This window comes from Gouania willdenowi, chromosome 10 (assembly GCF_900634775.1).
Source record: "Gouania willdenowi chromosome 10, fGouWil2.1, whole genome shotgun sequence".
NCBI classification, from domain to species: Eukaryota; Metazoa; Chordata; class Actinopteri; order Blenniiformes; family Gobiesocidae; genus Gouania; species Gouania willdenowi.
In genome coordinates this window covers 9,283,248-9,355,005 of record NC_041053.1, presented here as the reverse complement: position 1 = coordinate 9,355,005, position 71,758 = coordinate 9,283,248, and the positions used below count along the sequence as shown (strand labels likewise).

The following is a 71,758-nucleotide window of genomic DNA, read 5'->3' as shown; positions in this document are numbered from 1 at the left end:
AATCACAAGCACACACAATCACTTTGTGAAGCTCATACACAGCCCTACAGCCAGAGTCAGCGCCACACAAAATTCAGGTGATGTGTTAAAGGAGGAAGTGCGGTGTTGACAGCGGTAATGTTTTGACAGGTGAACTGTCATGCTGTGTGTGAAGCAATAAAGAAAGCCGACTCAACATACATGTCCATGTCCTCTTTCTCGACTTCCACATTGGTGATGCTGATATTTGAACATGTCTGTCGAGGACGCACAAGTTGGTGGGGCCGTAATATTTGCCGCTATGGTCAAGTTACCAAAGTTTTGGCAACATGACACAGAGCCGTGGTTTCAGGATGTCAAAGGCCAGTTCCAGCTCAGAGGTATCAATGCAGATGACACAAAATCGTTGCGGCATTGGATTCATCCACCACCCACTGAGTGATGGGAGTGCTGCGGGACCCATTGTTGCACAGAAAATACACCGCTGTCAAACATGCGGATCACCTGCTGTCACTCAACAGTTTGAGGGACAGTAAACCCACAGAGTTGATGGAAAATATGCTTGCGCTGCTGGGATCAGGCAACACTTTGTTCCTCTTCATCCAGCTTTTTCTACGCCAGCTCCTGTCGCACGTGCGCACAGCTCTGGCCACTTCACCTCTGGCCACTTCACCTCTGGTGTGGGCTAAGGACTACCAGGGTTTGGCAGAGGATGCCGATCCTATTCTGTTGACATCACGGCCATACGGGGTGCATGCCGTGTTGCTGCCGCAGCCTCAACACCAGCCGGAGGAGGATGCACCGGCTGCCATTATAGAGGTGAGGGACTGACGCAAAGATGACGGCCAGCTGTGCTTTTTCCACCGGTGTTTTGGAAGCAGAGCCAAGCACTGCACGCTGCCCTGCTCCTTATCTGTGCAGGGAAACACCAGACACAGCTCGCTAACATACCTCTGACGAAGTGGTCAATACAGACACGAGCATCAGCAGACTCTGCTCCTTCCGACCACAGACGTAGGTTTAAAATCCACTTTTTACGGCGTTTTCCTTTTCTCTGTGAGAACAATTGGATATTATCTCAGTAACATGTAATGAATTTTCCAATAAAAAAGTACTGGGCTGTTTTCACGACAAATACTTTTAACGTAGCTTTCTAAAGTTTTATAAAATGTAAACAAACGTAATAATACATTGTATGTTTCTCTTTGGCTGTTCCATGTATATGTTCTCTTCCAGGTGTTTATTTAGGAATGCAGTCACAACATTTATCTGCTGAAATGTACCACTGAACTTTCCATCATGTCAATTGCTTCACTTCTTGAGATCTTGATCTGATCCTTTTTTGTCCTTTGACAAATCCACCAAATTCCATGTTTCATTTATAACAGTGACTCACATTATAAATCAGCAAGCTCTCCTTTTCAATGGGACCCATAAATGCTTTGATCAGTTTGCGTAGTTCATGACACAACACACAATGGCATAATGATCACCACATCGTTGTTGTTACCACATCTACACACCCATCATAGCCATATCTCCTTCTTTTTCTGCTTCATTTCCAAAGACCATCTTCAACAATGACATCATCAGCCTTTTTTTCCTTCATCTGGGTTGATGATTACCTCGTTCTCTGCACAACATGATTCCACCTCCCTTTTTTCCATCCAAAGTCTGACTCATTAAAGTTGTCTTTTTGATAAAGAATTCTCTTTTTTCTCTTTATCAAACAGACGGAAGCCTTTTGCAATGTTTGCATATCCAACAAACCTCAGCTTCACAGCTTTCTTGTCCAATTTTCTTTTCTTTTTTACTTCTGGGACGTGAATAAGCAGCGTTGCCAAACACTTTGTTGCAGACAGGGTGTTTCTTGCTTCAAAACTGATGTAGGCAGTCTGTTGTTTCTATGAGCTGCATTGTGTCTTTGGTAACTTAGCATCTTACAGCATGGTACGAGCTGCTTCCACCCTTGTTCTATATTTTGCTGAGGTGTATAAGGTACAGACATTTAGGAGTGGATCTCTTGAGTCTAAAAATATTCTTTACATTTGTTTGATGAGTACTCAACTATTGTGTGTTGTCTGTTCTCAGTTGTACCTACTCCAGGTATCGTTATCAAGACAAGCACCAGAGGTCCAGAGTCGTCTCAGAACACTTTGAAGTACAATATGATGAAAGTTTGGATGGATTTTTTTAACAAATGAAGCCAAAAAAGCTTACATACTGCAGCTTTAAACATCAAAACACAACCTCGAAAAACACTGATATTTGTCCCTAAAGAGTCCAAACTTTGAGTCTCAACATTAACGATTTACCTTTGCTTCGTCCTGATGTGAAAGTGAATATGAAGAAGTAATCTATACAGCTTGGAAGTTAATGGCCACCATATTGAATATATTGTTTCGAAACCCGGACTCAAGGCTGACAGAAATTGTGCTTAGCCTGGCCAAAAACAATCGTTATATTCATTGGCTCCGCCAGACAGCCAGCTGTTTAAGGCTGGTTTATCCTCTGTTCTCCAGGATGTTTGTGCAGAATGATGCTCCGTCCCCCTCCTCCTCTTCCCATCACCGCTACCACCTGGGAACTTTGTTTCTGAATCAGATCTATCCAAGGTCGTTTCACGTTATCAGAAGACGGACTGAACTGTGCAGATGTAGCGGGTCCCGGTCGGTCTCCACTGGCAGATGTATAGATAATCCTCCTGAGAGGAGTGCTGTAAATGTGGGAAAGACACAGCAATGCCAGACACATGTGACTCTTTCTCTGTTCAATTGCATTATATTTATTTTCACACTCAAACCTTTTATCTGCATTTATGAATTATTCCTGTTATTTGTCTGCATTGAAGCACTGTTATAATCACAGTTGTTTACATTTACACAAAATGTCCTTTTTACATAGTTTCACAAAAATATACTAAATTCAGTATAAAATGAAAAATAAACATATTTCTTCACAGTCATGTCATCTAACTCTGTATCACCAATCACATATATATTCTTGTTTAAACACCTTGTTTTTAACCTCTTATTTAAGAGAGTGCATTTTGTTACAACTAAACATATTTTAAGTATTTCTTAATATAACAGAATAACCTGATATGCAGTTATTGATTTACTCAGGCACTATTAACTAAAAACCTTTTAACAATCAGAAATATGACTAACTCCTGGCTTTTCACCAAACCCATGAACTCTACTTACACCACCAGTCTCAGTTTAAGTACAGGCCCTAAACCAAGGATGCAGATATTGCATATTTGTATCCATACATTAGCATTAGCTTAAACAAGCAAACAATGTATTGCACTCACACATCAGATTTCACACACAAAGATGAACCCACAAATACAATATTGTACAAACAAAACAACCCACAAATGACCAGGAGCCAAAAGAAATAAACTTATAAAGTACACAATTACTACGGTGTCGACTGCCATTTTGTTTACTCTCCTCATCGCGTAGCATGAAACTTACATTTCTACACATATTTACACATTTCAGCTAATAGGCTACATATCATTGGAGCACCATATTATGTTATAAACTCCTGTATTTACATAACAAGTGAGAAACTAACCTGTAAATGTGGGAAAGATACAGCAAAGCCGAACACACTCTTTCTCCTTTCATTTGGAATATGAGACACGACCGGTGCGCGTTGCTTAGAGACCCAGTGACGTTTCAGGTCAGTGTCGCCATCTAGTGTAAAGCAAAATGAAAACTGAATTTGCTGGGGAAGGAAACCAAAATAAAAACATCTCAACCAAACACTCATTTTGTGAGTATCACACAGAGATGATGCGAATGGGATCATAACGCAACACCTTCTTTGACCCCCCGTACCCCTCCATCCCACGTAGTGGCAGCAGGAGGGGCGAGGCCAAGCGCCTCGGCTGCTCGCCCGCCCCCCAATGCGACTGGCTACAATTCATCTGTTCACAAGTCCCCTCCCCCTGCCTATATGTGCTATGTCTTTGAATTTAGTTGTAATTGTGTTTTTTGGTGCTGCTATGTGCTGAGGAGTTTTTTCCTAATCCCACTGTGCCCCCTCACTAAAGGAACATAGTTTGGAACCTGCCTTTTTCCCCTCTTCTTACCTCCTCTTTTCCACTTTTCATCCAAGACATATGGGGCACTGCCTTGTGGCTTGCGACCCACAGTAGTCCCGCTCTTGTACTCCCATGTTATATGTGTTTGTCTTTTCATGTTTTCTTGAACGGGATGTAACTGAAACTAATAAGGGGTACAAACCCCAGAGAATCAGGAGTGCGCATCTTCAGTGTTGTCACAATGCGCCCACAGTCCAGTTAGTGCATAATGAATATGTAAAGTAGGCGGATGGGAAGAGGAAATGCAAATAAATTAATGCAATGTGCGCAATTTAATTAATCAAACCTGGAACTGTTTGCGGTGATTGTTTTAGCATCTGAAAATAGTACGACTGACATGCAGGTGCAAAAGATCAGCTGCAGTAAATGTTGACACAAAACACAGCGGAGATGGAAAAAAAGACTCCAGTTAACCTTTCTATTATAAGACAACATTTTTAATAAAACAATTCTCAATATTAACAGCCAATAAATGAGAAAATGCAGAGTAAAGATAAGTGTGTGTGAGGGAAAGAAAAAGCTGGACACCCGAGGAATCTAGTGTGGCTGTGGTGGAGAGAGTCGCTGTGATCCATGGATGTCGCTCCAGACGCACCGCTCCAAGGAGCTCCTGTGTCTTTCTCTCTATGTTTTCACCGTAAAACTCTCGTGTCGCGTTGATGTCAGGAGAGTCAGGCCAGAATCAGCTGAGCACTGCTCAGGAGCTCAGAGCTGCTGCTGATGGTCAGTAGATCATCTTCAAATGGTGCTGATTGACTGATTGACAGACTGTGTTGCTGCATTAACTCAGATCAATGGCAGATCAATAGGACGGTTTCTGTCTAAATCTGCCTGTTTTTCATGAACTGATAGGAGCAAAGTTACAGGACCTGATGGATTAGCCACATTAAATTCGGGGGAAAAAATATCATTATGTTTTAAAGTTGTTGTTTAAAACATAAAAAATGAAAAAAATCTTTGTTTCTGCGCACTCACCTCTCCACGCTGAATGAGCAAAATGTTCATTTAAATAGGGAGGTCTCAACCACGTCTATATGCGCACTTATTAGTGCTGCAGTCTTAGTGAATTCCCCACAGCAGGTGAGGAAACAGTTCCACCAAAGGATTTAGGGACGCAGCTGGTTTACCACCCTTTATTTCAGTTCTTACTAGTGAATCCGCTCCTTAATATATTAAGCTAAATATTAAGGGAAATAAGGTGGTTTTATTTAACACTCAGCCTAAGCTGTGTCCCATTAACAATCAATTAGGTGAAAATGTATTTTTGTTGGTAATTAGTCCAAGCCATTATTCTTGCTATTGTTTGAATTTCTCTCAATTTGTTTTTGTTCATTATGTTTTAAATGCCTGCGATGGACTGGCGCCCTGTCCAGGGTGTACCCCCGCCCAGCGCCCAATGAAAGCCGGAAATTGGCACCTGCAGACCCCCGCGACCCTGATAAAAATGGGAATTAGTGGGTTTGAAGATGGATGGATGGATGGATGGATGTTTTAAATGCAGGGAAGATTTGGATGTAGATTTGATGAGAAACGTTTTTTTTTTGTGCTCATCACTAATCAAACAAATTATGCCATAATAACCTTGACCTATAGAAATGAAATCCACTCCTCCACTGATCTGAGGGAGACGTCTTCCTCAGATCAGTGGCCTTTGCACTTTTTAGTAAATCTGTCATTTAAAAAGAAAGAAAAATGATGTAATGTGTCAGGTCAATCAAAACCAGAGAATTTGCTTTGTTTCAAAAGTTAAATAATTAACGCACACCTTTCTTTTTTTTTTTACTCACTCTGATCAGTGTTCCCATAAAGACTGATATGCACATTTATTTAGTAAATAAAAAATAAAATTAAAAACTTAATGGGTTGCAAATAAAAAGCTCAAAATCTGCTTTACATTTTTTCCAGCAGTTTACAATGTCTGGAAAAGTCATGCAATAAAAAATAGAACGTGCATGTACAAGCATGTTTATGCACCTGCATGTACTCCTATATATATTTGTTTGAATTATGGTGTGTGTGTGTGTGTGTGTGTGTGTGTGTGTGTGTGTGTGTGTGTGTGTGTGGGTAGGTAGCAGATAGAATGATAAAGTGAAATGCAGATTGATGCTCAGTGAAACACTCCCAGAGTTCCCAGCTTTGGGAGCTCGTCTCCCTGTGTGCACTCACATGAACACACTGAAGGGTGGGAGATAACGATGAGGTTTAGTGGGGTGGGCAGCACTTTGGCTGATTGGCTCTGGTCCCACGGGAAGGAGCAGGCACTGAGACATGACATCATACAATTGAAGAAGAGGGTAGGAGGAGGTGGAGGTCACAGGGTGAACATCCCATCTGCCTGAGCTGAGGGACAAACCTTTGTCTCATCAAGAATGTCATGTGTTGACATTTCACCTGTTTTGATAGAGCTTCAGGTAAATTACAGATTAAAGTTTGGGTTCACCTAGCCACAGCTACAATTGCTACATCCACATTACTTGTTGTAATGAAGACATGAGGTCAGCAAAAATAGGCTTTCTTTCTTCCATTTATTTTGCTTTATATAGTTCAGGACAAGGGCAGAGTGGCATATGTGGACACCAAGGATTTCCCTGGTAGGCCGCTGGGTCGGGCCATGAGGAAGAGAAAAAGAAAAGGGGAATAAAAATATCTATCAAGTATCCCGTTTTGGCTGGGAAACTCCTGTATTTTACCCCTCTTTCCTGCCAGTGTCCCGTATTAGTATTTTCCCATAAATATCCCATATTTTAATGTAATAATAATTAAAAGATAAATAAATAAAAATATTCCTCTGTCTCTCTAAACTGAACACTGTCACAAGCGAGATAAATGTCGTCAGAGGGAACAAACCCGGAAACAACTCAGAAGAGAGATGGATGCATGTAAGAAGACGTTCCGGCGAAAAAACAGAAAACTTGTGTAAATACGTTGTAAAATAGAACAGAGAGTTTACCTTCGTAAAGAGCAGCAGGATGGGACACAGTTACACATTCTGTTAGATTAATAACTGAGATTTTAGCATCTCCCACGGGGGAAGGAACGATGTAAGTCACCATGAAAAATCAGCCAATCACAAGCTCCTCAAATATACACTGCTTTAAAAAGTGTTAAAGAATGTAAAGACTGGTTCCCTGGGGCGCTCCTTCGCTGAGGGTGCCGCTAGCGTGGTGGGCCAGGTCGCCCCCCCCTCCTCCCCGGGGGCTCACTTGGGGGACCGCAGGAGCTGGCTTGTGTAGCTTCGGGGGGAAGGTAAGGGTGAGTTGTGGGGCCTCAAGCGCGCTGGGGCCTCCGCTGGGTCATGCTGGGTGGGTGTGTGTGGGGACGCGGCCAGTGGCTCCTGTCCTGGCGGATCCACGTCGGGGGTGGTTGGTCTGCCGGCTAGGGGCACCGAGCCCCATGGGTGCCGTGTCTGGGCAAGGGTGTGTCTTTGGGTTCGGCGTCTCGGGGCGTGCTCCTCCGCCGTCTGTCCGGGGACTGGCCACGGTTCAGCGAGGCACCGCGCCGCCTTGGGCGGGGTGGGGCTGGTGGCTGGGGCCCGCTGTCCTCCGGGCTGTGCTGGCGTCTGGGGTGTCTCGTGTCAGTGCGTGGGTGATTGGGGGAGGCCGCTGTGGGGGGGGGGGCGGGGGGGGTGGGGGCTGGTGGGGTGGCCCTGCTTGGGCGGTTGGTGGCGCCCTCTCTCATCGGGGGGGCCGGGCCGCCCCCCCGTGGAGGGTGCTATGTCGTGGTGTCGTGCGGGCCTGTGCTGGCCCTGGTGTGGGCGCTGGCCTCTCTCCTGCTCGGCCGCCACCTGCTTTGGCGGGGCGGGCCGCTCTGGACCGGCGGGCGGCAGGGGTTTCCTCCTGGACTGCTGGGGGATGTGGCTATTGCCTGGCTCTGCCTGGGAAGGGGGGGGGTCTCGCCGTGCTCTGTATGGTTGGCATGGTTCGGGGGGGGGTGCCGCAGGGGGTCTCCGGTTGTGCTGCTTGCCGTGTCCCTGGGGCCCGCGGTGCCGCGTACGCGTCTGCGCCATCTACCCTCTCCAGTGGCCCGCCATGCAGACGGGCAGGGCTCATACCAGACAGGCCTCCTACATGGACACTTCACATCACTCACTCCCAGCTGGTCTGGCTCACCCACTAGTTGCACCACACTCACATACCCAACCCTTGGGGGGCTGGATGATGGGGCTGGGGGTGGAGGGGGCTGCCGCCTGTGCTACTAAGTAGTGGCGCGGGGTCGGCACTCCCACCTCTGGCTGCCCTACTAATCCCTCCAATTTTAATTACACCTCAACACACCACCCCCCGGAGGTTGGGACCACCACTTCCACCCTGCGGAGCTATTGCACCACATACACATATCTACACATAGGTTGGATGGGGAGCACCGCTCCCCTCCATCCGCCTTTTTTTAATAGCATTTCATACATTCACTAAACACACACATTCACTCAGGGGATAGGGAAGTGCCTCTCTATTGGGGAATGGAGAAGCACCATAACAGGGTGGTGGGTAGCTTCACACTTTTGGGCCTGTCGGGTGGGGCCGGGCCTCTGTTGATGGCTGGGCCACCGTGTAGAGATCAGGAGGGGGCGGTGGGTCTCTGGGGGGCGTGGAGGGGTGTTGCTGGGGGCTCTCTTTGCTGGGTCTCTCCGGGCAGTGGGGTGCCCCTTCCTTACGGGTGGGGCTTGGTGCTTGTCTCGTGTCCTGGTTGCCTTGGAGGTACACCTCACTGTGTGTGGGTCCGGGGCGGCCTGCAGAATGTAAAGTCTGTAATAAATGTGTCTAATAAGTCATTAGTGAATACCAGAGAACCACATCAGTGAGCATGAGAAATAATGAGAAAATATGTAATGAAAATAAATTGTTAATGTCAAACTTAAAGACAAGCAACGTGAAATTAACAGTAAATATTCCATGTGTTGACTTGTATATGAACTGTAAGTATATTAAATAAACAAGTATGCTTCATATACCCATTTTTATTTTTATCTAGGCTGTTTTATAATTTAGGAATAAGGGCTGGGTGATATATTTAAAAATTAAAGATGTATTGAGTTTTCTATTTTGGTGATATAGAAAGCTACAATATCGCAGATAACGATATATATTGTATTTTGTAAAAAAAAAAAAAATACTTGTTTTAGGAGTCGCTTTTACTTCTCAGAACAACATGTAAAGCTCAGTTAGATGATTAATGAGTGCGCCTTAACTCAGACCTTCCCCATAACAAGCTACACTACAGAACTCACTCACACATGCGGTCTCTTACAGGAGAAAAATCCAAAAGTGGAACATATCGTGCAGCTGGTTGTTAATAAATGTGCCCTTGCAGCATTTTGCATCAGCAACTTTAACCCAGAATTATCTTTTTCATTTTAAATAAAATTAAGATTTATATCATATATCACCATTTTGAGAAAATATGTTAAGATATGAGTTTTGGGTCATATCGTCCAGCCCTAGTAGGAATGTTCAAAGCATTTCAATGTTAATAAAGGTCGACCTACCAGATTCTAATCACATAATTTTATTTAGTAAGTGGTTGACAAGTGGCTATTTTAGATTTCCTGTACACTTGTCTTAAAATATAAGGGATACTGGAGCTTGGTTGGGGGGGTGGGACGGCCAAATGTTATTGTATTATTGACCTGATGTAAAATCACTTTACTGCTGTAATTATTTTACTGTAGACTACTTAAGGGTTCAAGTTAATGATTAATATATGATTATTGTCCAAAGCAACATCAAATGCAGTTTTTTCATCAAGAGACATGAAACTTGTGTTGCTGGCTGGCTCTACACACCGTGCATGAAGTAGGCCGGTCTGTCAATGACTCCCAGGCCACTAGATACTTAAATGCTCGGTTTCAGGTGAGGCTCAGTCACGTCCGCACCATGAGGTATTATTCCTTTTATATTTGAAACAGTGGCAGCATCAATCCACTGATGCAAAGGACATCGCAGAGGCATTTCCAGTGTGTCAGACTGGAGTCTTTTACACTCTCTACCAGATGAATGAGGGTTGTCGGGTGTGTTTCGTAGTCTGATGCTTGTAAATAAAACTCTGGTTTCTAAGCCATCAATTCTGGCTGTCATGGTATAATCCAGCGGTCTGCAACTGTTACTCTCAAAGGAGCCATTTTGGCTCATCTCAACTCTTTCCATAGCCAAAAAAATACCTTTTCAATGAAGACATACAGCGTATAAAATTCTATACATAGTTAAAGTTATTTCAAATAATATCTAGACAAGATTCTTTTTTTAAGTGAATGTACTTATAGGGCTACAAAAAATAATTTGAACACATTAGCATCAACGCATGCTAATTTCTTGCCAAATATCAAGCATGCAACATAAAACCGCACGTTGGCAATTAAGTGATTCTTTCCCCACACAATGAAAACCTTTATTTTCTTCCAGAATAGTCTTTTTGTTGGTTTAGTTATCTTACCAGGGATTTAATACTTAAACTTGTTGTTGTGTGTCCTTTATTCCAGGCGTCTCCTTCTTTTGACTGTGGATTGGTTACCGGAGTTCGATTGGCTGTGCAGGGTGTCCCTAATGGGGCTTGTGCAGCCCAGATGTAATCCATTTACTAATCATGACCACTAGTAGGAAGTGCAGAACAATAGTAATAGTCAATAAAACAAAAGTTAATCATAATGTGCAGGAATTCAACACACCAATAAAACACACCAATGCAATGAATAAAATAATGCTAAATGCTAAAATCCAATCACATGTCTAAAAACACAACAAATAACACTTCCACCTTACAACAGTGACTTCTTTCTTTGCCATGGCTACCCATTGGAGATAAAACAGTGGGTAAAAACTGAAAAGATGTTGGGATCCAGAAGCATACAAAACCCTGAAAGCACAGATCAACTACAAACCCTTTCTAAAAAATCATGGCAAAGTTGTTTAATTTCCATAATTCCATTCAAAAAGTTAAACTTTCATAGATTATAGATTCAGGGCACACAATTTCAAGTATGTATTTGTTAATTTTTACATAATTTGGGCTTCCTGTTTTTTTTAAAGAGTCTGTACAGATTCATTGGGACACACACATGGAAATCTCTGAATACCAGACTTCTGCCTCAAAAACCCTTTGACCAAATAAACCATGTGTCCGCATCTGAACAGTAAACCTAAAACTTGACTCATTTCATTCAAAACAGCCACAACAGACGGGTCTTTGTCAGGGAGACCCTTCAACACAACTATTTTTTAAAAATATTTTCACATATATTGTGCATCTATTTTGACATTCGTTAATGTTTTTTGTGATATTCAAATACAATAATAATAATAAAACAGTGAAACTTTGAACTGAGTTGAATTTAAAAAAATGTCGGTATCAAAGTAAACCCTAAGTTTTTTACTGTTATACTGGGTGACAGAGTAATCCATCCAGAGATGCTGTTTGCTCTGATCATTTGTCTCTGAGGTCTTTTGGACCAAATTAGATTTTTTTAAATCTGCAGATGTTTTATCTGTTAGAGACACAGAACACACACACACACACACACACAATAATTCTGTCCCACTGATCTTCAAGATCTAACAACGTGATCTGATGTTGTGTTCAAAACAACTCGGAACTCAGGATTTTCTGACCTCCTACATGGAAAAGTGACTTTGAACGCCACCTAAAATCTTTCTAAAGTCAGAAATTTTTTACTTGGGAATGCATAGTTTCAAGTTGCCTTCCATGTTTCTCAGTCAGCTGCTTCCTGATTCAGAATCAGAAAATACTTTATTAAAACCCTGAGGGGTAACATAACACAAGGGCTACATTGGCTCTATTCTGTTCCATGACACAAATTACGGTCATGAGTCGGGAGTCACCATCTTTCCTCACAGATACCTTTAAGAATATTTTTTGTGCAATTTGAGGCCAGTTTTGTTTATTTTACCATTTTTCTGCCACTATACCAATCTTGCCATATTTTAACCTTTTTTCATCACTTTTTCTTGCCATATCTCTGCTCCTTTTATTGCATTTTTACTACATTATTCCCATTTCTGCCACTTCTGCCTTTTCTTTGCATTTGTTCCCACTTTCAAGTCATGCTCAGCACCTTTAAACCCTTTCCACCACTTTTCCACCTAATGTCACATATGTTGATCCATAATTGTCACTTTCAACCTCTTTTCACCAAATGTCATGCTTATTTCTGCCAACATAACTACATTCACTACATTCACGATTTGTCATGCCCATTATTTGCCAGTTTAAACTACTTGAACCTACTATTGAAATTCCGTTACCACCTTTTCCACCATTCTGATAAAATCAAGGATTTATATCTTAAGATGACTATACTATGGTGCAAATAATAGCTGTAAGTTTACACAAGTGCTCTATGGTGTGATCAGAAGCTCCATGTTGTCACAAAGCCTTGTTTTCATTTGAAGAAGCCTGTTTCCTCTTTCTAACACTTATTTCCCAGCACTCTATCTCTGAGCTGTGTAAAGTAATGGGAAACGATAGCATCCTCCTAGTCCTGCCATCCTCACCATCTTCAGATCATCAATAAATCAAAGCAGGCTTATTCCCAGCCTTTCTTCATGTTGCAGTAAAAACTGAACTCAACACTTTGGCATTTATGATTTACACTTCATGTAAGAGGTGCTGCGCTTCATGTGCCAGAGTTCCATCTCACAAGTGGACGGGCTTGGATTTACAGCATAATGACAGCAGTAAAAATCCTAGGCACTTGTTTAATGTGACTAAAGTAGTTTTTAGTCTCAGCAAAATGGAATAATACATTCTGTCTGAGAAAATTACAAGATCACTTTTTCTCTGAATTTGATTCTTTAACATCGTCATAACTCAGTCTTACCTCTGGCGTGATATTTGAATGTGAAACACATGTAATATCTCCAATAAAACAAACTGCATCAGCCGCCATCTTTAAATGTTTAAAAGTTAATCACAGCGCGGGATTTAAAAGGAAAAATGCTGAATCGGCCCTTATTTTGCGCAGCACTACACGCGTGCCGCACCTAGAGGCTGACACATGTAATTATTCCAATAGTAATTATTGATCGTCTCTCTCTTACACAGTACCTTTTCAGCCCGTGACCCCCAAAATAAAGGTTCCAGAGACCAGGGACCCCCACTGTACCTGAAGGTGGTTGAACACAGACATGAACATTGAAGAACAGTCATGTGTAGACAGGGCCATCTATAAGGGGGAATAAAGGGGAGAGATTTTTGGGGTCCATCTATAAAGTCAGAATCTTCAGCACCAGGCTGATCCACTACAGGAAATAAAACTACCCCAATAGAAAACAATGGGATGTTGACTGTCAGTGGGGCTGTATCATCATTTAAAGATGGAGGAACACAGGCTATAAAACTGTAAAGTAGTCCCATTTCTAAAAAGCAACTAAATGAATATGGTGCATATTAATGTGTTGATATATATGTGTGTGTGGGTGAGCTGAGTGTATGTTATGGTATAAGTGATGTGAACATCTTTGTGTTGCTGTCTGGATCTACAGAGAACGTTTGTTTCGAGGAGTCCTTTCATTGCTGTGACTTCAATATGTAGACATGCAGTGAGTCATATCCACTACAGGAATAACAACATGTGGATTGGCCATTTTTTCTGTCATTTCGGTGGTTTCAAAGCCCTCTGACTGTTGCATTATTACATGGATCTCATTCAGGGCTTCTTGTTATGCATGAATTCAACCCACACAGGCCTGTATATACGAACACAGCTGCTCCAAACTATCCAGCTCCAGACCAACTATAGCATCACAGTGAATAATGTGAGATTTTCATCCAATCAGTGACTTATGTTAAATGACGATAAGGATGAATAAATACACACTTTAGTGAAGGAAGGCAGTTTGTGTATGTCAGGTGGTGGTGTTAGGAAAGAATGCCTGCACTAGAGTAAAAAGTGTTTTGTGAAGTGTTGTGGTTGCTTCAAGAGTTCCTGTTTTTGTTTGTATAACTCAGACATTCCCCTTTTGGATAAAATGTTGGATAAAAATTGTGACTTTGTCCATTCTAGTCTAGTTTTAGTCAACTAAATGGCATCAAGATTTTAGTTGAACTAAATCTGTTACAGACATAGTCGACTAAGGTATGAATATAAAAAAAGGTTAATGCATTTGTTACTCCATTTGGGGTCGCGAGACACTGGGAGATGGTCGCCATATGCCTTCAAGAAAGTAAAAATATTTTTTTAAACAATTTGAGCTAATTTTTGCTTATTTTAATTATTTTTCTTCAGCTACACCAAACTTGTCATGTTTAACCTATTTTCATCACTTTTTCTTGACATATTTTTGCTCTTTTTAATGCATTTCTGCCACATTACTCCAATTTTTATCATTTCTCCATCCATTTTCATTGTTTTTTCTGCACATTTTGGTCACTTTCAATGCATTTACGGCACTAATAAACCCTTTCCACCACTTGTCCCACCTAATGTTGCATAGTTGACCCATTGTTGTCACTATTAACCTCTTTTCACCATATTTCATTCTTATTTTTGCCAATCTATCCACATTCTTGTAATGCCATTATTTGAACCTATTTTATTTCAGAATAAAACAGGGATTTACATCTTTAGGATGACTATATATTATGGCTCAAATAATACTAAACTTCCTGGATAACAGTGGATAACAAGGTCCCTGGTCTCTGGAACCTTTATTTAGTGGGTCGCGAGCTGAGAAAGTTTAGAACCACTGCTATAAAATGGGCAAAGTTTGTGTGAATATTATGATTAAGAGAAAAATAACACTTGACACTTTAAATAAATTAATAACAACAAAAAAAATTACAGATTAGTACATATATTTTAAAAATCTTTTTATGCATTTCAACCTTTTTTTTTTTTTTTTTTTACTGAATATTTAATCAAATTAAATTAAATTCAGGCATCACGTAATTGACCCAAACAAACGCAGACAAATTTGATGTGATCAATGCGCACATGATCACATGAGTTATAGTTTAGTTTTTATTTGTTGAGGAAATTATCAATATATTTTTAAATTGTTTTTTTGTTCGCATGTATCTTTTTTAAATCGTTCTTTGCCACGTATGTATTAGAAAAAAACTGTGACAAACATGTTTCTGCCAATCAAATGAACACTGGTGTGTGTATTTGTGACACTGCGCTCTCATGCACATCTTCTCTTTGTGTGTCTGATGTTTGAGTTACTTTGTCTTTACAGCGTCACTCAAATGGTCTTGTTTTGTATCATTTCTGAGAGCAGGCTGCCCCCTGGTGGCCCTCAGCATTTCTACGGAATCATTGAAATGAGTTTTGTGAAGGAACTTGATCTAAGTCTACACAGCTTCTCTGTGGGATAGTTACAGTCACTGCTGTGTGGAAACTTTTAACAAAAAAAACATATAGAATGTTAATGAATGGTTTAGGAAATATGTAAAAACATAGAAAATTCCTGTATTAGTGATATTTTAATTAACAATTGGAATAAACTGTTCTCAGCATACTTACCCTAACCTGACTCCATATTCATACTAATGACATAATGACAGCTTATAATGTCAGCCTTATGTATAAAACTTCAAGTTAAGTGTTACCCAATAAGTAAACTATGAATAATCAAAAAATACAATATATCAAAAAATATGCATATGTTTTTGTAAAAACTAATTTATAAATTCTTACATATTGATGACATCAAATCGGTCTGTTTAATCACAAACATTAAAATCATCAAATATCAGGTTTTAGACGACTATTAGTCAAGTCATTTAATTAACTAAAACTGGACTATAACCGAAATAGTCCTTATGACTACATTTTGACTAAAACTAGATTGTATTTTAGTCAAAAGACTATGATTAAAACTAAATCAAAATGTTTTGTCAAAATTAACACTGCTTTTAAGGAATACCGTTAATAAAATTCTTAGAATGCTTTTATTTTGAAGGCAAAGTTGCTTGACATTGTTGTGTTTACTTCCTTTTCTCCAGGGTAACCAACACAACAAGAGGAAATCAGCTGCTGCTCAGGTCTTCTTCTTCTTCTTCTTCTTCTTCTTCTTCTTCTTCTTCTTCTTCTTCTTCTTCTTCTTCTTCTTCTTCTTCTTCTTCTTCTTCTTCTTCTTCTTCTTCTTCTTCTTCTTCTTCTTCTTCTTCTTCTTCTTCTTCTTCTTCTTCTTCTTCTTCTAGGTGGACAGATAATCTTCAGCATCACTACATTTTCATACTGTTTTAAATATTGTGTGTGTGTGTGTGTGTGAGTCCAGTGTGTAACGATGCCAGCAGGCCATGGGAAGTCTGACATGGAGCGTGTGGGACTCTTTAAGGAGATGAGCTACATCTCTGTTGGAGACAAATACATGTCATCCCACGGATGTGAGTATCAGTAACAGAGAAAATCCATCAAGGGGGTCTTCCAGAAAGGAGGTTCAACAAAGTCTGAGTCTATCCATAAACTCTGAGTCAGCATAACCCGTAATGGGAAACTCTTGAGTATCCAATTCCTAAACGTGAGGTATGTTCTTCTCTGAGTCTGTTACCATGGTAACATTGTCCGTGAACTAAACCTGCTCGCTGGCAGGTTTTATCAAAGAAACCCTGGGTTTCTATAAACATTTTAGGGTTAGGGATAGAGATACAGTTAGGGTTCGGGCTAAAATAAAAGGGTTAGTGGGGTAGCTAAAAATAAAAATGACCTACACGGAACTTCAAGTCACGTGGTGCACCTATAACGTGACCTAAACTGGCCAATGAGGTGCACTACATATCCACAGAGTGGCAGTCTACAGATATTTTTAACGTACCTGTAGCCACGGCCTTTAGGGAAAGTCACTGAGAGGTTGATTTAAATGAATCCACTTTTGAGGCTCGATTGTTGTTTTGTACTGTCATACCATTTGATCTATTGATCACGCAACTTAGAAGTTATGATGGTGAGGTGAATTATGACACTGCTCCTGGGAGCGATGGGTTTGCGTCCCACTTCAGTCTTTTTTATGACATTTTTTTGGACGTTGAAATAACTCTGGCGACAATATTACATAAAAATCAGTATAAATTATGAGATATCAAGCGGCAGCCACTGTCTTTATTGCCAGTGTAACGGGAGGGCTCTCTATGCAGCCATCCTGTGCTGCTGCCACGTCTCTACAGACACATTTTATTCATATTTTTCCCCGCTCGTCACGTCACTGAAGCGATAAAGTGATGCAGCAACCAAAAAGCGCGACTAATCATGAGATATTTAAACCACTATAGTCACTGAAGTGGCTTTCAGTGTCAACGCACCTTTAGAACAGGCTCATATTACTCAAACACCGGCTTGTTTAATCCATCAGGGTGAATAAATCACTCTTTTCTGGGTGGTTACCATGGTAGTTCGTCTAACCTTCGATCCAATGAAGATGGCTTTTTATCTTGCGCGTAAGTAAGCCAAGGTTTACATACTCAGGGTTGATTGACTGACTTCATATCAGCTGTAATGGAATCAGATAGCCAGAGTATGTTGACCCAGAGTTTATGGATAGACGTATGTTTACAGCACTTATCATAGACAGTGTCACTTGTACTTATGGTTTAGTTAGTTAGTAGGTTCAGTAGGTAAGTACTAAAGGATCAGTTCACTCAATATATACTTAGAATCTAAAAGGCTTATTCAAGGAGTATGCCACTTTTATTTAATCTTTAAATATTTATTTTCACTGAAACATTGGGACAAATTTAAGTGTTGCTGATGGGATTTTATTAAAGAAGCTGCAGATTGTTGAGATGCTTTTTTAAAAAGCAAAGTGGATTTTTGTAAAATATTACAAAATTGTTAAATTGTACAAATGTTGCATATTTTACGATTAGTAGGAATATAGGAACAACAATTTCCTATGAAATTTAAGGAAAATGAATCAATTTCTTAACTTTGAAAAAAAAAGTGTGTATCAAACCGGTAGCCCTTTGGATTATTCAGTACCTATGAAGTAGCTTGCCGTTTCACAAAGGTTGGTGACCCCTGCTCTAAATGCTCTGCATCACCAATGTCGTAATGAAAACTACCCTTTGAAAAAAATGTAAAGCAGCACAATAATTGTAATGATGTGAGCGCACGTTTGCGGTGTGTGACGTTACATATGTGTGGTCAGAGAAGCGTGTCAAGATAAATGAAAGTGTTCCTTGAGAAGCAGTAGCGTTCCCAAAGATGTTTGGAGTTTATTTGGAATGAATGGACAATCCATGACTGACTGGAGCTCAGGTGGGCTGAGCCAGGTAGAAACCCAGGGTTTCTTAGACAAAACCTGCCAGTGAGCAGGTTCAGTTCACAAAGAATGTTACCATAGTGACATACTCACGACCTCGCTTTCTAGAATTGGAAACTCGTAATTTCCCTTATTTGAGCCTGAACATAACCTGCATAACAACAAAAATACAAAATGACTCAAAAAATAATAAATGTACAAAATAACAAAGAAAATACACAAAAGGTAAATAGAAATACTCAAAAACAACAGAAAATCAATTTTTAAAAAGACAAGACAAATAAACAAAGTTTATCAAAAGTTGCACAAGACAACTAAAAATACACAAAAATAAATAAAATGCCTCAAAAAACACATAAAATAATTTCAAAAACATAGAGGAAAATGCTATTAACAACAGAAAAGTAAATCAAACCCAAACAAAAATACACAAAAATTACTCCAAAAAACAAATAAAAGGAAATTCGACAAGATGGACGGTTTGCTTCATGTCAAACAATGTAGTTAAATATATTGTAAAGAACTTCCATCGTGACATTCTTTCTAATATTATTTTTAACCCTATTGTTTTTATTCCTATGCCAATGAATCCTGTAGAGTGTTTTGATATAGTAATTATATTAGGGATGCAGATATACAAAGAGTTTCCTTCAAACCAGGTCCGTTCAAAGAGTCCTCACACCACAGACGACAGATGCAGGCCGGCCTGGACAAACAGCGTTGCGCTCTGCAGAGCGGCTTCTTCGACAAATCTTTCAAACGTATCTTTGAGCAAGAGGCGCTGAGTGATCCGCTGAGACTGGCTCGACAGAACCGCCTCCAACAAGCCAAGAAGAACCTCGGCAAGGCCTTCCTACCCTGTAAAGGGATGAAGAAGCCGTAGGATAATAACACATACACACATACACACGCATGCTTGAACAGTGGCTGTCTCACACTGCTCTGTGACCCTTCCTGCCCTCAGCTGTGGTTCAGGTAGTTACTACGGAACACTATCAGGACCCGTTGAAGCCATGAGTCCACAATCCGTGTCCCGCGGAGCTCATCGCTCACCTGGACGCAACATCGTCACTTCACCCGCCAAGAAAGGGAGCGGCTACAGGTTTCACTCCTTCATCCTCCTCTGTGTTGAATGATTCAAAAGCTAAAAGCTAAAGTGTTAGCCTTTATTCTAACATGATGTAGTAGATGTCATATCTCATCTGCAGCTTTCCCAACGTCACCCTGTCCAAACTGGAGTTGTACGCCTCAGACCCGTACGACAGAGCCAAGGAAGCTCTCAAGGTATAGTTTAAAGCCAAGTAAACTGAAAACTTAGCTCTATAGAAGATCAACACATAGACCTGAAGGTGGCTCAGTCAGAAAAGAGCTTGGAAACAACAATGGGAAGTCTGTGCTTCTATTCATTAAAACTGCCAACAGTAAGGTTTATTGTCCACCTTCTTCCCGGATCTTTTATTTAAGAGCTCGGGGACAGATGATAAGAGTTGTTGTATTTCTTGGTGTAATTCATTCTAAGGGTGCTTTCACACCAGTTTAGTCAGTCCGAATGGTTGGAGGATAGCTGATAATTTCATCACCTTGGTTTGGCTCGGTTTGCTTTCAGAGAATAACTTCTGAACAGCCTCTGGTGCAGTTCCATGAGCTAACCAGTTGAGGGGCCATTACTGGAGTAGAGACTTCTCTAGGCGGATAAACAGAAACCTGAAGAACAGGCTTTCATCTATGGGTCAAAGCCAACAAATGTCTTCCTTCTCCGTTTGTTCGTTCACAACATTCAATAATGGAGCAGCAACAAGTTGACGGCGCTCTAGAATTCTCCTTTTTGATCCACTCTTGACTTTGTTTGCGTGTTCACACCGACCAAATAAGGAGGACTGTGAGAGCAAACAGATTAAGACTCTCTAGGATCCGCCGGTGTGAATGCACCTTAATTTGTAGTCACAAGTAAGGTTTTTAGCAGTCCTGCTGTTCCTGAAATCAACACACATTAGCAGGTGGCAATAACAGAAGGATGTGTATCAAATCTGAAATGGGAGTACAGATATCTTCTGGGCTGGGATTTGCTCCAAACAAGGAGTGAAGCTGGCGCAAGACGTGATTGGTTGACCTAATCACAAGACAGTCCCCTGTCCTGTGGCTTTATCAGGGTCATTTAAAAACAGTGTCTATTGTAAGTGTGTGTTGACCAAGGCATGTGGCTAAAGCAACAGAAACCTTTGTAAAGACAGAGCAATAAAACTAACAAAGGATTAAAGATGGTCTCTCTTCTCATGTGAGTGTAGTATCTACATGAGAGGCCTGTGGAACATCATAGTTCACACACAATTGAATTATAAAGAAATCAAAAAATACATTTCACTACATTCAGAAAGGTACACGTCAATCAATTCAGGAAAACTGAGCCAGTTCAGGAGTTAAACTGGGCCAGTTGTAGCCCTGGAGCTGGAGCTTACGTGTGTGTGTGTGTGTGTGTGTGTGTGTGTGTGTGTGTGTGTGTGTGTGTGTGTGTGTGTGTGTGTGTGTGTGTGTGTGTGTGTGTGTGTGTGTGTGTGTGTGTGTGTGTGTGTCCACAGAGGGAGGAGGAACTCAACCGCTCCAAGTTAAAAGCCGGTCCCTTCAAACTCAACCTTCATCCCGCAGAATATTTTCAAAGGAACCCGTATGGCAGTGACAAGCCCCTCCCACCAGCACACAAGCCCCTCCCACCCCCACAGAAGGTATCCTTGACCCCCTTCAGGCCTCCTGCTCCCAGTAAACAGGTGGGTGTTTGCCCTGAGTAATAACATAATGCTGCTGAATCGACCAATGATGTGTGTGTTAGACTTTTTTTAATTATTATTTATGTATTTAGATTGGAGGAATGAAAGCAGGGACGTTCAACCCTTACCCCTCCCATTCTGCTGAGCCTTACGACAAGAGGAGAAGAGCTAAAGCAGCCAATCAGGAGCCAGTGTTCCGTCCTGCTCCAGGACCAAAGAGTATGCCTGTGAGCAGCATCATCACAGTCAACGTAAACAGGTCAGATCATAACACACACACACACACACACACACACGCACACACACTACCTTTGACCTTTCTCATTCAATTCACACTCAAAGATCTATGAAATAAACAATGTTATTCTCCTATTATTGCATTGTATTATTTGTTTGTTATTTATCTCCTTGTATTAACACAAGAACAAAGGGTGTTTTTATCGAGTCATTTTGTTTGTGTTTTTGCACCTACTTTTCACCCACTGAACCATTATGTAGAGCCTCAAAAATTAAAACAAAATTCAATCGCACGCTTCTCTAATTTCTGGCTATTTCCGATTTTAAAAATGCAAAAATTTGCCACTCCGGTGCCCCCAAGTAGAATTGCCAAAAAAATTAATTCATCGTAGAATTATGAGAAGTCAGCATGACAAGACAAGTAAAAAATATTACTACAACAACGTCAAAAAACACACAGGAAGTCCAGAATCTTGAATTGAAAATTGAAAATTGCAAAATTGCTATTTTCGCTCACGTTGCATTTTAAGGCATTTCCCCTAGGGCGTTTCACTGATGGGGTTCAAAATTGCTGGAGATCATCTAGAGAAGTGGGACACCGAAAGTGATCCATTGATGTTTGGAAATTTTCACGGACTTCTGTTTTGGCCTTTTGATCAAAAAAGTCAATGAGACGCGTGCTTTATTTTTTATTGTGTTATTTTGTATTGCGATACTCTCCATTTTATGTTCATAGGAAAGCTTGAAAATCTTCAGCTCTAACTTTACACACCCCTCCTGGAGCTACTATTACTACTACTACTACTATGTGTTAGTACAACAACAAAAGTCATAAATGTTTAAATTCAAATCTGAATATTTCTGTCTAAACAAATAATACTAAAATCATAGTATAAAATTCACTGTTATATTATGTTTTTGTATGAACTTGAGGCAGCGCATCGAAGGCGGCACAGCAAAGGCGGCGGCGATTAGCGGAAGACGGTGCAATTTGGTGAAGGCAGCGCGGCAAAGGCAGCGCAGGAAAATAAATAATAAATTATTCATTCATTCATGTATTCTGTGGTGATGCAGAGAGCTTCAGTCCTGTTAGATAATATAAAATATAAATATTGTCCACTTTATGATGTAGGCTGATCTGTGTAAATGCAGCATCAGATCCACAGGTAAAAGTGAAAGTGAAACTTGCCTGTTTATTTTCTGTTTATAATCTCACAAATTTAAGCATTAACACCATCAATTCCTGCATTAATTCCATGCTGTTTTTACTGCAGCAACAGTGTTGTTTTTGGTCTGAATTATGGATTTTTTATATTTTTAAAAATGAGTTCAATTATGATATAAATTGCTCCCAGTCTACACATTTTCAGCGTGATTGTGATTGTTCTGACACTGCAATCTCCACCCTTGTCACAAGAGCGCACATGTAGTCCAGGTAAAATCAACTCGCTGAACTAATTGTGTTGATATCCAGATTTACAGTACAGCTTCTCTCTGACGGAAAGAAAAAAATAGGTGAAGCCCGCTAACGGATATAAATCCAGGATATCATTATCTAGCTTCGTAGAACAGGCCTTTTGTGTCTTTTTGTCGTTTCATATTTTTTTTTAGTCATTTGTATTTCATTTTTGCAGTTGCCTTGGGTGTTTCTAGAGTGATTTTGTGTACTTTTGTGTGTTTATATTGTAGTGTTGTGTATTATTCGGCACATTCTACATCTCGTCTGGAATAAAATCCTTCCAGAGCCGAAAAAAATATCTTCTCAATGAAGACAATACAGTGTATAAAATTCTATACGGTTGAAATAGTATCACATAATTTTATGAGTTCATGGATTTGAAGGGCTACAAAAAATAACTTGAATTTGATAACACGTGATCATATGATGTCACATGCTAATTGCCAGTTTCTTGCAACACGTCAAGCAGGCATATTAAGCCGCATGTTGGCATTTAAATAGATCGTTCCCCACTCAAATAAAGTCTGTATTTTCTTCCAGAATAGTCTTTTTTGTTAGTTTAGTTATTTTACCAGGATTTTAAAACCCGAGCTTAGCCACAGGTGTAAGGAAAATTGTTGGAAGTTAGAAGGTGTCAGAGTTATTGCACAATGTGATTTATTTTTAGGTTAACCAATTGTTTAATCATCATTTTATTTGAAATCAATGTCATTAATCATCAATACCCTCTGTAAGAAATAACAATTCATTATTTTAGTATTTTTTTAAAGCTATAGGGAGCCTTTGCAAAAGAGTCAAAGAGCCACATGAGGCTTCTGAGCCGCAAGTTGCAGACCCCTGTCATAGACACTCAAAGCGCTTAATTTTCCAGAACTAAGGCATTATTCTTTCACTCCACAATTTAGTGGTGGTAAGCTACCATTGTAGCCACAGCTGCCCTGGGGCAGACTGAAGCAAGCGAGGCTGCCATAGTGAGCCATCGGTCCCTCCCACCACCACCACCAACACTCACACACTACATTCATACCAGGCCCAGAACTGCTTAGCTTCAGAGATCGGACAATGTCAGGCTGGTAAGGCACATGAATCATATTGATGCCCTTTTGTTCTTTATGGTTTCAGGATGGTGCGTTCTTCCATCGACCGTCCTGTGATGATGACTTACTGAGCCACAGCAGCTTCACTGTGTAGATTTTAAACAGAATGATCCTAAAAATGACAAGCTCTGCCTTAGTTTGGATTTGAAGCTGTCAAATCTCCAAAGATCTGCGTCTGCATTTGTTTTGCATCAGTTCTTTTTCTTCTCCTTTTAAAAATAAACTAAGAGCTACAATATAAATAATACATTTACCCAACGAATGCATTTATTTCAAGATGTACTGAGATTGAAAAACTTTGTTCTTTCTGTAAATTAAAAGATAATAAACATTTACTTCAAATGCTGCTTTTATGAACTTTTAGGACTTTTTTTATGTATTAAAGTTGCAATCCATATTAAAATATTAAAGTTTTCTTTTTCTTTTTTTATGCTTAGTACATTTTCCTTCAAAATCCAAAAATGTGAGTTTGGTTATTAACAGTAATCCTATTATTTTTAATTAAAGTACAAATTGAGGATGTGAGGTGATGAAAAGAGATGGAGCAGGGAAACAAAGGAGGAATGGAGTGAAGGAAAAACACCATAAAATATGGGCCAAGATGACAAAAAGAAGAAAAGAATAACATTTATAGCAGGAGGAGGATAAATGCTACTGTGGAGGTCAAATCAAAAACTAAAAGAATTCAAGGAAATGGTCAAAAGTACCATTGCAAATGATATATACCTGGTTAAGATTATTTTAGTGGCTTCTAAAAAAAACTATTATCAGGAACTGGGGAAAGACAGAACCAACAACAAAGGACCAATGGCTGCCAATTGTTGAAGGAATCTATACAATGGAAAAACTAACTCACAAACTGTGACTCCAAGAAGCACAAATGGACAAAAAAAATGGTATAAATGGACTGAATACAAAGCACGAAATGGCAGTATGACTGATTAATGATGTAAATGCAGTGTTGTTGCCCAAACAAGGTTTTTCATGTTGTTTTTGTGTTCATAAAATGTAAATAAAAAACTAAGTGAAAAAAGTAGCATTGCATCATTTTGGAATGAGAAGTCTGAGATCAAGTGTAGGTTAGTAATAATAATCATCATGTTAATATTACAATGAATGTTTACAGCATATAATGAATGAGAAACACACGGACAACATCCAAACATAGCGCTATGAGAGCTAAAGGCCAGCAGGTGGCGGTAGTGCGACAATTAGGCTGCCTGAACTACATAGAAGAAGTAAGTTTTCCCCACAATGCATAGCGACTGTGGCCTTTATAAAGTGACGCACGTAACGCGCGCTTCCTTTCAGCCAGCGGAAGCTCGTGAGGAGGTGAAATGGACCCTAAAGTGCTCAAAGTGAGTTTAGCACTTATTTATCTGCTTTTTTTAAAACACGTTGTTGCACGACCAACTGTTAATGAAGACCTTTAGCTCGGTGGAGGATTAAACAGTTCCATAAACTGAGTAAAGATGCGCAATCCTGGAATCTACACGTGGCGATCGTTTAAAGTTACAACCAATCTGATCATATTTAATGTAATATCTCCTGATCAGATGTAATAAACACTTATTTATTTTAACTGAAATGTATATTTCTAGTTGTGTTGGATTAATGTCTAGTTCTGTTACGTGTCTATAGTTATAAATCGGAGTTAATCTGCTGCTTTATAATTGTATAAAGTGATTAATTTTCAAGCCTTAAACAAGTCTATTTTATTTCAACTGTAAATGAAAACGCTATTTGGAAGATAATCGCGATTTTATCCCTCAAAGTTTTTAAGCGTCACGTTCTCGTTTAAAAAAATCTGAAATGTTTGAATTAAATGTGTATACTTGAGTTTTATGGTTCAAATGAGCACATATTGATATTTTAATTAATGACTTCAAATGTTTTCAGAACTTTCAATGGTAGAGAATCAACAGATATTTAGCCTCAGTGTGATTCAGGTTTTTGTCTTGTATGTTCAGAATGCATCTTGGAAAACTGGGAAGTATACTGAATGGTATATAGTAGATACTACAGTATATACTCATTGAGTGTGTAGTATAACAGTGTATCATCCTCCACGTTTTCCTCACACTAGCCCAGGTTTTTAAAATGTTAAAAAAATCAAACTGGGTTGTTTTTTTTGTTCTCTGCAGTTTTCCTCTGGTCTGGATTCAGCTCCTAACCATGACCCATGTGGGTGACCTGCTGCTTCTGTGCCATGGGGTGAGTGCTGTGGTGTTCTAGCGTTGTCCAGCCCTCAGTCAGCTGACCAGGTGCTCAGTGTCTGGCTCAGTGTTACAGAGCTGGTAGAGGAAGTCTCTGTGAGCGTGCTCAGCCTCACTGCTACTGTTTTAGAGGCACAAGGCTGAGCTGCTGCAGAGCGCCGTCCGACGAGAGTGGACGTCCTGGTCCAATGGCAGGACGCGCCTAGTGTGGGGCTGCACACTTTCACCATGGCAGGGTTCTCAACCTTAAGGTCGCAAGACACTGGGAGGGTGTCGCCAGATGCTTTTAAGGAACCAAAAATATTTTTTAAAAATGTTAGCCTTTTTTATCCTTTTCTACAACTGCACCAAACTTATCATATTTTCATCACTTTTTCACTCCTTTTAATGCATTTTTGCCACTTCATCTAATTTCAATGTTATCTTTGCACATTTTTCCACTTTCGAGACATTTCAGCACTAAACCTTTTCCACCTAATGTCATACGTTGACAAATGTCACTTATAACCTCATTTCACCATATTCATGCTTATTTTTGCCAGTTTAATGACGTTTCCCATTAGCCATGCCCATTGTTTACCAGTTTTGTTCCTACTTTTAAATTACGTTACCCCAACCCTCCCCCCCATTTCTGCCACTTTTAAGCCAATATTAACAATTTAAACCTTTTTCTATCCACTTTGTCTGTTTTTGGCCACTTTAATTTGCTACTTTTAACCACTATGTGGTTTGTAAAAATCCCATTTCACCAACTTTTCCACCATTTATTCAGATCAATAAATAAATGTGGCTATCACAGATTCATAAAACGATAAACCATCATTTTGCTGACTTTATGGATGGACCCCAAAAATCTCTCCTTTAATTCCCCCTTATAGATGACCATGTCTCCACATGAGACCTTGAGGTACAGTGGGGGGTGCTCGGTCTCTGGCACCTTTATTTTGGGGTTGTGGGCTGAAAAGGTTGAGAACCACTGGTCTATGGGAAGCTGGTCTGTTGTAGATGGATTATTGATAAACCTGTGGGTGTTTCAGGGAGGACCTCTGTGCTGACGTTGAGTGACGGATGAAGTGAATGTGAGTATGTCTGCCTGTTGTGAGTGTCACTTCCTGCTTTGATGATTAAATTTAACACATCATGCTGACCACACCGTGGTGACCTGAACACTCTGAGCATCAGTGGCTGATGGAGGACATGAAGCGAGGTCCGCCCCCTCTGACCGTATGTTTCTGTGCAGCATCCTGCCTGCTGGGGGCGCTGCCGTCCGTGACCCGAGGCTAAGGTAAGCAGTCTGTGCTGAGCGTGCATCTGTGAACCCAACGTTGTACTGCCGTGGCAGAGTGTGAGTCTCTGCTGTGGAATCTTAGCGTTGGGAGAGAAAGTCCAGACTTGGCACAGCTCTGTGTGAAAAACACTTTCCCAGAACTGACTGAAGGCTGGAGACATGCTGCTAGTACCAGGGTTGGGCTAAATTAGTAATTGATCATTAATTACATTTATGGCGTTAATGTCATGAATTCTATGAATTTGATAAATTCTATAATGTAACATAAAACTAAGGAATCATGTTACAGTTCAACACATATGTAGTTGACAATATATAAAAAATATTTCATATTGCTTTTCCACATTTTTTCATAAAGTAACAAATTGTTGGTTATACCGTCACAAAAAAGGCCTCAACGCACACAATCATAAAATGTCTATTTTGGTTGATTAGGAAGCCTGAAAAGGTGACCATGAGGTGAAAAATAAATTAAGTTGTAAATCAGTTGGAAAATTCACTAAAAAACATCTTGTCATAAAAGATGAGGTGGAAAGCTAACGCAAGAGGAAAGTCAACTTTCATTAGGGTATTTATTTCAGGCTCAGTAATTGTAATTAAAAACATAATTGTAATTGACCCCACCCTGCTGCTAGTACACTAAACACTGAGGAGAGAGTGTCTGTTTGTCCTGACGAGGTCAACCTGAACCCTTCAGATCTGGCAACCCACTGCTCCAGTTTCCACCAGGCCTGGAAGGAGGAAAAATGTGACCACCTTAAACATCTGGAGTGGAGGTCTTTCAGCGCTGATTCTGCCGAGTCCTTTGGCTGTGGTTTCACTAGATGGTGGATAGGGACAGTGTGGGAGGGGCCAAATGCATTTCTTCAGAATTTCACTGATTTGTATAAAAGCCTAAAGTTTTTTAAGTGTTGTGGAATATGTTTCTGTAATAAACGACATTACCCACAAAGCTTTTTTCCCTAATTTTGTTTTTTTAAATGAACTTGTCAACCTTTGCACTTGTTTCAGAGAACACTTTTTAATTATCAGTTATTAGTTATACTGTACACACACAGTAAATTACATCTGCTTTGTTCTGATGGCTGACAAAATCATTAAAATGGTTTTATATTTTTAATCACATTTCTGATGAACCTCAAACATTTTTTTCTTTAGAATTAGTTTTTGAGTTAAATTTAGTTTGTTATACCGTTTCAAATACACAGTAAAGCCAGGATTAATATGTACCACCAGCTCAGATATTTTCTACTGTATTTTATTTGAACTAGATTTATATTTGAGAGGGTATAAAACATTGATTAATGGTTGTGTAGTAAAGAATAAATTTAGATGCTAAACTACCAGTGTTTGTCATATTAAATAAGTTTAAAAAAAAAAAGGTTACCACAAGAATAAAGTTGTAATAGTTTGAGAATGGTAATTTTATTGTTCTGTTACTCGTGCGTTATGGAGAATGTGGAACATTTAGTGAGATTTCTCTTTTGGCTTCACACGGTGAAATTCTGAGGCTTTTGGCTCATTATCACTGCATTTATCAGTTTAAGGACTTCAAAGATACTTTGTAAGTGTTTGTTCTTTGGTCAGAATAAACAGACTGATTTGGAACAAACAGCCACTTTAATGGAGGAAGAAGTGTGACTTAAGTACTATCACTGTTTGGTTCATTTTAACAGTGAATTCGGAGCGCTGTACCATTACGACTTTAGAGTTACGACTTTATTGTCGTAAATTACAACTCTTCTCAAAATATTACGCATTTAATCTTGTAGTGCTCAGGTTTATTTTAGTCTTAAATGGCCTTAATACATTGTGATAAATTTGTTTTTATTGGTCATTTTTCAATCTATTACAACACATTTCAGGTGACTCCATTTGGGGTCATGACCTGAAGGTTAAAGAACCCTACATTAAAGTATCTAAGGCTTTACTTAAAGTTTAATACATAAGGCTGACATTTTGCTGTGAACACATGAATACATTTTCATAAAGGCTGACACCTTATGACAGGTCATGTTCTAATGACTGTGTAATGTCAGCATTAGTGTACAAAACTTCAAGCAAAGTGTTACCCAGTAATTTTACTCACCGTGCAGAGAAAAGAGCATTTGGCAGATTTTGATGGGTTTTCAAACCTTTTTGGTTCAAGTTCGTCACTGCTTCTCAAGTCAAAAGTCCTCAACTTTAATTTCCAAGTCTAAACATGTCGAGCCAATAATGTACCACAGCAAGTTCGATATAACAAATGAATTACTTGAGCAGAGAACATATTTGTCTAATAATAGTAACGTAATGTGACATAATGCTTTTAGAAAAAGATCAATCCAGCATTTTTTAGATTCTATAATGTTCACAAGTTCCTCTGTCAACCAGACAAACAATCATACTGGGAAGTAGAACCAGGTTTATTGTTCCAAATCAATATCTTTAAACCCAAACAGTCTTAGAATCATTTTCTCTGAGAGTGCGCGCACGCCTCAGCCTAGCTTGATATTTTCAGCTGCTTTCTGATTGGCTGTCAGTTTGTTGAACCTCTGCCATCTAAAGTCCAGTTTGCCTTTGGATGGCAGAGTGCTGTCCCACAGCAGTTAATATAATTTGTCATAAAAGGGTGGGATCCACCGTCAGTCGGTTGATAAGTGGATTCAGAGAGAGCAGCGCTGGGAACCATCGTAAATACCTTTGGGATGTTCTGGATCCAAGAAACGACCTGAAGCCCTGCAGGAGGAATGGGACAACATTCCACAGGTGGAGAACTCTGCTGATGGACCCCTGGTGGGTTTAGCCCAGAGGTCACCAACCATTCTGAAACTGAGCTACTGGTACTGTATAGTCCCAAGGGCTACCAGTTTGAAAAGAGATTCCTAAACACATTTTCATGGTTTCATTGTAATTAGAGGTAAGATCATAAGGAAAGCAGCAGGCATTTAAAAAGCTCAGAAATATTAAAAGTTTCAACATGAAACACTTAATTTTTCCTAATTTATGCAGTTTCATTTTCTACATTTCATAGGAAATAACAATGTTTGACTCATCGTAAAACCCACCTTGCGTATTAAAAATATATTTATATCATATATATAACATACCACAACCCATACACCAAATCTGAAGCATTTAAAAACTTATGTCACAATGTTTCTATGAAATTAAACATTTACAGACGGTTAGTTCAATATTAATACTTTATCACGTGCAGCAGTATTTAACCTTACCAACTAATAACTACATCTTTTCATCTGTATTTGTCTTTGTGAGTTTGAATCCTCGAAAGTGAATCAGATCCTGAGGGCATCGCACATGGTCCATGCAGGCTACCTGTGTTGGTGACCCCTGGTTTAGGCTGATAACTCATGAATTGTGCACAGAAAATAGTTTTTGTTTCTTGAATAAAGCCAGAAAAAAAAAAAAATTGTTCTGTTAAAATATTTCTCAATAAAAATATTACTTTGTGTGTTTATATTTTTGTTCAGTGTAGATTTTAGGGTCTTGTGATAGCCTTTTTTCAGAAAAAAAAAAAAAAAAAATGTTTCCATGTTTATCTCTTATCTCAGGAAAAAAAACCTAATTTTTTTTTTATTTCATAGCCTTATCTCAGAAGAAAGCTTTAATTTTTCTTTTTTTTTATGCCTTACGATAGCCTTATTTTAGAAAAAAAAAGTCCATATTTTTTATATTTATGCCTTATCCTCCATTTTTACTGCAGTGTCTTCAGTCCATGTCTGTTGTTGATGAAAGCATTCAAAATATGGAGTTTTATAAAATGTTTTTTTAGTTTATAATATTGACAATAATGATGATGGAAATGATCTTGATTAGAACATGAACTGGAAATACAGGTCAGTCTTACACATTTTAAACACAATGATTAAAAAAATATCGTTTTAGTAATTGAAACCGTTTTTGAAACAGTTTTTGCCAACAAGTCATTGATTTTATACTGGAATGTGTAGCTCATAACGCTGTGATACATATTATTAATTTACTAAAGTTTTCTTAATTTTGTGGCATATCCATTTACACTTTATAATTTGTGTAAAGGTTTGTGTATTCTTTAGATTTAGTTTAACACATATGCCAATTATAAAAGTATAGCATTTATTTGATGTCATGTTATCAGAAATAAAAGTTGGGTACTTGTATGGAGGTAGATTTGTGTCTATTATTCAATCAAAAAACACTTTTCAATCAAAAAAACACTTCAAGGAGAAATACATTTTTTCAATCAAAAAAAATAAAAATAAAATAAAATATGATTTCATAAACAGTTTGAGAACCGCTGATATTCTGACTGACCGGACGGACGCAGCCTGAAAGTGGGCGGAGTCAATGCGTGGGAGCGAGGATTACGTTTCAGTGGGAGAAAACTTTCAAAGTTCACTGACGGGACGGAGAACAGGTAAGTGCCGCTAACGCTTAGCGTGTGCGTGAGTCCGTGCGTGTGGGGTGGGGGGCCAGCTTCACTTAGGTGCTGCAGGGACGGTGCGCGAGGCACTCAGTCAGTCACGCGACGTCAGGAGTCGCGCGCACGAGGGTCGCTCTGGTTTAGATCAGTGATGGACACGCACACACACACACACACGCACGCACTCTCTCACTGCATGTGTGTTTACTGCAGAGTGAAGCCATCGTCATGCCCCGCCCCCAACATGCCAAAGTCCTGCCCATCATGTGACCCTCACACTCAGCCTGAACATTAGGACCACAGCTTCATCCTCTGATGTGCATGAAACTGATCAATCGATCAATCTGTTGATTATAGTGTCAGTTTACAACAAGTTACTAGGGCTGAGACCAGACTAACGGACAGGGCCGTTTCTAACTTTGTTTGGGCCCCATGCAAGATGCTGTTTGGGAGCCTCCATCGCAGTGTTGAAATTCCTCATCCAATAGATCCCAACCTGGGGTCTGTGACCCCCCAGGGGGGAGCCAAAGATCTTAAGGGGGCTGCAAGGCTTCGTCTGCTCTGCGGCAACCAAAAATAGATTTGCAAATTTTTACCAAAACCATGATAAAGCCGTCATTAAGTCAGTAATTCTCAACATGTGGCTCTTTATGTCTTCATTTTTATTTTAAATATTAATCCCACAGAAAACATGAAGAACAGAATAATTTTAACCCCTTTTTAACAATTTATTTTGGGCAATTTTCCAACTTCCTTTGACCCATTTTTGCCCAATTTCTCCATTTGGTGACAGTTTTTTTCAGATTTCAGGTACTATTTGCCAGTTTTTGCAAATGTTGAATGACACTTATCCAATTTTTTTTTTATCTGTCTTTAACCATTTTTAGACACTTTTCATCCAAATAAACTACCTTTTAAATATTTTTACCACTTGTTTCCTTTTTCTACATTTGGCCTATTTTTGTTCCTCATTTTTGCTATATTTCACTATTGTTTGCCACTGTACCGGACCACTTTGTGTTGACGGCTCACCGGGACAATGTCCAGTATACATATATGCCAGATGACCAGTCCACCCCTGCCCTGTTGTCAAGTTGAAGAAGTCTCTGAAACTCTCGGTTCTTTCTCAATCCGTGTTGTGAAGCTAAAAGGGGAAGCCGGCTTCTGTCGTGTGGAAATATTTGACCTTTCCATCATCGCTCTCCCTCACTGTGTTGTTGGATCTGTTGGTGTGACTGCAGAGCCAAACATCTGCAGAGTCAAACATCTGCAGCCATGGCCCGCTACCTGAGGTTCTTCACTGCCGTGGGCGACAAGGAGCACCAGCAGCTTTCAGGCCAGTGGGAGGAGCAGGAGCTGCACATGGGCAGCGAGGAGCTCTCTCCAGCTGAGGGACACTTTCCATCCACGCTGAGCTTCAGGGACGCTTTGAAGAGGCTCTACAGCTCAGAGCGCTTCCAGGTAAGGTTAGATCCCCTGAGATCCATGATCAGGAACAGAGGACAAGGAGATTCCTTGTGTAAGACCTTCAAGCTTCTTGTTTGTGTAGCTGGAATTAAACTTCCTGTTTTATCACAAAACGTCACAAGCTCAACCCTGGACATGTGACACCAGTTTCACTGGGTGGTCCAGGCTGGGGCAGAGGGTGTTGTCAGAGGGACACATTCAACCATTGTGGTCTAAATCAGTGGTTCTCAAGCTTTTCAGCCCATGACCCCCAAAATAAAGGTTCCAGAGACCAGGGGCCCCCACTGTACCTGAAGATGGTTGAACACAGACATGAACATTGAAGAACAGTTATGTGGAGACATGGCCATCTATAAAGTCAGCAAAACGATGGTCCATTGTTCTATGAATCTGTGATAACCACATTTATTTATTCATCTTAATAATATTTACTGTTATACAGGAAGTTTAGTATTATTTGCTACTCAGTATATAGTAATCTTAAAGAAAGATGGAAATCCTGTTTTTAATCATGAAAAAAATGGGTTGAAAGTGATGAAATATGGTGGAAAAGGTGGTGAAATGGGGTTTTAAAAACCACAAAAAATGGTTAAAAATTGCAAATTACACAGAAAAAATTGTAAAAAGGGGGTGGGGGTGGTAGCGTAATTTAAAAAGTTGAAACAATTAGTTTAAACTGGCAAATAATGGGCACGACATATCCTGAATGTGGATAAATTGGCAAAAACAAGCATAACAAATGGTGAAAAGAGGTTCAAAGTGACAATAATGGGTAAACATACAGTATGTGACTATAGGTGTGAACCACAGAAAGTGGTTAAAATTGTATATTACAGTGGCATAAAAAACGGACAGAAAGTGGTTAAAAAAAGGTTCAAATTGCCAATCATGGCTTAAAAGTGGCAGAAATGGGAGGAGGAGGGTTGGGGTAATGTAATTTGAAAAAGTAGGAACAAACTGGCAAACAATGGGCATGGCTAATTGTGAACTTCATTAAACTGGCAGAAATAAGCATGAAATATGACAAAATGAGGTTATAAGTGACAATTTCATTTCACTTCATTTTGCTTCTCCTTCTAACGTTCCACGGCTTCACCTGTCAAAGCGGCTTTATTACGGACCACTGTGACGTCAGCCCCTCCCATGGCAGGAGGAGGATGTTGTGTAAATGTTCTGGCTGCACAGCCGCAGAGTGTCTCTGGATGCAGGTAAACTGCGCCCATTAACTCGTATTGAAGAGGCGTTATTGTGAATGCACAACTTTGAATGAGAGTGGACGGTAAAGATTTTTGCGCCCCAAAAAGGAAACATGTCATGTCACCAATTAGACACAGATGAACGAAACAACTTCACACATCATCATTTATTATATTCATTCTGATTATCTAAAAACAGATGTACATTTGTTTCGTAGTATTTTTAATTAATTTTTTATGTCCCACAAATGTGGTGAGTGGTGGGGCGGCGCCCTAATGAAAGCGGATCGCGCGCAGTTTGCTCCACATGCCGAGTCAGAGGAACCTCTGTGAGTCCGTTCCTCCTGAACACGTTTGTCCTTTGACTGGATTCCTAAAGTTCATTTACAGGGCCAAGAGATTCACTGTCCACTCAGAATACTTCGCACTACAATATACTCAAAGATCATTATGCATTTTTGACCAAATGACCCCAAAACACTGCAGCTTTAATGATGGTCTTCATGACACCTTATTCATGCTAATGACAGGTGTCATGTCATAATAATGATAGCGTAGTGTCGGCCTTATTTATAAAACTTCAAGTAAAGCGTTAACAGATTTTCTTCAGCAGTCGGCGAGCTTTCGGTGCTGTGGTGCCCTCGGGGTCTCACTGGACACAAGAACCACAATCATTTGCTCCACCTGTCACAACAATGCAATACCAAAGCTTTTCTTAAAAAAAAAAAAAAAAATGCTAATGTTTTCTTGTTTGGTGTAGAGGGGGACCACAGGCGGCCCTTACTGGCCCCTCCTCAAAACCGTCACTGTGTGAGACGTGTAGACACCCTTTATGATGTGGATGTTTGAAGGAGGATATAGATGGACCTCCTCTGACCTCCAGGTGCTGGTGGTGATTCTGGTGGTGCTGGATGCCATGTTTGTGTTGGGAGAACTACTCATCGATCTGTCTGTAATCAAGCTGGATCATGGCCACGTGGCCCCTGAGGTGAGTTGATGGTCTGCTGGTTCCTCCAGGCCTCCTGTTCACTGAGCATTGTTGGCATTCTGCAGGTGTTCCACTACCTGAGCCTAGCTCTTCTCACCTTCTTCATGGTGGAGCTTGGAGGGAAACTGTACGCGTACCGCATGGAATTCTTCCAGCACAAGTTTGAGGTGTTCGACGGGCTGGTGGTGGTGGTGTCCTTCGTGTTGGACACGGTCTTCATCTTCCACGAGGACGCCTTCGACGGGATGGGGCTTCTCATCCTGCTGCGTCTGTGGAGAGTGGCGAGGATCATCAATGGTAAGTGCTGAGTCGGCAGTATGGGGCTACATGACGTCTTCACCTTCTGTCTCTCTGGAAATGTTCTGTAGGAATCCTGCTGTCGGTGAAGACTCGAGCAGATCAGAGGCTCCATAAGCTGAAGGAGAGCTACGACCATCTGGTTAGCAGAGTCACAGAACTGCAGGAGCGCTACGATAAGATGGTACATTTATACACTATGTTCCCAACTTAAAGGGATCCTCCACTGTTTTTACAAATTTGGAATGACAATTATAATAATTTGATTTATATAGTACTTTTTTTAAGGAGACTCAAAGCACGTTACGTGAATCATTATTCATTCACACCAGTCATACCAGTGGTGGTAAGCTACTTGGTAGCCACAGCTGCCCTTGGGCACACTGACATCTTTGAAATGTATTTATTAGAAGATCTATGTTGAACAAAACACATTGTGCACCATTTCTTTTTAATAAAAACCGGACTACTTTACAGTTTTAGAGCCTGTGTTCCGCCATCTTGAAATCACGTGATTGATGATGTCACACAGCCCCACTGCCTGTTTTCTATTGGAGTGAAACATTCAACCTGCTTTTTAAATAATTTAGCAGCTTTTTCAGTCAAAATGCCAACTTTTGTTTTTCTCTAATAAATAATCTAGAAAAGTTAAAGATACCGATGTAACTCTTTTGTATACAGAAAGAGGATTAAAAACAGTTGTAAACACAAAAACATCTGTGACCGCAGAGGGCGACAGTTCCAACTCTGCGGTTTTGTAGTAGTCAATGAAGCAGAGCTCTCCTAAGGGACCTTTACCGTTCCTTAAACAGTGTGCGGACACACTCCGGTGGCTGAAGTTAGCGAGTGATCATAGACTGTTGAAGGACTCCACCCAAAATAACTTCTATTCTCAGGTTTTGTGTGTCCTCAACAGTCTGTGAAAACTGTAAAATAGTCCCATCTTGAAAAGTTAATGTAATTAATACGATGCATATTAATGTGTTTTGTTAGGTATAGATCTTCTAATAAGTACATTTTAGCTTTAGCATTGTGGCTTTAGGCCACATTTGTAAAAGCAGTGGAGGATCCCTTTAAAAATCAAGGAAAACAGCTTTTGATTGTCTTTCACTTAAATCTGATAAATGACAGTAATCTGTGTGTGTGTTTGTTAGGCTGAGGAGAACCAGCATCTTCACACCCTCCTAAAGGAGCACAGCATTGCCGTCCCGAGCTAAAGGAAAAGGAGCTGCTCCCACAGTGTCTGAATCACTCCATGAACCTTTGAGCTGCTGACGTACTGTATAATGTTTGAAAAATGATTTATTGATTTAAAAAAAGGGAACAAAACAGAAGGAAATAAATCTCAACTTTGTGAAATAAACATATTTACATCATCATTGCTACAGTAACACAGAGGGCTCAGACAAAAGGGAAAAAGAAGTCAAAGGGCAGCCTGGCGTTGATGGTAGGCGTGGCTCTGTAGCCGGGGCGAGCAGGGGCGGATACTGGTATGAATGCCACAGAGCTGCTGATGGGCAGGACGCCGCTGCCTCCGCTCAAACGGTCCTGGAAGGGAACGCACAGCGTTGAAGGTCGGGAGAACAATGTGTGGTCGGTTTCTAGTTCCTGTTAAACTTACCAAACTGCTGCTGTTGGTCTGAATTATTTCTTTGATGCTCACGATCTGAGCCTGAGGGTTGGACAAAGCTCCATATTTGGTCCATTCGATCTCTAAGTGCAGGGATAGAGGGACGCTGCAGCCTGCCGCTTCCTGCCAATCATAGACATCACATCTAGGTCATTCCATGTCACTTCAACAAATGATCCACGCGCTTCGGTCTCAAAAAAGGCACTCTATATTTTTAGCTTGATCGGATGAATACTCATTGAGATATGGACAATTTAATGAGGGGGTGTCTGTAGAGTCCGGTGTGTCATGCTGCGGTGCAGAGGATGCTTTGTCTGGAGCTTTTCTTATTTTCTGATTTGGTATAGTAATACAGCTCCACATTCTCTCTCAGAATACACAAAAATGTCCTATCTGGTGGACATGCAGCCCCTCAAATTTGGAAATTTCAAGAGACTGTCATCCAAGAACCAAAGCATATATTTGACTAATCATTAGTGATGTGAACAGTCTTATGTTCATAGCTCAAATCTGATCAAATTACAGGGAGCTGAGGCATATGCTAAGTAGTTTACTGAAGGTCCAAACATGTTCTAGACCCAAACCCACACAAACTTTTTTCCAATTTTGACGGACTGGCATGTCCTCCAGATAGGATGTATAGCAGATCTTTTTGTATATTCTGAGAGAGTAGGTGGATTAAAAATAGTTTCCTATGAGGTGTAGTTCCTGAGATATTGGAAGATGAAAATGGAAGAAAAATAATACATCAACACATACCACACTCACTAAACTGGCCATATCTGAAAAAGTATTAATTTGATCAAACTAAAGATTTACATTGTGCATGTTGGATAATCACGGAACAATTGGTAAAAATTAGGAATTTTTTTTAGACTGAAGTGCAGCTCCAGCCACACTCACCCCTCTACTGACCCTCTTTATCTGGAGCCAGTCTGTCGGGTTATCTAACAGGGAGTTCCCAAACAAAGCCACGTACTGGGCGGGGTCGGATCCTCTCAGCACGCTGAGCAGCAGCTCAGACAGCAGTGAGCAGTTGAAAGTGTCCGTGAGTCTGCAAGTAGAAAAACACGTCAGCAAACACAGACTCATGAGGACGAGGGCGGTGAGTGTGAATGCCGTGCCGTAGAGTGCAGCCAGATTGGGAGTTTAGACCGAACAGGACCAGAGAGCGCTGGTGTGGTCCCTGCAGACAGTCCTGATGAGCCTCACTGTGGAACACAGACAAGAAGTGTCCCACGCTCCGGCTCAGCCCTGTGGAAGCACAGGTTAAGGATGCACTCATGTGATTGGTTGGTGGAGAACAGAAACTACTTCTTGTGGTGACACCATCGTATCTAAACTATTAGAAACCTAGAGTTAGCCACACAGTCGAGTAAAACACTGGCACTGCTGTCATTAAGCAGAATGTCACGACATTAATACCTGATACAGCCAAAACAACACTGCCCACTGAAAACTACTTCAAACAGAGCAGAAACGAGTGATAACAATTAATATGTTAAGGTTTAATTTATTCAGACAAACGTTTTTCAGGAAGTTTACTCCTGACATGTTTCTACTGTCAACTGCCAGTCTTCTTCAAAGGCGTCTGCTCATCACTTTGATGTTTCCTTGACTTCCGTGTAATAATTCCAGCAAGTTCTTTTTGTCTTCTTTTTGAATAATATGTTAAGGTTTCATTTATTCAGTAAACATTTAGGAAAATTTACCTTGATCTCCCGACATGTTTCGACTGTCAACTGCCAATCAGCAGACGCCTCTGAAGAACACTTCACATATTATTCAAAAAGAACTTGCTGGGATTAAAAAGTAACTCAACACCAAAACTTTTTTCTGATGAAAACAAATGTATTTAGTACGAAGCTGTGTTGATTGATTGATTACTGTCCAACTCTTCTATTTTAGCCAAAGTATTTTCATTTGGTGTATTTTGTTGTAAAAACGTAAAGGTGCGTTCACACCAAAAGCCACTTCAGCGACTAGATTACATTCAAAATCAAAGTAAATGACGCAACGTCATGCGACCTCACTTTAAGTGACGCGACTCACGTGATTCCAGCGATTCAATCGCGCGATCTGAGTCACTGGAAGTCACTCAAAGTTGAAAATTTTGAACTTTCCAATCGACTTTGAGTGAAGCTGTGTCACAACTTCCAATCAGCAACAAGTTTCTCTCTACGTCACTTCCCCGGTCGTCACTTCACCGGAGAAACATGGAGGAAAGAGTCATCATGGCTGTATGCGGCTACTCCGTTGTGTTTGACACCTGTGCTCCTATTTACCGGCACCGCTTTAATATAAAATAAAATATTGTGTCTAGCCTTCCCACGTTTCTGGCTTTTGTACAAGTACAGTGGTAGGTTCAGCCACGTTTTATGTGAAAATGAAAATTGACCCGGAAACGGGCTTTGAAATTGGCGCAATACTATTACGCGATGAAGTGAGCAAAAAGGGCGACTATGTTAAAGCAACTCATCACAGGTGATTTAAAGCTGCAGTTTGTAGAATCATGAAACGCTCCGCGCTCCACCCTCCCCTCCTGAACAAAACTCTTGCGTGCACTCACACACTGTGGGATTTTTGCGACTGTTTCCTTCGTAGAAACAAGTGACAAATGTCGGGACTTTATCTTGTGTTATCAGAGAGTATTCTGATGTATCACTAGCTGCTGTGAGAACAGTAAGAGGCTCAAAGCCGCTCGTACGCCTCACACACAAACAGCCGCTCCTCCGCCTCCTGTGCCCAGCTGATCAGAGCACACACACCCCATACTACAAATGAAATGGGTCTGTTCTCACCACCTCATATAATGTTTCTCTTAGGTTTACAAGTATTTATCTCGTCTGATATCACTCTCTCTCTTGGTGTGTGAGGCAGACTGTGCACGAACTGAAAACGGATCGAGCACAGTCCGCTGCACACACCAAGTCAGAGGGACCTCAGCGGACTCTGTTCCTCCTGAACACGTTTGTCATTTATTCTGTTGCTTCTCCACCTCAGTCTTCCTTTTTCCTCTTTCTTTGCCATGTAACCGCTGCGTTAGCAACTTCTACTGGATTATAATGCGCATAGGGGTGGATTCAGTAAGATCTGAAATAAAGGGTGGTAAACCAGGTGTGTCCCTAAATCGTTTGGTGGTGCCGTTTCCTCACCTGCTGTGGGGAATTCACTAACATTGCAGCACTAATAATTGCATATGTAGACGTGGTTGAGACCGTACTATTTAAATGAATATTTTGCTTGTTTGACGTGGAGAGGTGAGTGCACAGAAGCACAAAATGACATTTTAGAAGTTCAATTGTAGGCTGTTGGACTTCTCTGTCTGCTACACTTTATATTTTTGCCCCCTAATTTAATGTGGGTGCTCCGCCAGGTCCGGTAACTTTGCTCTCATCAGTCCATGGAAAACAGGCAGATTTGGACAGAAACCGTCCTATTAATCTGTTGATGCCATTGATCTGCGTTAATGCAGCAACAGAGTCTGTCAATCTTGATGATCTACTCACCATCATCCAGCAGGTCTGAGTTCCTGAATAACGCTATGTAATGCACACTCTCATATGTGAACATTGTGCCATTGCTGCATAAATTACACAGCTGCTCAGCTGATTCTGGCCTGATTACCATCAATGCGACATGAGAGTTTGAGTCAAAACATGGAGAGGAACATAGACACAGGAGCTCACTGGAGTGATGCGACAAAGCATCCTCTGCACCGCAGCGTGACACACCGGACTCACGCCTCGGGTGTCCAGCTTTTTCTCTCCCTCACACACACTTAACTCTGCATTTTCTTATTCAGTGGCTGGTAATATTGACTATAGTTTTATTTAAATTATTTTCGTATACTAGAAATATTAACTGGAGCATTATTTTCCATCTCTGCTGTGTATTGTGTCAACATTCAGTGCAGCCATGCTCTGTGGGTGAGTTTGCACCTGAATGTGGGTCGTATTATTTGAGACACAAAAAACAGTCACCGCAAACAGTTCCAGATTTGATAAATTGCATTGCATGTACTACATTAATTTATTTGCATTTCCTCCTCCCTTTTTTTGTGCCCCTTGTGAGATCCACCTACTTTACATATTCATCAGTGGGAAACGCGCTAAATGGATTGTGGGCGCATTGTGACGCACTGAACACACGCAGTCCTGATTCCTTGGGGTTTGTACCCCTTATCAGAGCATGGAGTGATGTTTGCACACGTTTTAATAATCCTAAACCTTTAGTGAATCCGCCCCATAGACTTTTGATGAGCAGCTCGAGCAGCCAATAGTAACGCTTAAAAATGCTCACGAGATCGCCCTGTTGGTAGAAAGATCTTTGATTGGCTGAGTTTTAAAAATACAAGAGTGTGAAGCTCGTGTATTTCTAAAGCTCATTTACAGAGCCAAGAAAAGGAGAAGAGATTCACTGTCCACTCAGAACATTTTGGATTATAATATGCTCAAAGATGATTATGGATTTTTGACCAAATAACACCAAAAAAACTTACAAACTGCAGCTTTAAGTAACTATAGTCACTGAAGTCGCTTTCGGAGTGACTATCTGCTATGAGTGGAAATCCTGCTGTTACAATCAAATGCTGCTATTGGCTGCAAATGGCAGTTTGTGTTGTTTTGGTGTCAATTACATCATTGTTAGCCCCACCCCTCATAGAAAACGTATCACCTGTGAACTCTACAATGTGTGGGAGCTATAGCGTAGATTGAGTAGCTAGTTACAATAGCATAGATTGTTCTTTGGGGATTTTACAGGAAAGACTGGGCATGTCTTAACTGCTCCAGGAGCCCCGCTCATAATCAAGGCATTTTATTAAATTTCCAGCCTAGATGCACATCAGCCAAAACCTCTGGTTTAGATTCAACTCCTCAATGACGACAAAAGTGACTCCTGCTGTAGACCAGAGGAGGAAACACACAGAACAACAACTGGGAGAACATCAATCAAATGAATGTGTGGACCAGTGCAACCAGTGAAGGATATTGTGCTGTTCTTGTTGCAGACTCCAGAGGCAGGCCCGACACGTATCCAGGATTTCCACTGAAGTGAATGGCCAACTCACCACCATCCTCCTGATTAACACACACACACACGCGCGCACGCACACACACATGCACACGCGCACGCACACACACACACGCAAACGCACACGCGCACACACACACGCACACGCACACAAATTTATCAGGGAAACATAAATAGTCACGATTCAAAGCCCAGGGATTTAGTCACAAGTTGTATTATTACTTTTGGGAACTTTTCTTGTAATTTGTGTGTGTGTGTTAGCAGGCGGGAGATGTTTTAGTCTGTGCTGTTCAAAATTGACAATAAAGTCAGAAAGACTGGAACCAGAAAGAGACTCTTTCTGGTAATGAGCTATTCAAATTAAAGGTGCAACAATGCATGTATCTGTATTGTATGGTATGCTATGAATGGAGAAATATGGAATTTTTATATGTATTTTATCAAGTTTTGACGATGTGATCTGTGCAGGAAGCTCAGTGGATCTGCGCTCGACTACACTTTTTGCTCATGTCATCGCTTCATCCACCCCACCAATTTCAAAGCCCGTTTCCGGATCAATTTCCATTTTTACATAAAACATGGCTGATCCTACCACGAATGCTGCACTGTACTTGTACAAAATCCAGAGACGCCGTCTTCTCTGGGTTCATGAGATTCTCATGAAGCACTCAGAGCTCAGTGAATTTCTCCGACTTCTCCAATAACGTGACAACCGGGGAAGTGACGTAGAGAGAAAGTCATTGCCGAATGGATGCCCAGATGCAGCGTCACTCAAAGTCGCTTGGAAAGTACAACATTTTCAACTTTGACCGACTTCCAGCAAACTCAGGTCGTGCAATTGAGTGGCTGGAATTGGGAGGTCGCTTAACGTTACGTCATTTAAGTTTATTTTGAATGTAATCTAGTTGCCAGATTTGCTGAAGTCTCCTTTGATGCAAACGCACCTTTAGGCTGCATTGTCGAGCGCAGATCCCTCAAGCTCCACCTCCCACATTCATTCGGACCATGCCTCTGAGACAGGAATTGCATGCTAACTGCAAAGCTAGCTCATTGCAACATGGCTAATGCCTTAAATATATCTGGACAACCCCAAAAAATTGGTTTTAATTTGTAAAGAGATATTTAATCTGCAGCAGAGAAGATATTTTAGTTTTTTTCCAAGGTTCGGTTTTTGTTTTATGTGGGTTCTAACAGGAAAACGAGGCAGATGTAGCATCACCAGACACATTTAATGATTCTTGCTTATGGAAGCATATCCCAGTATTTTTGCTAGCTAGCATGGAGTGACTGTGGGTGTTAGCAGGCTGTTTGCTACACTACCTGTACATATGTGATGTGGAACTCCTGCTGTAGGAGCAGCGAGGTTTTCTGGATGAATCCCAGCAGCACAGACACAGTCGCGTTCACAATGTCACCTGTTGAGCTGTACTCCATCACATAGAACACCTGAAACGAGGAAACGTTTGAGAACATCCAAATAATTCAGGATTGAGATGTTTATTCTTTAGTCTTTATTTGGATCCCCATTAGCTTCAACAAGGTCATTGCTAGTCTTCCGGGGGTCCCAAAAAAGTAAAATTAACATTTCAGTACAATTAAAAAAAGTCAAAAATACAATTGATATGTCAAAAATATTTACATTTTTAATGAATTACCAGTTTGTCTAAACGATACAGTAATTAATACAGTATTATAAACATTACAAAACACATTACAAACAATACAAATATTAAATGTGCACTTTATCTTGATGAGAATTCACTTAAAAACAAAAAACTGTTTTGTTTTCTTCTCAAAAGACACTTTGTTTTTTGTTGTAATAATGGTAGTCGGATATGAATTCCAAGCAGCAGCTCCTCTATAGGTAGCAGTTCTTCTCATAGATTCACTTTTCTGCTTTGGGACAACTAGCTTTCCTGATGTTACTTGACGAGTCTCGTGCGTGTGGCAAAACCCACTGTATAACTGGTAAACATGAAAAAATTTGGGTTCTTTTTCCATTATTATTTGATGCATGAACATCAACAAACTTGCTTGCAATTTGTCCTCTACCATGAACCAAGGCAGTTTAGAATGCATGTCTTTCACATGAGTGCGATAAGAACAGCGCAGCACCACCGCCGCTCTATTCTGAGCAATCTGTAGTTTGACCATACGACTGGACAGTAGTGTAGATGTGTTAAAACAATACTTTGGACAACTCTTTTCAATACAGTAGGAGGACAATAATCAGAGCATTTTTTTTTTGCCATAGCAATGCCTTTTCCCATCATGTTGACAATGTGGTTAATTTGATCTTCCCAAGACAATAGCTGGTCTAATCTTGATGCCCAACAATTTTACTTTTGAGACCTAGACCACTAGTGCTCCCTCTAGTGTCAGATGAAGTGCAAAATACAATGCATTTGGTTTTATAAATGTTCAGCATCAATTTGTTGATTTTTACCCATTTCTTAATGGGTAAAAATCAAAAATCAATTATTCTGTAGAGTGTTGTTTAGTTCAGATATTGACAGGGCGAAAAAATATAATGTGACATCATCAGCATACTTGAAATTTAATTTAATAAATAGCGGGAAATCTTTTAAGAAAATAGAAAATAGGAGTGGACACATACAGCTTCCTTGTGGCAGTTCACATGATGATGTTGCTATATTGGATATGCTTCCATTGAAGAAAACCTGCTGTGTCCTGTGAGAAATATAGCTATTCATCCATAAAGTGCTTTTTGTGAGAAACCATAAAACTTGAGCCTATCCTTCAGAATGGATGATCGATGACATCAAAAGCAGCTGTAAAGTCCAGAAGCCCAGCTCCCACTAACCTTCTTTCATCGAGACTTGTGAGCCATTCTTCTGTCATGTGGACCAAAGCTGTATTGGTGGAGTGGCCCTTTCTTTATGCATGCTGAGCTGGTATTCATAATTAATTAGTCTTGAGATAAGTCATAATTTGTTCTGAAATTATTTTTACTAGGAACTTGCTTAGGACTGGAAATAAGTTAATAGGTCTACAGTTTGTGCCTGTGAAAGGCATTTTTCTGTTTTTTGGTAGAGGTATAATTTTTGAGTGTTTCCAAAGCTCAGGGAAGGTTCCACTGTTGATGGACTGATTGAAGATGTGGCAAATAGGATTTGAGAGTAGATTAGTGGCACTCTAACTCTTTCCATCATGGTTTTCCATGCCGGGCGAGGAGTCATATGGAAGACTACAAAGCATCTTTTCAACCATCTCTGGCTTCACTGTATCCATTTTAAAATTGCACATTCTACTATGTATCATTTCATCAATCATTTTACAGCAATAATCTGAAGTCTTTATCTGAGACATTATGTTGTTAACTTTGCTTGTAAATAACTATTAAAATAGTTTGCGACATCTGCAGGCTTGGTGGTATTCTTCCTCGTGAACTATTAAATTTGGAGTTGACCTACTTTTTCTACAAATTAAGAGGGTTTTCCACAGTTTTTTTACTGTCATGAGCTGCATTGCAAATTCTTTGTTTAAAATAGTCTCGCCTTTTGCGCTTTGTGGGCTTAATTTCTCAGCCAACGATAAGTTTGGTTGTCCACAGAGCACCCTAATTCCTGGGCAGTTTCTTTTGCTGTATCCCTCTTAAGCATCAAAGACTTCAGCTCACTATCCATCCATGGTGCTCTATTATTCCTGACTGCTCTTTTCCTGATAAGAGCATGTGTGTTCACCAGCTCTAGTAGTTTGTCCTTAAACATTTTGAGTGCTTCATTCACATCCTGCTCCTCATACATGTTTGTCAATTGCAAATTATTAACATCGGCTAAAATAAAACCGGATTTGGACTCACCTTCAGCACCACGTTGGCACAGAGGCCGGGACGCATCACAGCAGGGGTCAAAGTTCCTCCAGAACCAGCTCTCAGCTCCGTCTGAGTCCCACTAACAGACTGCAGTGTGACGGAGTCCACAGTCACAGGAACCACCTTCACACACACATCAGACACACACTCAGTCAGTCCTTCATCTTTACCATAAAGGGTTACTTTACTTTACATGGTCACACAATGTAGAATCTGTAGTATTGATTAATATTAGTAGTATATCCATATAATGTGTATGGATAGTGCAGAAAACAAATATTTATTCCTTGTGTCACTCTTCAGACCAGTGATTTTTTGCATGTAAAAAAAAGGGCAACTTTTATCACAGCGAGGCCACAAAATCTGTGACTGAGGGTCACATTATTAATATGTGTGTCAACATTTAGAATAATGACCAATCTGAGCATTAACACTGAAAAGAAAGGGTTTGTGTTTGTTAGATTCATTTTTTGAGTCATTTTGTGTATTTTCATTGAATTTTTATATACATTAGTGTTCTGTTATTTTTGGAGTTAACTATGTTTGTTTTTATGATGATTTTATGCATTTTTGTTGTCATTTGTTGTCATTTTTGTAGAATTCCTGGTTACTTTTGTGTATTTTCAGTGTTCTTGTGTGTTTTTTGGTATATTTTGTGTGTTTCTGTAATTTTATGTGTTTCTTTTTTAGTCATTTTGTGTATTTGTATTGTGGTTTTATGTAGTTGTGTGTTTTTTGTTGTAATTGTGTGTGTTTTTGTGGTAATTCCATGTATTTTTGTAGTTGGTTTGTAGATTTCTGTAATTTTTTTTTAATTGTCTGGTGTGTTTTTCTGTATATTTGTTGTCCTTTTTATTTCTGTAACTTTGTGTGTTATTTTTGAGTCATTTTGTTTTGAGGGCCGCACTAAATGCCACCTGTGTATCTTGTCTAATATAGAATATCAGAGAAAAGGGTTAGTTGTATTGACCAAGTATCATCATTAGAGTCGTTGACCACTAAAGAAAAAAGACAACCATTCAAACATCTGCGTTTTATGGACCAATGATTGATCAACGTTTGGTATGGAAACACAAAATTTAAAGAAAATCAATGAAATAAAAAAATCAATGAAATAAAAGGAAATTATATATATATATATATATATATATATATATATATCACCAAAGTGTGTGTATTTTTCACATGTCTGTGTTTTAACTGAAGGGCTCCTCCTTCAGAACAGACAGATGTTGGCATGACTCTGATTAGCTCTTCACTTATTTTTTCATTTAAAGGTAGATTCAGATTTCATCTGCATCACAAAGAACAGTAGAATACTTACTGCAGCACCGGCATTCCTGCCCTGAGGAGGAGAAAACACATCTGTAAATGTCACAGACAGCATGATCTGTGTGTGTGTGTCTGTCTGTCTGTCTGGAACTCACAGACAGCAGCTGGATGTCAGTGAAGGTGTCCATGCTGAGAGCTGGAGATGAGGTGCAGTCCCGATCCAGGATCACATGCTGGGAACAGAGACTGTGCTGATCCACAAGGAACGCTGGGAAGAGAAAAACAAATCACAAAGGAGGACAGAACGAGTAGAAGAAGAAGAAGAAGAAGAAACAGTTTTTCTCAGTCGCTTTGGTGCTTTTCTCACATCACTATTAATATTTGCACAGCAGTTAGTGCATTTCTCAAAACAGTTCGTACAAACTGCAAAACCTAGTGGCTAACCTGCAAAAACACGACACTTGCTCAGAATGGAGAGTCCATTCCTCAAAAGCAAGTATTCATGTCAATAAAACTGCCAGTGTCATCAAAATGAGAAGTCTTGACACCATCATTTATGAACAAGGTAGTCATATGGCTTTGTCATGTTTTCATTATGACACTTTATTCTCTCATTGTTTTCCAATGCAAAAAAAGGACTATACACTACAGCACTATACACTACTTGTGCAGTCATTTGAAAACTACAGTAAAGTTACACATTGCTGTAGTTAGGGGAGTAAGTGAGTGCAAGACACTGATTATGTATGTTTCATGTGTTATGGTCATTTTTATATTCATCATCATATCCTCAAATGTATGTTCATGTGTACAATTTGTCATGTTTTAATACATGACGACTCCATTACTCTTTACACTTTTGAACAGCTGAATCATGATTAAACAGTACAGATCGTATTATTCTCAGTGCAGCACAGTCTCTGCTCACATGCAGATATACACTGACGCACACACTTATCAAGGACAGATAAAAGACTGGCACCAAACCTTCTCATAACATCTTCATCATCCTCCAACATTTCCACTATGGGCATCTGACTCCCTCCCTTTTGTCTCTCACTGTTGGGACCTTTTCTTATCTGTATAAAAAGCTTAAGCTGAAACTGTTAGAGGGCGCGGCACTTCCTTCGGACATCCGCCTGGACGGACGCTAATTTTGTTCCATCTTGTACCTTTTTTCTTAGTTTAGAATAAACTATTTTTTTATATAAAATCATCAATGCTTCTCCTGGACTCCATCATTCAACCAGAGCAATGAATCATGTCTTCAAATGAGGTCAACCGTAAATTCAGCCGTAACAATTGGCGTCGACGAACAAGGACCATCTTCTGTCCACCCCTCGGACAGAGACTGGATCACGAACCATCGGTTGAACCTCAAACACCAATTCGGACTAAGGTAAAGCTGCCTTTATAAATATATATATATATATATGTAAATTTTTATTTACATATATATATATATTCGCTCTGTGTTGATTTTTTTTGGAACCAGTCAAGCATTGTATTGATTTTCAGCTTTGAGCTTTAATTTTGATCCTCAGCTGTTCTGTGTTTTGACGCAGTGAACTGCCATGAGAAAGGCTCAAATGGTTGAGGTTCTGTGCTTTTTAATGCTGTAGGTTCCCTCTGTTTTTCTTCGGGCTCGGATATTTTGTTTGGGCATAAAATACGGCTGGTCATTATTTACTTTGGTTTTGTTCGGACACCCACAGCCTGTGAGGTCGTGACCATAGATAGACGGGCAACCAAAGTTTCCAAAACATCCCAGCGGTGCCATGATCTGAGTTCACCTCTGTACCGAAAGCAAAATAGATTAAAACCCCAAACCTAACCTAAATTGAACCCAATAAACAAATAATATATGCATACGCATATACAATCTTGTATGATGTGAACTCAGATCATGCTTTGTTGTTTGGCTTTAAGGCTCTCATTTTGGAGAAAGCCTGCTTTGGGTTTTTTTTTTTTTTTGTTTTGTTTTTCTCTCGCAGTGAGAAACACACACACACACACACACACACACACACACACACACACACACACACACACACACACACACACACACACACACACACACACACACACACACACACACACACACACACACACACACACACATACACACAAGAGAGAGAACCACACCCATGAGCAACACACACTCAAACAAGAGAGAGGTGGCGCCCCTCACAATGTTGTGTCACAAGTGTGTAGTGCACTAAACTGGCCAGTTTAGTGCACTACACACTTGTGACACAACATTGTGATTTCTCACTTCTCCTCTGCCTACAGAATAGTGCCATTACACACAGACACTATTTTTATTTTTATTTTAAATTTTATTTTGATTTCATGTTTGATGGGTTCACTCTAGAATGACTATGAGCAACACACACTCAAACACACACACAGATGAATACAGTATTTCATTTTATTTTTTTTTAATATTACTGTTATCATCATTATCATTTATTCTATTGTTGGCTTTGTGGTTGCCCCCTGAAGAAACGACATCTTCAATGAAAGAATGAAATCACCTTCAACTCTTACGCTAATGAAATGTCAACATCATTCAAAGGACCAAGCATCAGAAGGAAATGGACAATCAAAGGTCGGTGACCTTTCAGGACTCAAGGACTCAACTCCCATTCAGCAAAGCAATGCTGAAATAACTCGCTCAGTCCCAAGTCAACTCTTCATCGTCTATGAATGGGCCGCATGCCCCATCATCAAAGACTGAGAACCTGTGGGCGTCGGAGTGGACACTCCCCCACCAATGAGTTGCGAGTTAAACGCCACAACTACTGCCTGAATGATGGGCAGCAACTGCAGACTGGTCACACGTCTGCTGGATATCTTCACCAAAAAAGACACTGTTTCAAAAGCCACAAGGATACCAAGCCACAAGAAGTCCACCACAGCCTTTGGTGGTAGTGCTAAATCACTTTAGCCTTGAACTTTGGCATGGAGGGGGACAACTAGCAAATAGCCAACAAGCTTCTCCTTCGCACAATACTAACCCCTCTATCTTCTGACTGTGCACTAGATTATTTTGTTTTCATTTATTCTCTCACACGCAGACAGACCAGACATACAGTCACACACCCACATTCATAACTATGAGAAACACAGGAACCACCAGAACTTCACACAGAACCCTTCTGTTTGCCACATGAGATCAAGTGTGCCCATCATTTATCTTTGCTTTTATTCATTATGTTGCTCATTTATTTACACTGCTTTTGCCTTTATGAGAAAAGAACAAACAAAGGGGAAGAAAATAGTGTTACTGATAAGGTTGTTTTTGTATGCTTTTCTTTCATTTATTTTCTTGATTGAGGGGAGGCCCCCCACAATGCAAGATATGGTTACATCCGCTGAAGAAAGAGCCCTCTGTTGCCTCAGCTTTTGGAGCTGAAGTTTTATTATTTTATTGGCCATGATTTTTTTTGAGCTCACACGTTTTTCTCCTTTGTTATTTCTGAACGATTCTTTTTTTTCTCTTTTGTTTTTACTCAATTTCAGGAAAATTGAGACAGAGATTGAGGACTGCAGCCTCAACCAAGTTTACATTTTGACATTTTTTGACCGATACCCTCGTAAACAATCTGTACCTTACCCTTTTTGAAGCTGCTTGCGACAGACAGCCTAGTTCAACATTCATTGTTTTCATTTTGCGCGCCTCCCCCTTACCGCGTCGGACTGTCTGGCCGGCCCAAAGCCACTCGACAGCATGGGGGGGGGTACCAAATTTTTCCTGAGAAAAAATGTCCCATTAGTTGCTATGAGTACATAGGCAATTACTTTTCAAACAAGAAGTCCTGGTTTAATGTGCAGAAAAAGGATAAACCTTGCTAGGGAAAGCACTCTTTGGGGGATAGTGGTCCACCTGATTTGATACATGCTTGGTAACCGAATACCATTCTGAACAAATTTCTACGTCCTCTTAGAGTGAGGGTTAAGAGAGGTTGCGTGCTCCGTTCAATGTTGAGTGATATTAGAGGTGCCTAGAAAGTCCTGACAGTTGAGTTTCCCTCAGGTTTGGTACCGCGGTTGAGTTTGTGTTTTCCTTCGGTTTGGTACCGGGGATGTTTTCCTTCAGTTTGGTACTGTTGAATTATTCTCCCAAACTCTTATTTTCAAGAGCGGTGGTTGAGCCCTGCTGATTCAGAGATTCTTTTTTACATTTCTGGAGACGGACGGCGGGTGAATTTCCCGCGGTTTGGTACCGCGGTTGAGTTTGTTGAGTTAGACACGGCTGTGCTATTCCTGCCTGATCAGCAGATGAGCAGACTGTCAGTACCACGGGCGATAATCTAAGACTCCGCCAAGGCGGAAGTAAAAAGGAGCGTACCTCTTAGTAATCAGAAGATACCAGTAAAAAGCAATTAATTAACACTAAAAGGTTGCCAAGCATGGGGGGGGCAATAAGAGCTCATTGACCCCGAGAGACGAGGTGGACTGGCTATCGCCATTGGTGGGTTAGATGAGACCTATATTCTACTTAGACACTATGCAACAAAACCTTGTGAATGCATGGACGTGAAAATTGAGGCATGAACGTGTGCGGTGCATGAGTGACTGAATGATGACACATTACGTATGCCTGAGAGAACCGCGTTGTGAGTGCGAATGTGCCGTGGACGTGTCATTGAGTGATTGACCGATGAATGGCTGTTTGACTACACATGTTCCTCTGTTTCACCTTCCTTTCCTCCTGGGTTTTGATGCACTAGATCTTCTCCCTGTTTTTGCCAATTATGTAGTGGGGTGTTCAGAAAACACTGCTGCTTGTTAAAAGAACTATGGTTTTAGGCCTTGGGCCTTCTAAAAAGTTTACCAGGTTTTAAAGGTTTTTTTCTGGGTGTTTAAAAACACCAAACGACGTTTTTATATATGATACCACTTTCAGTGGATTGACTGGCTTTGACCTTGACTGACCTTACTGTTCATGTTCAGTGTCCATGTTTTTTGTTGTTATATGTGTATACTCGTTGTGGTGTGCACTTGTCTATGTCTTCGTCTTAGTTGTTGTTATTGTGTAGCTTTTTCCAAAATACAGGTCGCTGGCTGTATACTCAAAGGAGACGAATCAGATCCAACTAAAGAAAAGAGATATTTTAAATTATTCATTTAAGTCTTAATGTTTTCCTCTCTTTCTGTTTCTGAGTGTTTCCTAACAGAAAATGCCACCGCCTTCTCGACTCCGATCCTACCTCTTCGCCGCCATGCCTGGTCACTGCTCTTATGATGAAGGATGAGAATTAAAGGGAAGTATTGTCCATAACTGTAACTGGGAAGCAAAGGGGAAATAGAAATAGACACGTGACAATATGACATATTGTGGATGTTCTAACATAATATCTATTCCAGAGACTACAGAGACTTCCAATCCAACTGCAAAAGTGGGGACAGATCTTCAAATTTCCAAAGGGAGCGTACAGTTGACCCTGGCTTTGACCTTTTAAGGCTGAGGAGGAGGAGGTCGAGGAGGTTGGAGGGCACAAAGGCAGGCGGACACAAGAGAGAGGAAAACGGAGACACATCCAAAATGATCAGATAAGTGATTTTCCAATGATATTTATCATATGGTTTTAAGAATCCAAATGTATTCTTATGTAAAAAAAGGGAAGGGAGGGACCAACGTCCCTCTGATTTTTGATTTATATTTTATCATAGGAAAATATACCTCAAACCCTCCAACCATTTTCTTCTTGTTCCAACAGCACTTAGCGTGCAAGACCATAAAACACCTTCAGTGGGTTTAGACACGTTTAAGGGAAAAATTAAGTGTTCTCAACATTGGGTTGGTGGCCCAATCTGGGTCGCCTGAGGTTTAAAAAGGGTCCTCCTGAAACTCTTGATAATTGATTGAAATAAGAGATAGTTTAAAGTTAAGTAACTTCCAAGTATTTAAGGAAGCTCTCCAAACCGTGCTGGGGCTCGTCACCCCTACGAATGGGATAAATACAGAGAGCAAAAGACAATATGATTGTTCGACTCAACTTAACTTTAATTCTGTCTAACCTTAAAGGGCCAATAATCTTGCTAAACTCTGGTTCAGACACAGAATAGGAGACACTTTTGCCACCAATTGACCTTCAAAATTAAGTAAATTACATCTCAAATAATAATTATGAGGGAAAATAATGAAATAAATGAACTGACAAATTCAGCTCTATAAAAGAATTAGGCTATGTAAATAGGTGTGGAGTGTTAACATTATTCAGAATAAATAAAGGATAGAATAAGATTTCTCCTTCACAAATAAGAGATAGCAACGAAAAATGAAACAATTTAAATAAATAAATAACATTATTTATTTATTTGGTTAAACTCATTTAGCCTTCTCACATCTCCATGTCTCCCAATTGTATGTATTCATCTTGAGAAGACATGTAATCACACTCCACACTTCTCCGTCCGACTTGCATGTCCTTCTCCGTCCGACTTGCATGCCCTTGTAAACAGTGGTTCTCAAATTGTTGCTTCTCACCAGGTAAGTAGATGTACCACAGCTAAAAGCTCACTAACCCACACCTAACCATTGTGTGATTGTGCAGCAGCACCTTTTAGGATCTGAAAAGCTCTCAGATCCTGACCTCTGACCTGTCTCTGCCTTCCTGGCCATACTAACTATTCATTTTGTTAGTTAACTAAACCTAACACCCATAAACTTTTATTTTATTTTATTTTATTTTATTTATTTTTTTTATTTTATTTTATTTTATTTTGGGTGAGTGTTTTTCCCCCCCACCCCCTTTTTTCTGTCCAGGTACCAGCTAAAGCCTACCAGGTACCAGGTACCAGCTAAAGCCTCAGTAGTGGGATCGCGCCTGTGTTCAGGTACCAGCCAATCCCAAGAGTTCTGTTTCGGTGTTTTTCCCCCTCTTCTGTTCAGGTACCTTCCGATCCCAAGAGAGGTTGCCAGGTGTGTGGAGACTACCCTTCCTCAGACAACAACCAATCATCTACAACGCCGACCGGAAACGAACGACCCACACGGCAGTGAAGGTCGCGGAGCAGGCAACATGGATCCAAGATGATTGCCGACACCAGCTGATGCTGAGACGGAGGCTGACCGAACAATGAAGGGGGAACCGACAAGGCCACTGAGACACACACAAGAAAACGCTCTAGAACAAGGGCCTAGCTTTGTTTATAAGCCACACCAAATGCTCATAGCTAGGTTGAGGGAGGACAACCTCACACCTAGCTGCAGGAATACAGTCATAAACCCTTCTGCTACGATTGAGGAAAATACTCAAGGTTCTTCACTCATGATGCTATTGGTTACCCCAGTTACCACTGAACTCAGCCGATGAAGACGAGTGATGTCCTTGATGCAAATGATGATTTTTGCTTATCTAGATGTAATAAAGGATGATTTTTGATGATTCATGCCATTGATAATAATGATGAAGTTTTTTTTTAAGGTTTATTTCCACATTTTTCTTGATATATCTGTGCCTCACAAAAAGAAGAATATATCCAATGTATGACAATAACGATGCTAATGGTTAACCCTGACAGACAGCAAAGGTGGAATATAATAATTTTGTTTCTTGATTTGGTCGTTGAGGCGACCAAAAGTGGGGAATGTTATGGTCATTTTTATATTCATCATCATATCCTCAAATGTATGTTCATGTGTACAATTTGTCATGTTTTAATACATGACGACTCCATTACTCTTTACACTTTTGAACAGCTGAATCATGATTAAACAGTACAGATCGTATTATTCTCAGTGCAGCACAGTCTCTGCTCACATGCAGATATACACTGACGCACACACTTATCAAGGACAGATAAAAGACTGGCACCAAACCTTCTCATAACATCTTCATCATCCTCCAACATTTCCACTATGGGCATCTGACTCCCTCCCTTTTGTCTCTCACTGTTGGGACCTTTTCTTATCTGTATAAAAAGCTTAAGCTGAAACTGTTAGAGGGCGCGGCACTTCCTTCGGACATCCGCCTGGACGGACGCTAATTTTGTTCCATCTTGTACCTTTTTTCTTAGTTTAGAATAAACTATTTTTTTATATAAAATCATCAATGCTTCTCCTGGACTCCATCATTCAACCAGAGCAATGAATCATGTCTTCAAATGAGGTCAACCGTAAATTCAGCCGTAACACATGTTTTTACTGTATATGCTTTTTGCAATTCTACAGCATTGTGCAAAAAAAAAATACACCACAATCACTTTTTTAGAACAAACATAAGAAATTTGAAGATTATACTGTAACAGTACATATTGGAATTGAACATAGGTAAATCATTCTGACACATTGAGACGTTCCTGTCTGGTCACATATTTTCATCTACATCACAACTGATATCATCCCTTGTTCATTTCCAGGAAAAAATATAAAGAAAGGTATAAAATTTGCTTGGCAGAATTTGATAACGAGTTCAACAATTTTGGATGTAATGACTCAAGCAATGAAATTAAGACTATTAGTTTTATTGGTAACAACTATTCAGCATCCATAAGTATAGTTCATTTTGACTGACATGACATAAGCAAATGATAATGTTATAAAACAGCAGATATTTGTATGAAAGCAACTGATACATGTCCAAAAGCATTTGCAATTTGTTGAAAGGAAAGATAAATTGCTACTATGATGAGCACAAATGACTAAATGTTGTAAAAGTTGAACTAATTATTGTGAGAATTTTCATTCTGATCTGAGAAAAGCACCAAAGTGACTAAGAAAAACTGTAATCATTCAAAGGTCGCCCCCTGCTGGAGAAGCCCCTGACTGCAGGCTGCTCAACTTTTGGGGCGGCGCTCAACGTTCAATAAACCAATCGCTTTCAGACTTACTCTAACCCTAACCCATATCTATTTTGTATGCCTATAGAATGAACATGAAATTATTTATATGGAACGATTTATTTATTTTGAGGTCGATTATTTTTAACTCTATAAGAATCACACAGCATGCCAAATTGAGCTCCGCCCCAAACTGCAGACTGTAGTCAGGGGTACTTCTCCTTCTGTGCTGCTGTTGCCATAGTTACCCGCAGGACTGTCCACACACTGTGCAGTCAGTCCAGAGGCTGGAAGCAACATCACTCCTCTGTGTTCACCCTGAGCTGCAGTCAGCACCACATCTCCGTACTGAAAGCAGAGAACATCAGAGATCATCAGAGCGTCAATACTTTACCTCATGCTACAGAGCTAAAGATCACAGGAGACATGAAGGACGTTTACCTCTCAGCTGATGTAGCCGATGACTTGCATAGAATGTGAAATGCTAAATTTGAGTCCGGTTTCCCCTCACTAGGCCTCATGGGAGTTGAAGTCAAATAATCCAATGTCATTTGATTTGTGGACGAGATATGTTTTTGTTCTCACACTGACCCCATTATTTTAGCCTTTACTTTAGGGATATTACATCATTTACTGCTGGACTAAACATTTGGCTCTTGCTCTAATCAGAGACACTGGCCGTGTTGTAAATGTCACACTAACATACTACTCATACTAAGTCTCAGTATGTAATGCGTTCACATTAAATATAATGGGGTGCCGCGGGGGGTCTCCGGTTGTGCTGCTCGGCGCGTCCCTGGGGCCCGCAGTGCCCGTCTGCGCCATCTACCCTCTCCGGTGGCCCGCCATGTGAATGGGCCGGGCTCATACCAGACAGGCCTCCTACATGGACACGTCACATCACTCACTCCCAGCTGGTCTGGCTCACCCACTTGTTGCACCACACTCACATACCCAACCCTTGGGGGGCTGGATGGTGGGGCTGGGGGCGGAGGGGGCCGCCGCCTGTGCTACTAAGTGGCACGGGGGCGGCACTCCCACCTCTGGCTGCCCTACTAATCCCTCCAATTTTAATTACACCTCAACACACCACCCTCCGGAGGGTGGGACCACCACTTCCACCCTCCGGAGCTATTGCACCACACACACATATATACACATAGGCTGGATGGGGAGCATCGCTCCCCTCCATCCATCCTTTTTTAATAGCACTTCATACATTCACTAAACACATACATTCACTCAGGGGATAGGGAAGTGCCTCTCCATTGGGGAATGGCCGGGCCGGTCCTGGCGGGGGTCTTCCGGGGCGGTTGGTGCGGGCCGCGCCCTACCATGCCGGCGGGTGCGGCGCCGGGTGGCCCCGGCTTGGGCGTCGCCCTGTGCTGGGCCCTTTGGTGGAGGGGGCTGCATGGGGCTCATCGCGCGGGCGGCATCAAGGAAAGGCGTTCTGGGGCGCTCTGGGGTGCTCGGCGACTATGGTCGCCATCCCTGGGGGCGCTGCTCTCGGTGCTGCTTCCGTTCCGGGTCCTTCTGGCCTCGGGTCCGGTCCCTGCTGGGGACCAGCCGGTGTGCTTGGGTGTGGGTGGGTGGGGGGGGATTCTGGCGGGGGGCCTTGGGGTTGGGGGATGCGCTGGCTGCTCGGCTGCTTGGGGGGCGGTGGCTGCCTCTCGGCCTGGGATCTTGGGGGCGTCTGGGGGGTTGCTTGGCCGTGGGGGGGTGGCCTGGGGCTCCCTGACCCCCACTCTTTCTGCTGGCCTGGCTGCATCTGCGGGCCCAGGGCAGTTCCTGGGTTTGCGGTAGCGGTTTTTTCACATATACTGGTCTACAATGCACTGGCACGCCTTGGGATGTGGGATAAAACTCATACTGGGCTTAACTTTAGACATGTTAATCCCAAATACCTGCTTTAGGTACAACCACTCACTCATTCCCCCTGTCCACAGCCACCACCATTACAGCTAAGCTTCACACTATACTGCTTCGTCACTATACTGGCTTGATTACACAACATAATAAGCACAATATATTCTACAACTTCACATCTCACCCTCACTGTAAAACAATCTATTCTTCCCCACCCTTTCCATTTCCTACCTTGAGTCTCTCCTCCCTGCTCCCTTTCCCCTCCCCCTCCACTTAGGTGTAACACTGCTCTCTCTTTTTATATCCTCCCTATAATAAAAGATTTCTTACCCTTCCTTAGGGAGGGCTGGTGATGGTCACAATAAAGCAATAAAATAAATCAATTTATTTTATTGCAATAACAAAACATGCATTGCTGTCTCATAATGATTGCACTTCTTGTAGTGTTGACCTTTGACAGCATGTGCAGACAAGTTATAAAATATATATATATATATATATATATATAATGAAAAGATTGAATCGGTGAGGACTATATGGGGACATTTTCTAAGTATGCACGGTGGACACACTAGTCATACTCAACCGTCCCATGATGCATTCGTTTTTTAACGCTTTTATAAATGGGGTTCTTATTCTGAAGTTTTTTTTTCTTTTTTCTTTTTTATTATTTTGAAGTTAACTGGAACTTTTGTCAGAAGTAAATGGAGGGTCTCCGAAAATCTCAAGACCTTTCAAAGGTGGAGAATCAACAGAAATATTTAGCCTCGGTGTGCTTCAGGGTTTTTGTACTTTCAAATGCATCTTGGGAAACTTGGAAGTATCATCCCAATCATATTTATACATATAGTAGACAGTATATACTCATTGAGTTTGTAGTGGATAGTGCTTTATTGTGACATTTATAACACAGACACTCACTCACCTGGTATCCTGAGGAGGTCTGCAGCTCTGTGAGTGAGACGAGTTCTGCTTCGTCAGAGCCAAACACAAAGCTGGTGAATTGTTCAAAGAGACCCTCAAAGTTCCTGTCAGTCGGTGTTACAGGTGCAGGATGGGAGAAGCTGTCATGGCCTACACAGAGTGCAGAGGAAGGCGTTACACACATGTGTCACATTAACTAGTAAATCACAGAGCAGAGATTTAATGGCTTCTTCCAAATGGTTAAACCAGTGGTTCTCAACCTTTTCAGCCCAAAATAATAAAAATGGCTTGGATTTATAAAGTGCTTTTTTCGATTAGACTCAAGGCACGTTACAGAAACCAATATTCATTCACACCAGTCCTACTGGTGGTGGTAAGCTACAATGTAGCAACAGCTGCTCTGCGACAGACTGACAGAAGCGTGGCTGCCATTTCGCACCTACAGCACCTCTGACCACCAACAACATTCAGGTGGGATTCGAACACCCAACCCTTTGGTTACTGGACAACCCACTCTACCACTGAACCACCGTCGCCCAAATAAAATAAAGGTTCCATGAACTGGGGACGCCCACTGTACCTGAAGGTGGTTGAACAGAGACATGAACATTTAGGAATAGTCATGTGGAGACAGGGCCATCTATAGCGGGAATAAAGGGGAGACCCATCCATAAAGTCAGCAAAATGTGATAACCACGTTTATTTATTCATCTGAATAATATCCACTGTTATCCAGGAAGTTTATTATTATTTTAACCATAGAATATAGTCATATTAAAGATGTAAGTCATTGTTTTAATCAGAAATAAACCAATATTGGTGGAAAATTTGTGAAACGGGATTTTAAAAACCACAGAAATTGGTTAAAAGTTGCAAATGTGAGTGGTCAAAAAACAGACAGAGAAAGCGGTAAAAAGAGTTCAAAGTGTCAATATTGGAACAATTAGTTTAAAGTGGCAAATAATGGACATGGCAAATTGTGAATGTGGTAAAATTGGCAAAAATATGCATGAAATACGGTGAAAAGAAGTTCAAAGTGACAATAATTGGTCAACATATGTGACAATAGGTGGGAAAAGTGGTGGAAAGGGTTTATAAGTACTGAAAATGTCTTGAAAGTGGGGAAAAAAAATGTGCAGAAAAGGCATTGAAATTTGGTGGAGAAGTGGCAGAAAGGGGAGTAATGTAGCAAAAATATGGCAAGACAAAGTGTGAGCGCTGCAATTGGTGCTGTGCTGTTATGATGCGCCTTGTATGCGAGTGACATCATCAGTATGCGTCCGGTGGTTACCAGCAGTGTTGTGTAAATGAAAATAAACAGAGGCGTCCGTCCTGGTGCTCCAAGAGCATAAGTCGTGTGTTCTTGTCTACCACAGCAAGTTAGAGCCCCTATAACTCGGACGTTACATTGGTGGCAGCGGTAACTGGAGAGTGTGCTTGGTTTTGACTGTTTATTTGGTGGACAATTACTGGACTTTCTAGTCGGATTTTTTTCTTCTGGCTAGCAGTGCTCGTGTTTGCCCGGTTAACAGCATGTTTTCGACGCAGAAGCCCGAAACTGTGGACTGTGACATGGATGAAGATTATTCCAAACCCGCTGCTTCATGGGCTGCTGACGTGAGTGGTGTTAAAGTGGAGCTCCCGCCGCCATTTCGTGGGGATGGCCAGAAGCCATTTAGCACGTGGATTAAGCAGTTTGAAGCCGCAGTGCATGCCCAGACGGGACGTGCAGGCCGCGGAGTTTTTCATGCTAATTTGGTGAATCTTCTGCCGACGAGACTGGATGGAGCAGCTTTTCTTTTGTGGGATAGCTTTCCCCCGGATGTACAATGTGGATGCGGATGAAAGAGAAATTAAAGGAGGCTTTTGGACAGAAGCAGTTCCTGTTATACTTTCAGACGTGTGTATCTGCAAGACCTCGCCAGATGGATGAAAGTTTGGAGGTTTATGCTGCTGACATCTCCAGGCTTGTGGCAGAGGCATTTCCAAACTATGACAAAGCTGCGCTGGATGGTGAGAAATTCAGACGTTTTCTTGCTGGACTTGATCCTGCTCTCCAAGCTAAATGCCATGAGCAGGGAGCGACTGACATGGAGGAGCCACTGATAATAGCAAGTCATTGTGAGCGGGCCAGGCTGTCCCTGAAAGCGACCGTAACTGTGGTGTCCTCTCTCGATGGTGTTGTGTGCACCAACTCTGATGCTGCAGAGAAGCTCTTCCATGCTGTGGAATGACTCACATCCAGGATGGACAGCTTACAGACGGAGGTGAGAAGCCTGAAGGCACAGCAATGTGAGGATGAGCGTGGTGGTCGTGGTCCATCCTCCCTGGGCGACGCACGGGCATGCAGGGATTGGCGGCCTGTCTGTCACTGTGACTGTGGCAGAGTTGGTTGCAGGTCTGTCGACAGAGATTTCCAGAGGGATGATCAGCTGAGGCGCCGTTCTACACAACGCGGTTATCGGAGTGGATACAGGACCAGCGACTGGTCGCCTCAGGAGCGGATGCACCGGGACGCCGCTGCAGGCTTCTCGCCACGACGGACAGAGGATCAAAGCTCTGGAGTACCCCTCCCTTCCGAGACGGGATGTGAGGTTCTCGTCTCCTTCTCAGCGCACTCCATCTCTTTCCCCACGCCGGCTGGAGAGGGGAAACTTCCAGTAGCTGGCATTGAGACCCGGATACCAGCTTCATCGCCACAGGGTCGATATGAGGGTTCAACTGCTTCGGCTCCTGACCCAGTGATGGACTCGTGTATGGTGAACGAGTCCAAGTTTACAGCATACGTTAAAGGGTTGGTGGAAGGTATGGATGTTACTATGCTGATCGACTCTGGTTCTACTATTTCATTGATTTCTGAGGAATTTAAGATGTCTGTCCTATCCTTACATAAACATGTGTTACAGACTCAGTGCACATTTGGTCGGGCCATTAATGGAAATTAATTGGACACCTTGGGCACTGTGACTCTCCCTATACAGTTAGGGGGAAAATGTTATGAGCAGGTTGTTCATGTTGTGCGGGGATCCACGCAAACTGTCCTGTTAATTTTTGACTTTTTGCTACAATCTCAAGCTATTTTAGATGTGGGTCGGGGCTTTCGCCACCTCAGTGACACTGATGTTTCTCTTATGTTGTCTGTGGACTTCATTCCTATGTGTTGTAACATTTCTGTGTCTACTGATGTTACCATCCCACCTTTCAGTGAGATGATTGTACCTGTCCAGGTAGATTCGTCTAAACATGTTGGGCCCCCATTGCCTCTTACTTGGGCTATGTGGAGCCTGAGCTTCGGGACAGTATGGGTCTGGTGGTTGCACGTACTGTGGCGCCGGCTACTAATGGGCACACTGTCACGCGACTATTGAATCCTACCAACCATGAACTGGCTCTACACCCTGGCTCACATTTGGGGGTTTTACACCATGTTAACGAGTGTGACATATTTAACTCCACAGAGCTTGTTGGTTCTCAACGAGTAGCTGATCCTCTGCCAGATTTATCTGAATGTGCTGCAACGGATGTCCAGAGGCAGCAACTGCAGGCTTTGCTGGGGTTGCATCGGGGTGGATTCCTTCCTGGTAGAAATCATGCAGTTAAGACGGATATGATCAAGCATCACATCAACACAGGTGACAACTGGCCAGTTAAACGACGAGCTTATCTGACCTCTCCAGGAAAGAAGAAGGAGATTGAGATGCAGGTCCAGTGTCTTCTGGAGGATGGGGTCATTGAGGAGAGCTGTAGTCCTTGGTCTTCTCCTGTGGTGCTTGTGAGAAAAAAAAACAACACATTGCAGTTCTGTGTGGACTACAGGGGCCTGAATGCAGTGACAATTAAAGACTCTCATCCACTGCCATGGGTGGACGACACGTTGGACGCCCTGGCAGGGACCGCCTGGTTCAGCACACTGGACTTCTCTGACGGTTACTGGCAGGTGGAAGTGGCGGAGCAGGATCGCATCAAGACTGCGTTTACCACTGGCCAGGGCCTTTACCAATTCAGGTCCATGCCCATGGGTCTCACCAACGCACCAGCGACATTCCAGCGGGTCATGGAGCTGGTATTGAAGGGGCTGCCATGGCACATCTGCATGCTTTATCTCGAGGACATACTGGTGTACAGCAAAACATTTGAAGATCATCTTGAGGCCTTGGGGCAGGTTATCGGCCGGATTGGGAAAGCTGGACTAAGACTGAATGCCAGGAAGTGCCATCTCGCTTGCAACAGTGTTGTCTTCCTGGGTCACGTCATTTCGGCTGAGGGGCTCCGTTCGGACCCTCGAAACACACTCAAGGTGAAGACCTGGCCGGTACCCCAGTTGGCTACAGAGGTGCGTGCGTTTCTGGGTCTCTGCTCCTATTATCGAATATTTGTCAAGGGTTTTGCTCAACGTGCCGCTCCTCTCAGTCACCTCATTGGGAAGAATGTCCCATTCCAGTGGACAGGAGACTGCCAGATGCCATTGTAGTTCCTTAGAGACGCTCTCTGTGCAGAACCGGTTGTCTGTCATCCTGACTTTGCTAAGCCTTTCAAACTGTACACCGATGCATCTCAGGTAGTGGTTGGTGTTGTGTTAGCGCAAAACTGACAGTCAGGAGAAGGTGGTGGCCTACGCTAGTCAATCTCTCACAGCGACTGAATGCCGGTGGTCCACATTTGATAGAGAGCTGTGGGCGATTGTGTGGGCTGTCTGAAGTTTTAGGCATTATTTGGGACTTCATCAGTTCACTATTGTTACAGATCATCAGCCATTGTTGGGTCTTCGGAAATTCATCATTGACAATGACAGGACGGGGCATAGAAGTCGCTGGGCCCTGGAGCTGGACCCTTATGATTGGGTGATTGTGCACAAAAAAGGGGCCCAACACACCAATGCTGATGCTCTGTCATGCAGGCCTGGTGTCAGTGAGCGGGCGCTGGACAATGGTGCCACTACCACTCTCATAAGCACCGGCACACAAACAGCCATGGACAGTGATTCAATCCTTGTGTGTTCGGTTGAGCCCTCCCAACCAGCTTCTGCCTCAGCATCGGATTCAACACCTTCTTCTGGTAGCGGCGCTGCTGATCAAGATCAGGTTTTGATCTATACCCTATCACATGATGGCTCCAGTGTTAGAGAACTCCAACAACAAGATGCTGATATTGGCCAAGTTTTGGCCTGGCTGGAAGAGGATCAGAGACCTCCTCAGTGGAGTTAGAGAAGTGCTAGCCGCAGCTTGAAGAAGCTGTGGCACGAGTTTCCTCGGTTGAAGTTGGTTGATGGTCTTCTGTGCAGAGCTGTTTGTCTTTCTGAGGCTGGCCTGGCCACCCAGGTGGTGGTTCCTTCCATCTTGGTCCCAGAGGTCCTGCAACATCTTCATGGCACCCCTCTCACAGCTCACCTTGCTCATGAACTTGTTTTAGCACGCGCAAGAGCTGTGTGTTATTGGCCCTACATGCACACTGACATAGTTACGTGGTGTGAACAGTGTTATGCCTGTCAGAGGAGGAAGTCCCCGGTGCCCCATCATCAAGCCCCCATGACGACTTTGCAGTCAGAGAGGCCATTCCAGCGTGTTGCTGCTGACATCCTGGAATTGCCTGTGATGTCCAGTGGGTACCGCTATGTTTTGGTTGTTGAGGACTATTTCACTAAATTTGTCAATCTTTACGCTATTCCTGATCAGAAAGCCACCACTGTCGCTGAGTGTCTCTTTAAAAATTATGTCCTGGAGCATGGAATTATGGAAACACTACACACTGACATGGGCAGACAATTCGAGTCAGAGGTCGTGAAACATTTATGGTGCAAGTTGGGCGTGAAGAAGACACACACCATGCCTTACCATCCGAAGTCTGATGGGATGGTGGAGAGGTTTAATAGGACCCTTATTGATCAGCTTGCTAAGACTCTCCTGTCATGTGAAGGGGAGTGGGACTGTTTCCTGTCGGAGGTGGCTTTTGCCTATAACACCAGTGTGCACTCGAGTACTGGGTTCACACCTTATTTTCTCACACATGGCAGGGAGGCCCGTACTCCAGTGGATGTGTTGCTGGGTATGCGGCTCTATGCGGGGCCTGTGTCTCTGGAGGGTTTTGTGGAGTCCCTCCTTGGGCGCTTGGAGACAGCGTTTGGTCTAACATGGGACAATAACTTTGGAGCAAGCTTAAAACAGAAAGCTTTGTATGACAGCAGGATGAGGCATGAGCCCTATGAGGTGGGGGACCTGGTATGGCTCAACGACCCCACGGAGAGCCGTCGCAAACTGGCTCCTCATTGGAAGGGTCCTTACTTGGTACAGGCTCGTTTGGACACAGATGACATGGTGGGGGTCACGTATCGGATAAATAGTCCTTTTGCTGAGGACCCCCCACACCAGACAGTTCATTATAATAGACTGCGCTGCTATGGCCTGCCGGCTGCCGTGCCTGTGGCTGGTTGTGCCCCTTCCATGTCTCTTGCGCAGCAGGAGTTGGCTACCCCCACGGCAGCCCGGGTGCTTTTCCTTTGCCTAGCTCGGCTGGGGGGGATAGCATGGGACCAGTTAATGCTTCACCTGGTTTACCTGTACCTGGCCTGGTCCTGGTAAGGTCTCCCGAGCTGGGAGGCAGTCGAGGGTTCCTGCTCGTTTCCGGGACTATGTCTTGGAATGGTTTTGTATGTTTTATTTTATTTTCATGTGTTTTCTTTTTTCAGGCCTGTTTTGTGTCATGTTCATGGTGCCTTGTTTTCTGCCTTGCCTTAGGATGTTTGTGTTTTGGTTGTGTACCCACTAATGTTATGTGAAATGGGGACATTTCTTTTCCTGAGGGCGGACGCATGTGAGCGCTGCAATTGGTGCTGTGCTGTTATGATGACCCTTGTATGTGAGTGACATCATCAGTATGCGTCCGGTGGTTACCGACAGTGTTGTGTAAATGAAAATAAATGGAGGCGTCCGTCCTGGCGCTCAAAGAGCATAAGTTGTGTGTTCTTGTCTACCACAGCAAGTTAGAGCCCCAATAACTCGGACGTTACACAAAGTGATGAAAATAGGTTAAAATATGGCAAGTTTGGTTTTGTTGGAGAAAAAGGGTAAAAATGAGCAAAAATGGGCTCAAATTGTTCAAAAAAATGTCCTGACCCCAAGGGTGAGAACCTCTGCTGACTGGTGGACTCACGGTTCTGTGAGCGGATGCAGAGCAGGTCGTAGTCGGTCTCTACGCTGACAGACGTCTGCAGCTCTGAGCGTCCGTCTGCTGCGTTCCTCAGAGTGTACAACGCCACGTCACGGCTGCAGAGCCGCGTGGAGCTGCTGCAGAGCAACACAATGATAATCACTCACTGTACGTGCACGCACATGTATGTGATGTGTCACAGGACACGGAAAGGTGGACGCTCACCTGACAGTTAGGACTGAGCAGCTGGTGAATAACGACACCTCCTGACTGATGCATTCTGGGTCACAGCAACAGTTGATGTCACACACGTCTCTGTGTGTGTCACAGGGACACAACCTGCCAACTGATACACAACAGATGACTAACCACATCAGACATAATACACAAAATAACTTAAAAAAACTTAATGTGCACAAAAGTACACAAAGTAACAACATAAACACATAAAACAACAACACATTTATAGAATACCCCCAAAAATTACACAAAATGGCTGAAAAACACACAAAACAACCAAAAAATATATGGAAAATGACCCAGCAAAATCAGCAAAACAAAATAAACAAGAACACAAAGAATAATAACAAAAAACAACATAATGTGACATAATGACTAAAAAACACAAAAGATGACAAGAATTCCCAAAATGACAAACAGGAAACACAAAATAACTCCCAAACACACAAAAGGGCAGCAAAACAACTACGGTATGCTACATAGCAAAATAATTAAAATGGAAAGAAGTACACACAGAATAACTTCGAAAACACACAAAAAGGCTGCAAAATGCACAAAACAAGACATTCACAGAATACCTCCAAAAATAAATTACACTAAATCAGAAAAACAACAAAAAAATACAGAAAATTACAGTAAAAACACAGAATAACTTCAAAAACACATAAAAAGGTCACACAATGCACTTAAATGTCATGAATAGTACACAAACTAACAACAAAAACACACAAAACAACACATTCACACCCAAAAATTACACAAAATAGCTGAAAAACACACAAAACAACAAAAACACAGAAAATGACAGTAAAATACACAAATTTAAAAAAAGAACACAGAATAATAACAAAAAACACACAAAAAGGCCACAAAATGCACAAAAACAACACCACAATGACACAGAATACCCTCAAAATGACACAAAATGGTAGACAAAAACCTAAACAACTAAGAATGCAGAAAATGACAGTAAAATAAACAAAACGAAAACAAGAACATGTAGAATAATAACAGCACACGCACACACACACAAAACACATAAGATGACAAGAATTTCCAAAATGACAAACAGAAAAAAACAAAATAACTTCCAAACACACCAAACGCAAAATAAATAAATATTTTTTTTAAGTACACAAAAATACAGAAAAATCGACAAAAAAACAACAAAATTAAGAGAAACAAGCTACACTAAATGACAATGAAAAACACACATAATAATAATAAGAGCCCACATATTGACTCAATCAACACACAAGATGACAACAAAGATTCATATTCGTGTGTCTATTAGTACCGGGGCTGTCGGCGATCGGCAGGCGGCCGGACTCGGGCAGAGGCTCGGTGGGAAGGCTTGGCTCCTCCGGGGCGCCGGGGCTCTGTGTCGGCTCTACAGTTGTGTAGCTTTCCGTGAAGTTGTATGTTATGTTTGTATCCCCGGTTGTGTTGAAAATGTCGGTCGTGTTTGGTTCGTTTGTGGTTTGAGCATCTAAAGTGAGGATTAAGCAGAGCAGGGTCGATGCGCTGCAGAGAGCGGACATCTTTGTGTCATCGTTGCTATGGTTACTCCTACTTCCGGTCTGCCCCAACGTCGTCGTCGTCGTCGTTCTTCTTCTTCTTCTTCTTCTTCTTCTTCTTCTTCTTCTTCTTCTTCTTCTTCTTCTTCTTCTTCTTCTTCTTCTTCTTCTTCTTCTTCTTCTTCTTCTTCTTCTTCTTCTTCTTCTTCTTCTTCTTCTTCTTCTTCTTCTTCTTCTTCTTCTTCTTCTGTTATGGCGGTTGGCAAACAACGAATTGGTGAATTTCCGCCACCTACTGGTATGGAGTGTGGATCAGAATATCTAACATGTTCTACTTCTTGTTAAAAAAAAAAAAAAAAAAACTTATATCCTCTCAATCAGCTTAGTTTGTCTAAGGAAATCAAATAAAATCCTGTATCCTTCATTTTCTGAATTCTTTTGTAAGGTATCTATTACATTCAGTTGTATTTAATTCCTTTCAATTCTTCCACCATCTGTCTTCTTTTTAAATCATATTTCTGACTGTGTATAATAACATGTTCCACTGTCTCCTCTTATCCACAGTATTCACATCTGCCCGTGTTATGTCTTCCCACTTCAAACAATGTACTGTTTAATCCAGTGTGTCTCATTTCACCAACCTTCCTTTGGATTCTATAAAACCATCGTCCTTTCCTTCCTTCCACCCATTCCTTTTGCCACCTTTCCTTCAATGTAAGGCCCAAAATCTGAATACGATACAGTGTTTGTTTGATTTCTATTAAAATGTCTGGTCTGCTGTCTGAATGACTGTACTGTAAACTAAAGATTGATGAACTTGAATGCCGACGTTCCTCATCCGGGTAATGTTTGTTTCACTACCGTCCACGGGCCCTGCCCATTACTGCAGCACAAACTGACAGTTTTACTTTTATCACAGAGCGGGGCTCAATTTCAGCACTTCTTTCAGTTGTCGGTGTTGTTTTGTAGTATGTTTTTAGTCATTTTATCTATTTTCTTTTTTTTGTCTTGTTGCTTTTTTTGTTTTTGAAAGCACTCAGTCTTAACAGTGTTCTGTTGAGATAAAAGAACCTTCCAGAAGGTCAACCATAGAGGATTTTCACCAACGTCACTTTCTGGGCAGTAACCCGGATGCGGCGCGGCCATGCTGGAGGTAAGCGCATGTTTACACTACATGTTGGAGGCTCTCAGATGCTCCAGAGCTGCCAAGCCTCACACTTTGAGTGTGACAGTCACGTAATTTGATGCATTCTCACACCACACACCACACTTGACATTTCTCACGCTTATATTTCCCCATTCAGTACTCTTTTTATTTTTTCATGATAATGAACTTTGGTCCTCATGGCTTGCCGTAGCTCGAGAAACCCTGATTAACTGACTGAGATAACTAATCCATGTCTCCTTGTGATTAAATCTAACCATCCACGGCAGGCATCACACAATATCTGATCATAGAGTTATTAAATATTTGTTTGAGTATCTTAAGTGTACTGAGCCCTTAAAGGGACACAGATTTTTTTAAATTTTTATTGCACACGTAAAGCATTTTACGTGCGTGCTTAAAACCATTACGTGCTCTTTTAGAACTACTTTACATGCTTTATGTGAGCACACAATAAAAAATAAATATCTGTGTCCCTTTAAGGGCTCCGTATAAGAGCGCTGGATATATGAATAGAATTTAGTTGAGTTTAGTAGGTTTTTTTTTCTTACTAAAGCTTGTGAGCCATGCAGTTGATCATTCACAAAGTATCTGGAGGGTAGCGGTAGTGTGCTAGTATTGTCTGCATCCACCGTTAAACACTCAAAAAAAAAGAAGGCATCACACAATAATAAACCAATCAGAAGCAATGTAAGGCGGGTCTTGGCGAGCCATCACACCTCACACAGGACACACCGACTCATCGACATGCTTTCAGAAAGAAAGTGTTTCTAGAGGACACACATGCCGTCTGAGATGGTATGTAACTACCCAATTTTGTTCACTGTTATATTGCTGTGTGTGTGTTATAGTGTTAGTTTACTTGTCTAAAAAACTAACCCCCCTAAGGTATAAATCAACATTAAAACAGGCCGAAGCCATGTTAAAAAGGACACTTTTTATTTTTGCCGGAACGCATCATGTCACTAAAGTCTCACTCTTGTCATTTTCTGGAACTTGGCAGCCCTGCAGAGGTGTACTCTGCGATGGTTAAATCACAGAAAAGCTCCTCAAAATGCATTATAGATGCCAGGGGCATCACTAGGTTTTAAGTAGATGCAAAAGATGTGAGCGAACATAGAACACAAGCACAAAACTTTACAAACGACTAACAAATACTGATAAATTATTCATTATATTTATATTTTCAGTCTGTTTTTTTTAAAACAGTAGAACAACTAACACAGTAACAGTATGTTAACAGCATTAACAAAAAATGGCTGCAAATATGTTCATCACTCTGTTGTGGAGCCGGTGAAAATACATTCAAAATCATGCTAGTTTTTGAAAATCACCTACCCTGCCTTTAAAATGGGAAGAAATTTAAAGAAAATTATTAATAATAATAATAAAAATAAATAAAATACAGGAAGAAAAGTGCTGTGAGATGTGTCTAGCGTGAATGCATTAATTTTGAGTGAGGGAGCAGGGGCATGCGCGCGGCCGATGCGCATGCACGCGTCTAAGTGGAGCAGATGTGTGTGTGTTAAGTCCTGAGTCCAGTCCGACACGGCAACTGGGATAGGTAGCAAGGTTTATGTTTACAGTGCAGTTAATAAAGTACAGCTCTCCAACACCAACACAGCTTGTGGTTTCTGCGTGGTTCCACTTTTATATGAGGATTTAACACCGTAGGAGAAGCTGCATTCAGCTCTGGAGTGTGAGGATCTCCCCAAGCTGTCTCCCCCAACCACGGTTAGGAGATCAAAATAGGAAAGGTTTTAACAAGAGAATTACAACATTACTCGGTCCTTGAATGGATATTTATCTGCTTTTGGCTTGCAGTTTTTTGGCATCTAAAAGTTGTCATAGCAACCCGAGAAGAATATTCATTGTAACAAAAAAACTACAGATTGTTTACATAAACTGAATGGATACTATGAAATTTAAGGGTACATTTCTCACGTGAAATGTCATCAAAACATTTCTAAAGCCACAATTTTTAATGAAATAAGTAAATTATACAAGATGTCTGCCATTTTTCATTGCCTGTGGGTGGAATACGAACCCTCAGCAATGAAAATAAACACCAAAGGGGTACCCCGTGCGTCGAATACTGACGCTGACCGATGGTCAACATGTGATGAGTTGAGGATGAGACTGTGTTGCTCTAACGTGTGATGCACTCGTGGCGCTCAGGCTTCTCAGCATTAGTGATAAGTCTCCAAGCTTGAATCAATACTGCAAGTGCTGCTGCTCATGTCTGTGTAAAGGATCAGCCAATCACTTAACAAGCTCTGCCTTATGTGCTTTGATTGACAGGCCAAAGTGGAAAAGGACATTATGAAATAAAAATGTTCTTTGTAAAAGTGTTTTATTTTATAGAACCACCCAGTCACTATGGGTGGCTGGGTGGTCTAAGGCGCTGCGTTCAAGAATTCTTCCTTCCACTAATGTGGGTTCAAATCCCACTTTTAACAAATACATTTTTCATTTTAACATTAACATGGGAAATTCCACCTTTAAAAATACATGTCTGACAAAAATAAACATTTTAGGGTTAGGGATAGGGCTTAAATTAAAGTGTTAGCGGGGTAGCTAAAAATAAATATGAGATCAAATACACCTGAAGGAACTTTAAG

General features: G+C 41.3%; 3 protein-coding genes and 1 long non-coding RNA gene across 8 annotated transcripts; 3 read left to right on the top strand and 1 right to left on the bottom strand.

Moving 5' to 3' along the window:
- The first annotated feature begins 16,063 nt into the window (after positions 1-16,063).
- Positions 16,064-24,269, top strand: cfap96 (cilia and flagella associated protein 96). 3 transcript variants are annotated; one of them, XM_028459777.1, is made up of 8 exons: positions 16,064-16,093; positions 16,330-16,438; positions 18,969-19,188; positions 19,274-19,411; positions 19,518-19,593; positions 20,886-21,071; positions 21,164-21,330; positions 23,890-24,269. In XM_028459777.1, the coding sequence occupies exons 2-8, from the start codon at positions 16,339-16,341 to the stop codon at positions 23,933-23,935; spliced, it is 933 nt and encodes a 310-aa protein (XP_028315578.1). In that variant the 5' UTR covers positions 16,064-16,093; positions 16,330-16,338; the 3' UTR covers positions 23,936-24,269. The 3 variants fall into 3 exon arrangements, with proteins under 3 accessions (XP_028315578.1, XP_028315579.1, XP_028315580.1); XM_028459778.1 differs by lacking the exon at positions 16,064-16,093 and having other exon boundaries at positions 16,242-16,438; XM_028459779.1 differs by lacking the exons at positions 16,064-16,093; positions 16,330-16,438 and adding an exon at positions 16,460-16,577.
- Positions 24,270-25,139: 870 nt separating this feature from the next.
- Positions 25,140-28,321, top strand: LOC114471304 (uncharacterized). Its single transcript, XR_003674957.1, has 5 exons — positions 25,140-25,222; positions 26,009-26,078; positions 27,118-27,159; positions 27,321-27,365; positions 28,066-28,321. It is a non-coding gene; the product is annotated as an uncharacterized LOC114471304 (long non-coding RNA).
- Positions 28,322-31,670: 3,349 nt separating this feature from the next.
- On the top strand, positions 31,671-37,084 carry hvcn1 (hydrogen voltage-gated channel 1). Its single transcript, XM_028460217.1, has 6 exons — positions 31,671-31,767; positions 33,015-33,234; positions 35,320-35,424; positions 35,490-35,721; positions 35,793-35,905; positions 36,876-37,084. Exons 2-6 carry the CDS (start codon positions 33,049-33,051, stop codon positions 36,936-36,938), a joined length of 699 nt encoding a protein of 232 aa, XP_028316018.1. The 5' UTR covers positions 31,671-31,767; positions 33,015-33,048; the 3' UTR covers positions 36,939-37,084.
- Positions 37,006-68,305, bottom strand: LOC114471418 (tectonic-1-like). 3 transcript variants are annotated; one of them, XM_028460216.1, is made up of 14 exons: positions 67,753-68,305; positions 66,441-66,561; positions 66,219-66,352; positions 59,074-59,222; positions 56,531-56,630; positions 47,648-47,760; positions 47,545-47,565; positions 46,209-46,343; positions 43,706-43,831; positions 42,344-42,432; positions 38,476-38,607; positions 38,267-38,405; positions 37,343-37,474; positions 37,006-37,269 (listed from the first exon to the last, which is right to left on the bottom strand). In XM_028460216.1, the coding sequence occupies exons 1-14, from the start codon at positions 67,994-67,996 to the stop codon at positions 37,123-37,125; spliced, it is 1,782 nt and encodes a 593-aa protein (XP_028316017.1). In that variant the 5' UTR covers positions 67,997-68,305; the 3' UTR covers positions 37,006-37,122. The 3 variants fall into 3 exon arrangements, with proteins under 3 accessions (XP_028316017.1, XP_028316016.1, XP_028316015.1); XM_028460215.1 differs by having other exon boundaries at positions 38,255-38,405; positions 66,219-66,349; XM_028460214.1 differs by having other exon boundaries at positions 38,255-38,405; positions 67,753-68,304.
- Positions 68,306-71,758: the final 3,453 nt, after the last annotated feature.

Bases quoted from the DNA above. Each gene is read 5' to 3' on its own strand.
- LOC114471418 (XM_028460214.1), bottom strand. From the start codon at position 67,996: ATGTCCGCTCTCTGCAGCGCATCGACCCTGCTCTGCTTAATCCTCACT. The intron at 38,406-38,475 runs GCACGGCATTCA...TTCTACTTGCAG, and splicing joins CAATCTGGCTGCACTCTACG to ACTCACGGACACTTTCAACT. The intron at 37,475-38,254 runs GTGAGTGTGGCT...TATGATTGGCAG, and splicing joins TAAAGAGGGTCAGTAGAGGG to GAAGCGGCAGGCTGCAGCGT.
- cfap96 (XM_028459777.1), top strand. From the start codon at position 16,339: ATGCCAGCAGGCCATGGGAAGTCTGACATGGAGCGTGTGGGACTCTTT. The intron at 16,439-18,968 runs GTGAGTATCAGT...CCTTCAAACCAG, and splicing joins ATACATGTCATCCCACGGAT to GTCCGTTCAAAGAGTCCTCA. The intron at 19,594-20,885 runs GTATAGTTTAAA...GTGTGTCCACAG, and splicing joins GAGCCAAGGAAGCTCTCAAG to AGGGAGGAGGAACTCAACCG.
- hvcn1 (XM_028460217.1), top strand. From the start codon at position 33,049: ATGGCCCGCTACCTGAGGTTCTTCACTGCCGTGGGCGACAAGGAGCAC. The intron at 35,722-35,792 runs GTAAGTGCTGAG...AATGTTCTGTAG, and splicing joins AGTGGCGAGGATCATCAATG to GAATCCTGCTGTCGGTGAAG. The intron at 35,906-36,875 runs GTACATTTATAC...TGTGTTTGTTAG, and splicing joins AGGAGCGCTACGATAAGATG to GCTGAGGAGAACCAGCATCT.